Source organism: Phoxinus phoxinus (assembly GCF_949152265.1).
Source record: "Phoxinus phoxinus genome assembly, chromosome: 24".
NCBI classification, from domain to species: Eukaryota; Metazoa; Chordata; class Actinopteri; order Cypriniformes; family Leuciscidae; genus Phoxinus; species Phoxinus phoxinus.
The window spans coordinates 5246899-5308507 of record NC_136899.1 but is presented as its reverse complement, the minus strand read 5'-3'; the positions used below and the strand labels follow the sequence as shown (position 1 = coordinate 5308507).

The following is a 61609-nucleotide window of genomic DNA, read 5'->3' as shown; positions in this document are numbered from 1 at the left end:
TTAATTTTGACTGACATGACATAAGCTAATGCTAATGTTAGAAAACAGCAGAGAGTTGTATGAAAGCAATTGATGCATGTCCAAAAGCATTTGCAATTTGTTCGAAGGAATGAGAAACTGATACTATGATGTGCACAAATGACTAAATGTTGTGGAGGTTGAACTAACTGTTGTGCAAATGTAAATAGTGATGTGAGAAATGCACCAAAGCGACTGAGAAAAACTGTAATAAAACTTATCAAACTGTTCCTGCAAATCTCCAGTTTATTCCTATGCGGCGTTCTGTCTGTGAGAGCAATAGTAACCGAAAGGGGCGGAGCTTAGCTAAAAAAGGTGACCTGAAGAAGTTCAAACTCATCTAGATATTCTTTGCTCTTGGCAGTTGTGTTTTAACCATGAATCACGTTGTGTTTTTGAGTGCCGAATAATACAAATCTGTTGCTACTGAAACTCTGAAATGCCAATAAGAACAACATATCAGATCAACTGTAACTGCACATATTCAAGAGTGTTTTATCCACTCACTTTACTGCCGTTCTCCATCATTAGCTGGCATTCACAGGAGGATGTTTGCATAGCTCAGAAGACATCAAGAATTCTGTTGCATCTCTTGTAGGCGACAGGAATTTGACTTCTTTTTTTTGTTACTTAAAAGAAAAACTCCACATCACAGCGCAAATAACTTCATGATGTTTTGTATCTTGCAGTCACACTGCGAAAAGCTCATTTTTTAATTGTGCCAACGAAACAAACATGCACATAATTTAATTCCTGACTGGCTGAGTTTGGAGTACATCATGGACTCTGTTGTGGGCAACAGCAGAATGAGTTGATTTTAATTGGTTTCACTTTTTGTCAGGAAAAGAAAGACCCACCATTTGAAGAGTAGCAGCAGAGAATCATCCATTCTCTTTCATTCCGCACCTACGAGCAGACAGCCAGAAAATAAAAATGAGGGATTAAATGCAAAAACCTTTATCGTTAGCTTCAAAGGGCAGATAAATACGAAAGTTTATCCTCTTTTTTGCCTCATTTTAAAAATAACGTCTCTTTGAAGGTGGCATTTGATGTTCAAATAATTATTCCTAATCAGACAATCCTCCATTCGAAACAGTGCACTACATTTCTTAATTTTGACTTCGTTGCCAGCGCACATTTAATTTGAATTTAATCTCTATAACAGTTCTGTACTTTTTTGCTGGATATTACACTTTTATCTGATTTCTAGACTTGCTTAAATGCTGAAGAAATACCTAAAGTTTTAGTTTAGAGGATAAACTCCAAACTCAAAGTTAGACTCAAAGAGACTATAGTGTTGCTGCTTAAAGGGAGAAATACATCATTAAAAAAAAAATTGTTCTTTTATCACATCTTAACCCGTATGTTTGGCTATTTAATTAATCATACAGTAGGCCTATGGTCTATCTATCATCTAAACAAAATATTTTTATTCAGCAAGGATGCATTAAATTGATCAAAAGTGACAAAGATATTTATAATGTTACAAAATATTCAAACAAATTATGTTCTTTTGAATGTTTCTATTCATCAAAAAAAAATCCTGAAAATTGTATCACAGTTTCAAATCAGCATATTACAATGATTTCTGAAGGATCATGTGACTAAAAACTCCTAAAATAAATGTAATTAAACTTTTTTTAAATAGCCTATTAAAACAGAAAAGTTATTTTATATTGTAATACTGTTTTTACTGTATATTTTTACAAATTATAGGTTTCTTTCAAAAACATGTAAAGAAAAAACTTATTTTATTTGTTTTTTATATATTTTATTTAATATATATATATATATATATATATATATATATATATATATATATATATATATATATATATATATATATGTTATTTTATATACCGATATATATATATATATATATATGTTATTTTATTTTATATACCGATATATATATATATATATATATATATATATATATATATATATATATATATATATATATATATATATAATTATTATTATGATTTTCATTATTTTTAATTTATTTATTTTATTTTAAATGTAAATTTATTTTATTTAAAAGTTAAAAAATATATATTAATACATTTAATTAAACTTTTTTTAAATAGCCTATTAAAACAGAAGTTATTTTATATTGTAATACTGTTTCACATTTCAGTTTTTACTTTATATTTTTACAAATTATAGGTTTCTTTCAAAAACGTTAAGAAAAAAATTATTTTATTTGTTTTTTTATATATTTTATTTTACGTTATTTTATGTTATTTTATATATATATATATATATATATTATATATATATATATATACATTAAAAAAATTCTTCTTTTTTTTTTTAAGTCTTCACTAGTTTGCATATTAAATGATGCCTAACAGGGAAACAGAAAAGATAGATGGATGTGCTGCTATCCACAACTGTGATGCTCAAACACTTGCAATTTAAACATCATTAATGTCAAACAACAGGCTCGACAGGCTCATCTTACCCGTCTAAGGCAACTTTACATACGCCTGCTTTGTCCTGTTCTAGAGACTGGGTCAGACCAGGAGATCCTGTTTAAAGAAAGACGTCTGTGAGTATGCAAAGAAAAATGGAGTCAAAATGACTGTAATTCAAAGTTACATTTTGTATCAAGTATACTTTCACATGCTACGGTTTAAATCAAACATAAAATCCATCAAACCTCAAGGTAAAGAAAGGAATATTGACGTCTAGATGCATTGGCATCACGGGCAGGCTACGCGGATATCGTGAAACACGCATGCATAAACATGACCTCTTTAATAGTGGCTTGTTTACCTTCCATCTGACAGGCGTCGAGAACACAAGACACATCCTTTCAGCCAGCTGTCAAACTATTTCTCTGCTGTCAAAATCACATTATAATCTCACCACGCGACGGCAGGAAACAATGCCGCCTTTTGAAAGGATGAGGACGCATCCAGAAGCTCTAAATATAACTCTGAAGCAGATACATCTAATAACCTCCACGGGTTGTAAGAGCACTTGAAACAAATTGGTTCCTTCCCTTCCTGCACATATCCAATCTTCTGCTCATGAATAAAGAAGTTCTTGATTTCCAGACTTGATGTTTTTAAGGAGAAGACAAGTCAAATGTTGAAAGCCAATCTGATCTCAGCGTTTCGATGGGTGGAAATCAAATCATTCCGTGGATCAAACTCCAGCTGTGTCAGATTTTCAACTAGCAAAACAAAGTTACGGCAAATTGAAAAGGATCTCTGCTCAACTATTTTCACTACTTTCCTCCGGTCGGCTGAGACTCCAGCTCTCAGAACTGACGGCATCAAAGCGACTCTCCGCTAAAGTCTCTGAAGATCCTTAGCTTTACTTTTCTTCATTTGGACCAGGTTCAGATGGCATACAATCTCTGTCATTTCAGTTTCTCCTCTGATGTTAATGCAGAAAACAGAATATTTCACACAGTTAATTGTTCTGTGGTGTTTGCTAAGGCAGTCGTCCCTATTGCACATGCTTATTACAGATTGAACAAAACCTTTAGTTTATTCAACACTCTTTCTGCATCATTTGTGATACGGACATGAATGATGCATTTTGAGCTTTTGAGGAGACCGATGATTTTATTATGAAGGGTTATTTTCTTGTTACGAAGACTACTTGTACGTATTTTTTCTAGGTGAAAAAAGAAGCAAAAAAAAAAAAAAATTTTTTTCATTTTTTCATGATTAAGCATTTCAATTAATAGTAAAATTCCATCAAATTGAATTAAATAATCCTTACATATTATTTAACTTAAATTTAAACATTTTCTTTTTTTCTTATTTTTTTATGAATACGAAACCACAAACTAAATGGTCCATTCCCTTGTTCGATGAAGAATTATACAACTTAACATTAACATTAAACTTTAGGTTTTTTTATTATTATGTAAGGATTATTCAATTCAATTTGATGGAATTTTACTATTACTTGAATGCGTAAATCTTGGGGAAAAAAATGAGTGAAGCAGCAACTTGCATTAATAATTCCCACACTTATGAATGTAATGGAAATAAACAGACTGGCTCTTAAAGATTTCTATGTAAATGATCATTATTGGCAACATTTTCTTTTGCATTCTGAACATTAATTTTTTGCATCACTCTTCTAATCACTTCTTCATGGCTCAAAAGTAGATAGTTGCGATCTTCTTCTCTTCCCTATTGTCACGTAAATCTGAGTGAAATTGCTTTTCTAACAAGAAAAAAAAAGGGGACTTGATTTTGTTAATCAGGAATTGATTGGAAGGTTGTGGTTCGCTATTGGTGGATCTCATGTGAGTGACAGGTTGCCCCGCCCTCACGCCAGTAAACACATCATCCTCAAAGAAAAGACACGTCGCTGCAAGAGGGAAGAGAAGTTATTTTTACTTTTCTGAGGAAACATGCATTTTATCCATTTTGATTTCATGGTGACTTTAAGCAAAGATCAAAGGTCATTTAAATTCTAGTCTAAACAGTTATAATTAGCTATTATCTGCATGAGTGCACCGCATATCTCGCATGCTCCATGTTCGAAATTGCCTGTTAATTCTGATCTCCATGTCACAGTTTAGCCGAGCCGGGACACGGAGACATCTTCTTCACAGTGAATGAACGTAGATGTTAAAGCCAGATTGAGCTGAGATTTGAGAGTTGATGGCTTTATAGAGCGTGTGAAGGCTGCAAGCTTTGCAGTTGATAAAGATTTCAAATGAATCAGGACTAAAGAAGAAAGGAGCAATGGATGATGGGTAGCTGAAGGTCACGCCAAAGTTGTTTTTTATCCTGCCAAGTCTACAATAATAATGCATTTCCAAGATATTCTATATATATATAAACAAACTTGAGCATTATATTACATGTATCAGCTACCCATATCCAGACTTTATGTCGAAGTAAACATGAATAATATTGAACGACTGTTAATGTCTTGTCTTCATGCATGAGTCAATGGCTTTTATATGAAAGGAAATATGGCACGTCCTTCCACAGCCTGTGCGCTTCCTTTCCCTGCTGAGAATCAGATGACTTCAGGAAAAACAACTCAACCCAACTCATTGTGTTATTCTGAAGATACTGAAGAGCCGCGGGTTTTAAAGAAGTTGTAAATGAATTCAGCATGCTGGTGGTCCGGCATGTTTTCAAAAAGCTATTGGGCCGACGTCACATTCAGTGTCCCCGCAGAGGATGCAATGGAGCGAATGTGGTTAAACTGGAGATTTGAACGAGAGCGCAGGACTCGAGACTCCCTACAGTGCTTTTATTTTACTTTGAAAATAGTTTGATTTACTTTTACTTCATATTTTCATAGACTGATAGTGGAATACAAATATTTCCCATTGGGCAGGTTAGAAGTCCATTATTGTAGGCAGAAGCCATGCTGAGAGGAGTACAAACAGTACATGATAAATGCCCCAAGCGTTCAGTCCGAATGAGCCACATTATCCCACTTTCATTATTCCTCCTAATGAATATGGATCTTACTTTCCATAATTTAGCTAAATGTGAATCAGAAGCAGCAGATGAAAAAGCCTGGTTAGTCATATGTAGTTCTGCCAGTGTTTTAACACTGAGCTCAAAGCAAAAAGAGGTTGAGGATTTAAATGCAACTCCAATATGAAGCAAAACAATTCCCTACACAGTAAGCAAAAAGCAGCATTTCATAAGAGTAGAATGAACAAATACTAAACATTCGTAATAAAAGTAATAGGTGAACAATACCTTGATGACCATCTGCATCCGCTGAGATTTTGAAGCGTCGACCCATAATCCCACAGCTGAGGATTCAAAAAGTTTCAGAAGTCAGATTCAAACTTTACATTCAATTTCTCTCATTATTTACTCAACCTGACATTGTTCCAAACCTGTATGCCTTTCTGGTAACACTTTACTTAAAGCCTTTATGGATATTGCATTATAAACGTATTTTTAATGCATTAATTATGCCTTGTAACGCACCTTATAATGCATTTTCTCATTAATAATTGTAACCACAGTTATAATACACTTTTAGAACGTATAATGCATTAAACCACAACAAACAACCAATTTCAGATGTAACAAGGGATCTGTGAATATAATGCATTTTAACTTATTATAATTACTTGTGAAAAGATATTGTGCATTATACCATACATTATGAATACCTTTATAATGCATTATACATACAGGCTTTAAGTATCTTTCTGTGAAACACAAAAAGAGACATTCTGAAGAATGTCCACGCTGCTCTTTCATTCATTTATGAAGCATAAAGTCACAGTGGCTGTCAACCTAAAAAGAAAAGAAAAAAGCTTTATAAAAACATCATAAAGTTTTCCATATGATCATGCACCATAAGTGCACTCTGAAAAACTGCGCATAATTTCTCACACCAAGTTCATCATGCATCAAATTTCAGCAGATTTCCCCAATAATCAGTCAAATCACTGTAAAAAAATTCTAACCTCCCCAACTCAAATTTTTCTAGTGACTGTTCACATCTAAATTTTTCAATTGGCCCAAGTGAAATTCTGTTTATTGATCAAATTAAATGTGCAGAATTTCACTTGGACCAATTGAAAAATGTAGATGTGACCAGTCACTAGACATTTTTGAGTTATAAATTTGATACTGTGATCTGAAAAAAGTGCACAGATTCTACACGAGCCTAAGACTTGCACTTTCGTGGGGCATTTAGTGCGATTTGACTTTTGACTTTTAGAGAGAGAAAAAAAAAACTGTGGAATTACACACATAACACTGAATTACTGTGAACTGACAATTTTCCAGCTATGACGCGCGGGATTCTCTGAGAATTTAATTAATTGCAATTAAATCCAAATGCTTGGGAGAATTGGGCGCTTTTATTTAAAAGGAACTGAAAATTGCAGCATAATGAACGCTATTCGCTAACTGTCCTCCATCAGATTTGTTAATTACTGTACGCTCTATCCTGCTTCCATCTGCTTGAGGGTGTGTTAAGGAAGTTGCTTTGTTCTTGTCCAAATGCAATTAGACCGCGGCTCCACACACGAAAACCGCGTAGCGCTAGTCTCCCTCTAGTCCATCGCAGGGCGCGGGAGCACCGATGACAATTAACTTGAATTGTGTAAAGCGACAAACATGGGAAAACTGCTTAAATCCTGCTGGACTGCTGGAGGAATTTGGTTAGCAGCGATTCATTATTCTGAATTCTTGATTACTTGTGTGTATTCAAGATTTATTTTTCCCCCCAAATACACCTTTAGCAAATCAAAAGTTGCTCATCACTTTTGCTTGTTGATTATTATCTATTATTATTATTATTTTCTAAGTTCTTGACTGGTAGATGGATCAAATTTGGAACACATACCACCTATTGACCACATAGCAACGCCTTAGCAACCACACAAAAACCACCAAAAATAACCTAGCATCGTGGTCATTGGAAAAAAACATTTTCTTCTGGAAAAAAAAAAAATGGTAGTGCTCTGAACCTAATTAACTTTCACAAAAAGTTTTTTTTTAAACCAAATATCCGAAAGTCTGACTGTGATAAATGGAGTAATTAGGGCACAACGAATTTTTCTAATACATTTTAAATAAATTTAAATGTGTTTCTAATGGCATAACTCTGCATTGAGTGGGCTGACATAAATGAAAGTTGTGATCAGCCAGCAATGGGCTACGGTTTCAGCGATCAGCGCCTCATTCAAGTTCCCTGGTTTGTTGAACTTTACTGTCAGGGTAATGAAAGTAAACGAAGCATGAAGACATTTAATCTGCCCTGATACCCATCATCTGATGTGCACTTGCGTGCGCACATGCACACACACACACACACACACACAGTTGCATTATTGGCTCATTTGCAATGATGATTCTTTATGGTGTAATATAAAAACCCTCATCATAGTAAGCAATTAATTTCTGGAAAGTGTTCAAATACATATTCCATTAGCAGTATGCATGTTCATTTACCCATATTCATTATTTAAATAACTTGCAGTATGCTGTTCACAAAATAATACATAGCTATATAGTTTTAATTTAATATAGTGGCATGCACACTTAAATATGCAGATGGGTTTAAGTATAATTTTTCAATATTTTGCATTTCCAACGTGCGCACATTCTGAGCAAAACTAAGGGAAAAAATGTAAATGCAGAACTCAAAATGCAAACATTTTTTAAATAAATAAACACATTTTGAGTTGTGCAACCAATGGCACGAGTTTGGGGCAGGACTGTCTGTTTGGCTGACCAATGGGGAGCATTCAGAAAACCTTTTGAAGTTGCCAACTTTTAAAGTGCATGTGTAGAAAGTAGAAAATCCTGCGTTTGAATCATAGCTGTCACATTTAAAAAATAATGTCTTCGATACAATACCTGACTGAACCCTACTGAACCGATACCATGGCAACAACCTAAAACAAAAGGAAAAGTTAATTGAATAATAGATGACAGAACATGGGAAATTTGGGAATTCTTTGTTTTTTATTATTTAAACAAGATGAGATAGAGATGTTTGCAACATTGATAAAAGGATCAAGCCAAATTAAAGTTATTACTGCCCTCAACTGTCTCAAACCTCAATGGTTTGGAAGAAAGGGATGGCTTGACAAAATAAATCACACTCATTTGACGTCTCTTTGAGGGCATGAGCATCATGTAGAATACTTAATTATGTTATCAATCACATTCAATAACCTGTCATTTAGGGGTTATTTCACAGATGTCCTTAACTACTAAGATATAGTGTTCACTAGATATAGTGATATAGTGAAGATAGTGTAGGGTTCACTAGATATAGTGTTATAGTGTTCACTAGATATAGTGTTATAGTGTTACCTAGATATAGTGATATAGTGAAGATAGTGAAGGGTTCACTAGATAGTGTTATAGTGTTCACTAGATATAGTGTTATAGTGTTACCTAGATATAGTGATATAGTGAAGATAGTGAAGGGTTCACTAGATAGTGTTATAGTGTTCACTAGATATAGTGTTATAGTGTTACCTAGAGTGATATAGTGAAGAGTTCACTAGATATAGTGTTATAGTGTTCACTAGATATAGTGATATAGTGAAGGGTTCACTAGAGTGTTATAGTGAAGTGTTCACTAGATATAGTGATATAGTGAAGATAGTGAATAAATCAATAGTGTTATAGTGAAGAGTTCTAGATATAGTGTTCACTAGATATAAGCTACCTAGTGTGCACTACCTAGTGTGCACTGCCTAGTGTGCACTGCCTAGTGTGCACTGCCTAGTGTGCACTGCCTAGTGTGCACTGCCTAGTGTGCACTGCCTAGTGTGCACTGCCTAGTGTGCACTGCCTAGTGTGCACTGCCTAGTGTGCACTACCTAGTGTGCACTACCTAGTGTGCACTACCTAGTGTGCACTACCTAGTGTGCACTACCTAGTGTGCACTACCTAGTGTGCACTACCTAGTGTGCACTACCTCTGCTGTCTTTTTAACAATCATCCATCAATTTCTGTCTTTATTAGTGTACTTGATCTAGTGTGCACTACCTAGTGTACTTGATCTAGTGTGCACTACCTAGTGTTCACTAGATAGTTATATAGTGAAGATAGTGAAGAATTCACTAGATAGTGTTATAGTGTTCACTAGATAAAGTGTTATTGTGTTCACTACTGTTCACTAGATATAGTGTTCACTAGATATAGTAATATAATGTTCACTAGATATAGTGTTCACTAGATATAGTGAAGAGTGTACACTAGATATAGTGAAGAGTGTACACTAGATATAGTGAAGAGTGTACACTAGATATAGTGAAGAGTGTTCACTAGATATAGTGAAGAGTGTTCACTATATACATCACTATATATAGTGACCTAGTGTGCACTACCTAGTGTGAGTGTGCACCGTGGTATAGTGTTCACTAGATAATAGTGATATAGTGAAGATAGTGAAGAGTTCATTAGATATTTGGTGGAAGGAACCAGAACAGTGCACACACCGCAACACAGGAAATACGTCTCTCATTAAAAACGCTGTCATTCTTAAAGTATCGGTTCTAAATTTAGGAATCGTACCGTTTTTAACAGCAGGGTCTCACAATACATTTCTAGTACTTGTATATCACGCAACACTATCCCAGCGGTGTCTTTAGAGCAGCCTTTCTCAAACTTTTTTCAGTCAGGGCACCTTTCAAAAGTGCATAAAATCTCAAGGCACCCCAGTGTAAAATATAATTTAAAACACTGCATAACCCAAATATAAATGCAAAAGTCCTGTTTATTTAGACAGGACAGTAATGAACAGAGCATAATACGAACTGTAAATAACAATAATAATAACAACTTTATAGCAACTTTATAGCACCTTTAAAAACACAGGTTTGCAAAGTAATTCACAAAATAATTAATCAGAGACACAAATGCCATAAAACCGTAAGAGGTGGACCGTCCAATACAAGAACCCAACAACAAATCCAGACCAGGAGAACTAAAATGAAGTGCAGAATGCAGTTAAAATAAAATAAAAAGGGGCAGACATGACAAAAATAAATAAAATCAGATACAATACGATAAGAAAAAGATCCATGTTAAAAAATGCACCAGAGATAAGCATGTTTTTCCATATAGAACTTGTTTTCATCAGTGCCATATGCGCATGCACACACACCCACATACACCCACACCCACAGACACAAACAATAATCCGCAACGAGAGAGGGAGAAAGATCTACATGCGCGCATGCACAAGCCGGGGGTATTATCCCTATTATTAGGGACATTAATAGTATTAATTATTAATTAATTATTAATATTATTATTATTATTATAGGTATATCTGACTATACCTAGCCTACATCCAAAAAAAAGAAAATAGGGGAATGATATTGCATGCGCTTCATGAGGCACACGCGCACGGTCTCTTGCTCTCTCTGCCGTGTGGAGCACAGTCTCTGTCTCGCGGGCGCGCTCGCTCTAGATTCCGGGAGATTTTAACGCGGGCATCAGTGAGCCGCTATCAATATGCGGGAGACTCGGGATGTATGCATTTCTATTTTCGGCGGCGCTGTCCTATAACGTTAGTTGTCACCCTGACATAACAGTGCGTAGAATTTGCCTATAATGTTATTTTATTCGAGCTTTCTATCTATTTGCTAAAAAATAAAGTGAAATAGGCATTCATTAGGCAAAATAGCAGCATGTTGAAACGCCAAAATGCGTTTTCTATAAATGCGTTTGCTACAATGAAAATATTGTACAGTAGCCTATCAGATAAGGTCAGGTTTGCCGAAGTGCGTTTAATTTAGACTATTTGTTTATTTGTGTCCCTGTGTGCCGATCGGAGACAGAGTTCACTGCTGATATTCAGAGGTAAGAGCTTTCTAGTCTCGCGGCTGTCATCAGCAGCGCTTTCTATCGCCCCATTCAGCGGATGGCGGGCGGGTGCGGTTTTGAAAATTGGTCAAAAACGCTGGTGCGGACGGATGGCGGACAGATGAGTTTTGTGATGCAAAACTTTGCGGATGAAATAATTGCCCATTCGCGTATCTCTAGGGCGCGGGCTCCCTAGGGGGCTAGAGCGACCCCGGTGGGGACGTCATGACAGTTACTGATGTGAGACGGATTTTTATGGTTAATTTTATATATATATATGTATCTAAAATGAATTTACAATTTTATTAATCCGTTCATATGTTTAAAAAGAAATGAATGTATTTATGTAAATTAAAATATAGGCTATTTATATATGAAATGTAATTTTTTTTTTTTTTTTTTTGCCTTCGTAATTTTTTGGCGGCACCCCTGACACAGTCAGGGGGGCACCCCAGTGTGCCGCGGCACCCACTTTGAGAAAGGCTGCTTTAGAGTACAATGTGCATCTGAAGTACACATTAAGAAATGTGTCCGTCAACTTCCCACATGGGATACGCATCTCTCCAACTCTTCAACAAAACAAGGACCAATTTCACTTGAGGAAGAATATTCGGTGATATATTTTTGCCCGTTCTGAACTCGAAATGAGCTCTGCACATACGGAGCGGTTGCATGTCCACCAGGCTACTTCTGAGCCTTTTCCCTTCATTAGAGTTTTCCTTTAATCCTTAATTACAGAGAAAGGACGACCGAGGAGGAGGATTGCGGACACACTCGCTGCAGCAGCGAGACCAGGTTAGATCCAGACGATCTGTTTTAATTGGATTATAACTGACAGTGAGACGATCAATGCGGGAATTATCATGGTTTCATCAAACCCTCCATTTCCCCACAAATCCAATTTGAGTCTGATGCCTCACATTTCGGCTACAATAACAAAGATTTATCGTGTGTAGCAAAGTCTAAAATTAACTTTTTTTTGCAAGCTGGGCACCAAACGGAGAAAGCATATGGAATGCTTCTCTCAGTGATACATAATGGCACATATTGTGATAAACGGGATCCTGACAAACGGCGGGCACATATTTGTCTACATTAGCATAGCGCTCTCTTCATTGAGCCGCATGCATGCGACGTCTTTACATGGTAACTGCTGACCTCCTACACCAGCACTTATGCTAATACAATCATTAGTTTCACTGCTATCACGCAGGTATAAGTGTGACAGTTTGAAGGAGAGTCCACATTAGAGTCTGGCAGAGGCTCAACAGGGGAACGAAGGAGCACTCATTGGCCAATACATCTCTATAAGCTGGGGAAATTGAAAACTCTACTACCACTGGGAGCGACGTTGGGTTATTTCCCGACGGAGCAGCCGCCCTCAGCTTGGACGATGAGCAGAAAATGCATATCTCCATTCGTACTGGGACTTATTACCATCTACAAGAGGTGAAATGGAAATTCACTTGAACAAAGACCTGGCGAGGCGTTATAGGTGACACTCATTTCACCAACTACATATTACCCATGAGCGCTGATGGTTTCAGTCTGCCTGATAATGTCAGGATTTCCAAAATTAGACTCATGGGTCACTTCGGTCATTTGGAGAAGATCCCAAATTTGATTAGGACCGGGTCTTTGTCATGCAGTCTGAGAAAGACTGGATATCAAACAATAAAAGAAGAGATTTATCCACACACTAAATTTAACTATACAATTCACTGAATAAACATTCATTCTACTGGACTATATCTAATTTAAAGGGACAGTTCTCCCCAAAAAATGGATATCATCTCTCATCATTCACTTCATGACGTTTCAAATCTGTATGACTCTCTTTAAAAACAGAGGAGACGTTTAGCAGAATGTCTGTCCTGCTCTCTTTCATACACGTGAATGGGGACAAAGACCAAAAGCGTACAAGAATAAACTTTGCCTATATACTTGATTATTTAAATGGTTTTAAACTGAATAAAACCTTCTTTGGGTGGACAACAAGCACATCTCCTTGTACAACATGATCCTGGAAAGCATGTTTGTGATTGTAAACAAGCAGCTAAATTTTTTTTTTGGTGTGGTTTTCAGAAGTAGGCAGGAGTCCAAACCACAAAATCCATATTTTTAGCGGTCCTTGAAGATCTAATTATGTATGATTGTATTTGTGTGAGATTTCAGGCATCATTTAGAGCTGGAAGAGGCTGGAAGTGCAGTGTCAGGCACAGGGACCTCCAGAAATGCAGGATGTTAAAAACCACCTGTTTGTGTCTTCAGCTGTTCAGGACTAAACTGATCACACCACCCACACATCCATCTATCTCCATGGTGATAAGACCCATTGGTCCCAGGTGGGGTTGATGATGAACATTGTTGTGACTGATCTGAGGATGACATTCAGATGGAAGTCGTAGTCGTCTGGTACACACAACCTGTATTTAGAGACTCATTTACTCATAGCATACAATCAACATTAAACCAAAATTGAGCCAGTTTACATTCTAAACACACATTCCAGGTCTTATTGTGAATGATTCATCTATGTATGTTGCAAGGGCATTGAATTTAGTAGGGACGCTAGATTTAAGCATCTAAAATGGGTCATACCATTGACATTACCCAAGAAGTCAAAGTAAATACGTTAGAAAACTGTGCTTTTTCAAGGACGTGCATTTAGTGCATGAATGGAGTAAGGTAAGCGTTTGAAACATAGCCTACACGCACAGTTCAGAGAATGATAAAGTGTGCCTTTTTAACTAACTATGTTATGACACGTTACGCTATGTTATATGTAATGCTATATGTTATTTATGTTATGTTATAATACACTATATGTTATACTACGCTATATGTTATGCTATATGTTACTGTATGTTATATGTTATGGTATATGCTATGTTATGCTATGCAATACGTTATGTTATACAGTATGTTATGTGTTACTGTATGTTATATGTTATGGTATAGGCTATGCTATGTTATGCTATATGTCTATGTCAAACCTACACCCGCAAGAAAAAAATATTAGTTTTACTGTATATTAAATGCAGCTTTGGTGAGCATGAGACTTATTTTAAGAAACAAACAAAAAATCTTACCGACCCCAGACTTTGAACGGAAGTGTATATACTATATGTGACCCTGGATCACAAAACCAGTCACATGTCGCACGGGTATATTTGTGGCAATAGCCAACAATACATTGTATGGGTCAAAATTATAGATTTTTCTTTTAAGCCAAAAATCATTAGGATATTAAGTAACGATCATGTTCCATGAAGATATTTTGTAAATTTTCTACCGTAAATATATAAATAATTTCTTTTTGTGAGTGACTGCAGCACAATTGCGAACACAAATGCACAACTTTAAAGGAGATTTTGTCAATGTTTAAATTTTTTTGCACCCTCAGATTCCAGATTTTCAATAGTTGTATCTCGGCCAAATATTGTCCTATCCTAACAAACCATGCATCAATGGAAAGCTTATTTATTCAACTTTTCAGAGTTTGACCATGTGACTGGTTTTGTGATCCAAGGTCACATATATACATACACACACTCACAAACATCAGTTTTTTACATATAAAAATGAGCTCCTTTTTACAGAATATTTCCTTAAATTTACAAAAAAAATAATTTAAAGCAGAAAATGTGAACTATCCATCTAAAATGTCCGTAGAATAGACGCAATGGAAATCTATTGGCAAAGTGTGCACAGTTTTATAAGCCAATCCCGATAATCTTCACAAATCATCCAGTTTATAAGCCTAGCACACAACCACTTTTTTTTTTTTTTTTTTTGTCACTGCTAAAGTCCACTGTAAAATAAAAAAATCCAAAACTGACATACTGCGAATTATCATTCACTGCAATCTACAATCTTGGTTCTGTGCTCGCTGACAGCAGACTCCCCCACCTTCCTCAGCAGAGCATCCTGGGAACCGAATGTGTGTTTAGTATGGGCAGAAATGAGCTCATAAAATGTGCAGTCATTGTCTAATAGCTTCACTCCCAGACAAACAACCGGAGACAAACAACAGACATCAAGCAGGCTGATGAACTACCCACACCAACACTCAGATTTCCTGCAGGCCATCCGCTGATTATGGACAGAACATCAAAACAGGCTTAGAATAAAGATCACATGGCTTGAGGGACTTTGGATCACGGCTACATTTGTGATTAACTCGCATTCCATCGGAACAAACGCAAGACTGCATTTATTTTTCAAGTAAAATGATATTTTTTCAGGACGTTCATTACTTTGAAGGCGGTCGGAAAAACATGATTTTGCCCCCCACACACATTTTCTAATAGTTTCTGCACCCCTGCTGACAAAAGCAGATAATTAGAAGATTTTATGACAGAAATGTTCTATATTGTCAGTGTGGTGTGACTAAATGACATTTCTGTGAGGGTTTTGAAAGCTGTTTTGCACACCAAAGCCACATTGTATTTTATAATGAGAATGCATCACAGGTTGAATACAAGAAAAAGCTCCTATTCAGCCTATAACAGGATAGCAAAGCACATGACACACTCCCAAAGCCTTTATTTAAAACAATAGTCTTGGGAGAGCAAAGAATATTACTTTTTTTTTTTATGTCATAAAATGCCCTAAATTAAATGTACTAAGTGAAAGGCGTTATCCTTTTGAGGATGAATTTTATTTCTCATAAAGATCTTGCCATTGGCAGAAACCTTTGAATTCTAAAACTTCCTCCTCACTCCAAAAAGACCATTATTGAAACTAAAATGCAAAAACAACTCATTTCGACGGCGAACAGGTGAAAAACAACACATTACAACTGCGTTTACACATCAATGACGCTTAATGGCCAGCTTAGCCCACTAGGAAGTAAATGAGAAAGTAGTAGGATGGATGATACAGCTCAGAACTTCTCCCACCTCATACTTAAAAATGACCAAAGACACGGGCTTGAGGTCAGAAATCCGACCTGTATTGATCAATAAACTTTGTCTTCAATGAGAAGCGCCATTAGATGTCATTTCCAAGACGGCTGCAACCAAAATGATTCCATTTGTTATTTTCAATGGAGGTGGGAGGAAGTCTGAAAAGAGTCTGAAACTCAGCATGACTGGTACAAAGATTATTCTAGTCGACTAGTAGTAGTTCATTTAAAGGGTAACTGTCGCCAAAATTAAACCTAGGCTCTTTTTGTAAATCTACCCGAGTCAAACATTCGTGTAAAAGCACAATTAGAATGGAAACGCCACTTTTAAGATTGACCGTATTTTCGTTTTAGCTCAAAATGCTTTTTGAATGGGAGTGCATGGCACTACAACAATGATAGCATCAAAATCGATATTTTTAAAACACTAAGGCGGCTCGACACAACATATAACTGTGCTCGAAGTATCACCACATGAACTCGAGCATTGACTACATTGTTTGTGTACACAAAGTTTACTAAAAAGAAAGGTTTTGTACGACTCACTTTATCAGTTAGTGTTTCCGGTGGCTGGAATTTTGTCAGTCAAAAGTAGTCGATCTCCGTTACCCTTTGACTCGAAAAAGAACACACGGTTAATCTTAAAAGTGGCGTTTCCATTCTAATTGTGCTTTTACACGAATGTTTGTCTCGGGTAGATTAACAAAAAGAGCCTAGGTTCAATTTTGGCGACAGTTACCCTTTAAGCCATTAGTCGACTAGTCACATGTCTATGATATTAATTTAATGACTTAAATATATACTGGGGGGAGGATGTTGGCTTCGTAAAATGGTTTAAGTTTCATTGCTGAGAAGAAAATATTATAAACGATATGTAACATTGCTCTACATTACAGAGAAACACTAAACCATAATAATAAGCTCAAGTAATGGCAAAAGTAATGATTATGAATGTGTCGTGAAGAAAAACAGAAAGGAGACTGTCAGCCCAGCCTCTGACTATCTGAAATGTAATCCTAAACACTAGCAGAAGAACATACTATCAAGCAGTTGATATTTAACATTGATAAATATCAATGTTAATCAATGTTGATATTTAACAGACCAAACATTGTGTTGATCCCAGACAGCAGGAAGCACAAGATTAATTGTTTTTCTAAACTTAAAATTATAAGTGAACCTCAGGGGGCAGAAATTATAATTAGAAAAATGTGCTTTTATGCTATATGTGTATGTATGTAATGTATACACATAAGCACATTGCTTTACATTTGAGAACGCTAAAACTTCCCCCGTTTCACAAGAGATACGAAAATAAAAAATAATGTATGTGGGAGAAAAAAAAGGCAAATGCAGAGGAAAGCGTGGCTAGTGCTACCACACTAAAGTTAACTAATTCTTCATTTGCTATTGTTATATGCTCCCACTTCATTAATCAAATATGTTTAAGAACTCTCTTATAGTTTATGAAGTTATAAAATATATATTTGATATATATATATATATATATACTTTATTTTGAAGGCAAGCTTTTTTTCATTGAAAATGGGAATTATTTCACACTTGAGTGCAACCCGCTGTGTGTTCCTCATCTTTTTTACTTTTCTATTAAAGATGAGAATTCAACTTTAATAGCACTTCCATTTGTAGAAAATTGCCTCATTTCAACCGTTTGTGCCTGTTGACTACAAAACAGATGGACAGACTTCCTCATGTCTCTGCATTGAGACCGGGAGCATCATCAAAATCATGTTTCACAACATAATGAATACAGATATCATACGACTTTCCGGAAAAGAACACTAAAACTACAACGGCAAATAAACATGAAATTCTCTCAATAACACGTTCAAATTCATAGAACCAAAAGTTCAGGGTATAAATACAACATTAGAGACATAAACCACAAAAATAACTAAGAATCGTTGTCATTACACATGAAACACACGATGCATCAAGTTTTTTGTCTTTATTGTGGTCCTCAGTAAAACTACTTTAACCCATTTGAATTTGATTGTTTTCTAAATACAAAACATCTCTAATAAATTCACATCAGGACAACTAAAGTATTCTTGTTCCTCAAATACTCAAATTGTTTTCAAACAAAAAGGAACAGTAAGATTATTATTTTACAAAAACAAAAATGCCTTAAAGAGTTATTATGATGTGAACTCCGCAAGCAAAAATATTTTATGCATTAGTTTTATTTGTGCATGGACCTCAACAGCCGAACCTCAATTCAACAAACATCAAGTTAAAATATCACCACAACAAATAACCAGTGACTCGTCTGACGACAAAAACAATATCAGCATAAATAAGTCTGCAAACTGAAAAAAGAAAAAAAAATATTCCTATTACAGAAACCACATCATTTATTCATGCTGCAATGCATGCAGGGAGCTCAAAACTCTTCAGATCAGCAGCACTGCCTGATATAAAACTGTTTGTTTAGACAGCTCTCAGGGTCAATTTTTGAGAAATATGTTTGATCTAACAGTAAAAAGCATATGGGATTCAAAACGCAAACAAACAGCACCAGGTATTGATTTCATAACTCATTCTCAATTATGCTCTGGTTTGGACAAAAATATCTATTCACTATAAATTTACATCGAAAAGAAATGTAAAGTCAATCTGCCTTCTGCTTGTGTGCCTGAAAATCTTATTTCTTTACTTTCACTCCAGCTGCACCAGATAAGCAGATTTGTCTTATATTCACTGTGTGATACATTTACAGTAGATGAATTCAAGAAACCATCAAATATCAGCCTGACCCTCTTTTGGTCCCCAATTTCTGTCTTTTTGCAGCTTGGATATGGTGCTGGCTTCACCCTGCTGCCACTGACTTTAAGACCTGTCCTCCGCCCCTAAATTCATCCTCCGGTGAGCAATGAGCTGGATTTATTTCTTGCCGGCGCCCTCATCACGCCACGAGACGCTTGCCTTATCTCTCCCACACCTGTCCACCACACATCAGGAGCCAAAGCTCCGCACCTTGAACAATTACACCCTGTTGTCAAAAGCCAAATCCCAGAGCCAACAAGATCAGCTTATTTCCCCCCACTCTCTAATTATTTTCATCCTACCAGAAATCCCTCCATCTGGAAAGATTTGGGCGCAGGTGTGTGTTTGTGCGCGCGCTAGGATGAAGACCAGCGTCCAGTCAGTGTCTTTAGTTCATTCCCAAAGCTGATTCAAAGAGTGGCATTCTTCCCTGCAGGAGAATGTGTGTGTGTGCGTGTGTGTGTGTGCGTGCGTGCGTGCGTGTGTGTGTGTGATGATTCTATTTCGGATATTACCTTTCATGTAGTGTGTAATATTGCTGTTTGTGAATGTAAAAGCTCTGTACAAAAGATCACTTTGCATGATAAATGGAGTTACCGTCTCCCACAGGAACTGATTCTGAACTGGCGGTAATTATTTGTCAGTAATTCCAGTCTTACTTCCTGTATGAACCAATGCAGGGTTTGTAACAAATTTGCATAATGTCAGCCTATATGGTCTTCATTGGCTGCCGGCGAACAAAAACCTGCCCTCTTTGAACCATATTCAAACACTGTTGTTGAAGCTGTGGCCTAGAAGAGTTTGGTTCATGTTGACGCTGTTTTCTGCGTTGCGAAGCAAATCCACTTTGCTGCACTTCCAAAGGATGAGGATTCAGGCTCGAATTGATACGGTAAAAACGACGCCATTATTACTGTTCGTATCACTGTGTATCAAGTGCTGAGGAAGATAGGGGGCTGAAAATCAGAAATGGTCAGAGCAGAGTAAACCAATCACAACAGACTGGGCAATCTGACCAATCAGAGCAGAGTAAACCAATCAAAACAGACTGGGCAATCTGACCAATCAGAGCAGAGTAAACCAATCACAACAGACTGGGCCATCTGACCAATCAGAGCAGAGTCAACCAATCACAACAGGCTGGGCAATCTGACCAATCAGAGCAGAGTAAACCAATCACAACATACTGAGCCGCCATCTGACCAATCAGAGTAGAGTAGACTCTCAGAGAGAGGGGGTTTAGAGAGACCGAATATATATGACGAGAAAATTTAATTGTTTTTGTCCATGAATGTATGTAAACCTATAGGATTGTGTTATGTTATAAAATAAATAAAGAGAAAATCTAATGAAATGGTTCATTTATGTTAAGAACAGTATGTTCACTGAATCATTTCAAAGTGGAAATGCTGCTATTTTTAGCACATCAAATTGTGACAGAGTTTCAACCCTTATCTGAAGAATCAGTGAGATACGTCTAATTGGCTAGAGCTTTTCTTAGACCTGCCGGTTTTAAAAAACTGACATCTTTAAGTGGCTGCCAATAAAGCGAGCATAAAACTTCTAAGGTTGCCATTATATTTTATGGATGAATTACTGAAATGAAAGGAGACAAAAGCTTAAATCAGACATTTTATTCTATGGCCTCATAAAACTCCTGCATTAAACTGCTTCCTATTCAGAGTCCTTTTCTAAGCAGAATTAATTCTATTCTCATGTTCCCCATGACTGACAGGTTATCAGCTTAACAGACAATTCACTTTACTTGTTAAAACTACTCTTTTCCCCATTTCACACTATAATCTACAGAAACTGTTGCATTTTCATTAAGTATAACTTTCTCATTTGGCTTGTGACCATTTCTTTAATAAAAATATGACACATGGGTGACAGTAATTGACGTAAATGGAGTAACAAACTGCTCAGGAACGCATGAAAGCAGCAACACAAACAGAAACTTGTAAAGTTGCAATTTCAATATAATTAAAGTTTCAATACAGACACTGAGCAGAGATACCAATAACCAAAAACTCCATAAAAATGTCTGGCAAACCTATACAATGCATAAAAAAAGACACTTTTGAGTCATTAAATTGGCTTTTCAACTGACTGATTTTAGTTTATAAAATTCAAACAAAGCTTTCTGCTTTCTAATTGATGGTTGTATTTGACATATCTAAAGGCTCTTATTGTGTTTCATCAGGTGGAATGACATGAACACCAGTATGATAACTTTAACAGCCTTCTAGGCTAACCAAACAACAGAGAATCACCGTTTTAAAACTGGTTCTTATGAATGATTCGTTCAAACTGGTTTGCGAAACATTTTAAAATCATTTTGTTTGGGAGTAAAATGTGATGTGGCTGACATAATGGAAACGAACTGTTTTAAATAGCTGTTTTTATCTAAATATTCAGTTCTCTAATAAAAAAGGGTGTTAAAAATGCAAGCAACACTTTTGTGCAATGACTCAAACTCCAACAAATCAGCTGTTTGCAACCCTAAAGAGACTTGCAACCCACCAGAATCACTGCGTTACATCTTTTACATCAATCAGGGCACCAGGACTGATAAACTGGCTTGTGTGGAACTTGCTTTGCTGTCTTTAAATCAAGCTACGAGCAAAAGTTTCTTCAAAGAACGAGGGAAAAGATCTATCACGTCCTAAAAAATGTGAAGGAACAGCACTGCCTGATTTCTCCCGCTCAGAACAAACAGTACCCTCTTTAAAATAATAAAAAACTGAGGTGGTGAATGATAACAGATATTGTACTGATAGCAGCTGGCTTATGGGCCGTGTATTCTGGGCTCACGCTCTGATTTTCTGAAGCATCCGTTCATTCTTGCAGGAACTGCTTTTAACAAATCTCTATGACAGGGAGCCTCCTGACTACCAATTGAAACATGATGAATTCAGCGCGCCGGTTCTTGATATTGCTCAGCTCCTGTGACTGAGCGACCGGATGAACAATCTCAACAGTTACACTTGCAAGTCAATGTTTTTGTCCTCTTAAATGAATAATTCCAGGCCAATAACAACACCAAAAACCAGTGATGCACAGATACAGTGATGCCAGATACAAGTCTGGTACAATGGAGGGTGAATGCAAGAAGAATGTTCTAGAGAATAATTGAAATTCTGCATTTACACAATTATTAATTCATATCTATGAACAATTCATCAGTGCAAAATGTTTTTCTTTGTAATCTCTCATAAGAATTTAATAACATGCTCTAGTCTGAATGTAATTATGTCACTATAGGCTGCGTGGGATATTGAATGTCAACTAACAGCTAAATAGCTATTTAGATATTGTATTAGGCTCCATTGTAGTATGTAACAATCTTTTTACAATACATGCAATTCCTAATGGATAAAATGGCTTGCAAACAGCAATTGACAACTATTTTTGAGCAGTATGACAGTAGCTCAATAACTCTCCAGTAACAAGTTGCAGTGTCAAAACTTTGATATTTCTATAGTTTTAGTAATACAGTACTCAGTTTTACGATCAATTAAACTGATGTGATAATTAAACGTGTTCACCAAAAACGCCCACGCTGTCTTTCATATGAAGCATTTATGAAGTCTGATTCATTTGGTGAATTGATTCCTTAGGAAGGTTAATGTAAAAGAATCAGTTCAAAAAGTATACCTTTATTCGGAGTGTAAACTGATTGTTCTAATGTTCAAAAATATGTATAGAACATTTTTATGTTCAAGTGTACTATAAGAACTAAAATTTTGGTTAAAATGCAAAAAACTATATATCGGTGTATATTTAAAAAGATACTGCCATTTAAAACCGCTTTAATTAGCTATTTTCAGGTAGCTTGACTGTAGTTAAAGTCACCATGAAAACTAAATTGACAATTCTTGTTTTTTATGGAATATTGCAGTATTTATTGTTAATTTATTAATAAGTGCCCCTATTATGCTATTTTAAAATTGCCTAATGTTGTTTTGGAGTCTCCTACAACAGGTTTACACACATCAAAGGTCAAGGTTTCATTTTCTCATAATATACATTTGCACATCACCACATTTTCAATGATTCTCAAATGATGAATCAGTCTCTCTAAATCCCTCCTTTCCCTCCTTACTCTGCTCTGATTGGCCAGACAGCTCAGTCTGTTGTGATTGGTCTGCCGTGTGCATGTCGAAAACCAAAACGTCCATAACAACGTCACCTCTGCTTGTCCTGAGGCTAATGATGTTGATTTTACCATATCAATGCGAGCGCGTTGCAGGGCAAGGACGACTCGAGCAGGACGTTTCTCAGTGATACACTACTCAGTTTGAGGTACATTATGAGATGCAACTGTAGTTCCTCACCATCAGCATTAACAAGTGCATGTCCATCAACAAACTGAGTATTTTTCTCATTTATTGCGGGGAACATTTGAAAACTGTATCAATAACAGTGCATGTATTCAATGTATACATTAGCCGAGCTCTAGCGTGAATGACTGATGTAACATAAACTGTGGTAAAACAAATCTTGCTCCATCCTTAATCTTTCCTCAAAGTAGTGAGAACTACAGACAATCTGCATTAATAGACACAGTTTTAGGTAATAGTGGCCCACAGCTGATTAGCAGATGTATTTCCGTTAGGCAGTAATAATGTGAGTTAGCCAGTTAGCAGGAGCATCCTGCATTGAACTCCGAGATTTGAGAAGCAGTCGTCAGTAAAAAAAAAAGGGAACACAGTAAAATGACAGTACAATTCACATTGTAGAGCACAGCGTCTTCTGGACACGCTGCTACCCAGTATCCACAGGAATCAGCGGCCGGTTTGAGGGGTTTCGAGTTTTCCCTGGTGTCTGCGGGCGCAATAAGTGGGCGAGCAATAAGATAATGTTTCGTCTAGACGTCACAACGAAACGGCTTAAGACTCGTTTGAAAAACGATTAATTTCATTGACTCAAGAGTCGACTCTTACTTTTGAAAGACAATAACTTTATATACAGTGCACTTTCAGATTTAAAACTTTTCAGGATGTTTTTATTCACTTAGAGCTGTTACACTACATGAAAGGTCATTTTTAAAAATCCATTATAGGGGCACTTTAAATGATTTATCCATGCACATCTTTTTTTTATCTTATTCATGTACCCTCATAATCTTAAATCAAAATAAATTCACCTCCCTGTTGCAACGCCATCTCTTCTCTTCTCTGATGACATGTTTAGTGGCATGAGGGCGGGGCAACCTGTCACTCACATGAGATCAAACAATAGCAAACCACAACCATCCAATCAATTCCCAAAGAAAAATAAAGTCAGAGAAGCCATTTCACTCGAATATACTTCACAATAGGGAAGTGTATTGCAACTTCTGTTTCATGCTAACTTTAAGTTATGAGTAGCTTATAGCTTAACAATTTCCAGTTTCAAAACTTCCCATGATCAAAAAAAAAAAAAAAAAAAAAAAATGATATGGTTGAGAGTCCTTAAATTGTGCCCTTGTGTAATGAAAAAAATTAATCTGGTCCGGTCTGCTTGGTAATTTCAGAGCACCTGCAAAACAACTCACCCCTCTTACTATAATCAATACTGCCTATAAGGAAAAATAATAACAAAGAAAACAATCCAAAAATGCCATTAAGCCCTGTAATGCTGTTAAATTCTCATAAGGATGGAGTAGTGTTGTAAGTATTAACACAGGTCTTATATGAGGCTTTTCCACTGTGATATGAAAGTCTAAAAGCTTTTCCCCTACAGACATGTCTGAGTGGCGTCCGTGCCCAGATCAGAATCTTTCATGAAACATTTAAAAATAACACAGAAAACTCCCTTCCCGCCTGAGAAATGGGATTTCACACTTTAAATGAGATTTGACACTTTCAGATATAAATGTTATTTGAGTCACTCTCTCCTACCTGAGAAACACTACAGGGTCAGAAAAATTCAGACATGAATCAAATACGCTTTCAAATGTCCTTTCATCATCCCGCTGAGGTTCATGTGGTTTTCCTCCCCTCAGCTGCCGGTAACACGTGAAGAACCAGCACGCCGCCCGTGTTCGCTAGGGAGACGGCGACTACGGGCGTCAGTCGGGCTAATAAACATCTACTGCGAGTTCATTAATAACGTGGTCTGTCTGTTCTGGTTTGAAATGAACGGTGTTGCCTCACAGGCCCGGGATCAGCTGTGGATAACGGTTCTTTTGATCAGGTTCTTCTGTGTTTAATAATGCATGTCTCAGCCTTATGCCCTAACCGCTGCATTAGACTCCAATGCTCAAGGTAAGATCACCGTCATCTGAAACTCTCACTGGCCTCATGCGAGATCACAACTTTGAATTTTTTATGTAAGGTTGATCTAGAATTTTAAATCTAACAGGTTGATCTATAATGCAGAGCTTCATCACGTAATTCTCTTTTAATACATGACATAAAATTGCTCTAAAGTCTAATGCGACAAAAAGCAGATCGAATTATATATATATTTATATACACACACACATACGCACAACTGTTCAAAAGTTTGTGGTCGTGTCTCTCTGCATTCGATCGCAAATTCAGTTCTCTTCAAGTCTTATTGCTCTTGAATGGTCGAATACACACGCAATTATGTCAAAATTACCATTGTGTGGAGTATTCATATAAATACAGTCTCAAGTGAAAGTAAACAGTTGGGTGTAAACCAGATGTGTATCAGGGATTGTGCTATTGGTCTTAAAGAGACAGCAGCATAATATACCTGCTTCTCTGTCATTAATGTGAATAAAAAAATAAAATGCTCTTGACTGAATAACTTTTTTTTAGCTTTAATTCATACAGTGAAGACTACATTTAATTTTTGCATTTGATTATTACATTTCTCTACTAATTTCTAAATACATGTTAAATAAACCTATTGTACCTGAAAAACTTAATTTGTTTAATTCATATTTTTGTTATATTGTATTTGTCCTATTGTTTGTAATTTGCTTATTTTTAATAACAGAAATTAGATAAAATAACACTTAATAACTACATTGTGATATATATTGTTGACCTAGCAGGAAAAAAATATACTATGGCATTCATTGGGAACCAAAAACTGTTTGGTTACTGACATTCTTCTAAATATCTTCCTTTGTATTCAGCAGAGGAAAGAAATTCATACAGGTTTGAAACAACTTAAGGGTGAGTATATGATGACAGAATTTTCATTTTAAAAGTGAACTAATCCTTTAAATACAATTTCTCATATCGTGAAATAAGAATTTGGTCATATCGCTCACCCCTAATTACAATGATTCCTGAGGGATCATGTTACACTGAAGACTGAAGTAATGGTGCTGAAAATTCAGCTTTGCATCACGGGAATAAATTACATTACAAAACAATTATTTTAAATTGTAATAATATTAAAAAAATATGACTATTTCTACTGTATTTTTTATAAAATAATATTATGTATAAAATAAATGGCATTAATGCTCAGAAGAGACTTCTTTCAAAATCTGTATATGTTTTTGGGTGAATCATAAATCAACTAAGCTGTTGATTTTAAATAAAAACATTAAAATAAGTCAAAATAAAGTGTCATCACTCCAGTGCAGCTCCTGCCTGCAAGCTTAAATTATACATTTTGTTTCACAAGCTCAAAACACTAAAAAAAACTGTATTGTTAATGCATATAAGTTGCCCACTGCTTGGGTTTCTAATCATTGTGGCATCACACTTGATAGCTTCACCCACAATGAAATATCAATGGCCCAAAATGCTTCTGCACATAGCTGTATATTTAACATCAAATATGCTCTGATTGGCTGTGGTTGTGTCTGATCACGCATCCGGTAAGGACAGAGAAATAACTTGCTTCTTTAATCTTATCGCATCATGTCTGGTTAGGAAACGCTAGCACCAAATTTGTCCGGAGGGAATTCCCAGCAATTTCTGTATTGCAAATTGCTTTGGATAAAAAGAGTCCGCTAAATGCCAAATCGTGAATTGCCCTGAATTTTGGAGGACACTTGTATCTGTCTGCATTGCTCTGATTATTGGTGTTATACTAGGCCAGACACTATTATCCTCAAGTGTACTGTGAACATAAACAATCCATATTCAACACCACACCCAACACAAACCCATCAAAGGCTTCGGGCTGACTGAAGACGGGGAGTGTGCGAAAATCCACATGTAGGACAAGAGAATCTGTGAGGATCAATAGATCTGAAAAGAGCCATGCATTTCAAGAGAATGAATTGAGAGTTGCATAGCTTCTCATCATGGTGAAGATGCCCATATGATCCCATTATTAATGCATCAACATTGATGCATCTGCAAGTGAAACCAGATCAGCCAAAAAAGTAAGGTGAGAGTCCTCAAGTAAGATGTTATCTATGCAAATCATCAACATATTAATTACCACCTCAAAAGATGCAAAAAGTCCATCTGCATTGTGTTTTTAGGCTAAACAAAATCCAGTAACAGTGTTCTTCTACTAAGATACACCAATGTTGTCAAGTCAGCAGAAGTCTTGCTGACTTACTGGAACATTTACCTCAGCCGATGTCGGTTTCCAAGAAGGATGTGACTTTTAATGAGCTGCCAACCAATGACTTGTCAATTTGGCAGAGCAACTTTTCTTTGCAACTGTTATTTTAGGGTTACTTCACTCTCACTGTCCCCCAGAGTCATTGGACTCATTTTGCAGCGTCAACTGTCGGTTCGTCGATGTTGGGCAAAATTCAGCATTTAACAATTGGCTCAGTTCAAAATGTGGACTTGGAATGATGGGAAGCAAATCTGCAATTCAAAGAAACTCAAGAGTCACACAACAGAGGACCTGTATTGTAACACAAATTTTGCAGTTAACCTATCTTTATCAATTATGCCTATACACTATTGTTCAAAAGTTTGGTGTCAGTCAGAATTATTTCACCAAAGTGACAATAAAGACATTTATGGTAGGGGGGTTATAGATAATAAAAAATATATATTTCAAATTGTGTGTAAATGCTGTTCTTTAGAACTTTCTATTCACGTCTTTCGGTCATGTGACACTGAAAACTAGAGTAATGATGCTGAAAATTCAACTTTGCAATAACAGGTCAATTCCATTTTAAAATATATATTAAAGTAGAAAACCGTAAAAAGGAAGCCCTGGTAAGCATAAAAATCGAACTAACCCCAAACTTTTGAATGGTACTGTATATGCTTATATAATTTTGACGATATATTCCCTAATAGGTAGAAAACATTTTCTCAATTACCTAAAATTTATGTTTACTTAAACTAAGTTACAATTCTATCAAATTAACACCACCATCAAAACATGCTTTGCCAAAGGCACCACAACATGTCCAATACATTGTTTTCAGACACTATTATATAAATACTTACAATCTGAATCTATCAATTACATAATGTGTGATAAATGATAATATATAAAACATTATGTGGGGGGGGGGGGTTCTTGGATACTAAAAAGGTTCATTTATTAAAGATAAGTAAGCAATTTGTAGGTGTATAACTAATGTAAGTGTAGTTTTTATTTAGACTTCCCACTGAAAAATGAAATACATTATGGAAAGACTACACTTACAGCAGTTAAATGAATTCAATTCCATTTTAAATCCATTTATTTTTCATATGAATGGTGCACAACCCTGGTGTATAGTACATACCGTGTTGTATGCCCAATATATTTTTCCCCTTGTCCATCTCTCTGACAATCTAATCACAGCTTGTATCACTTTATTATTACATATGATATCGCCTCTGAATGTATCCAAGCGCAATAATTGACCTTTGCTATTATTCCACTATCAAACGCAAGGGAAAATCTAATAAGAGAAACCGACAGGGAACCAAAAGGCAGAGAGTGCTTCAATAAAGATACAGCTGAGCGCAGCTTTGGGCATCGGTTTACCTGAACAGAGTTGCTAACTGTAGATTACATCTTTTGAAGTTCATTTTGAGGTTTTTGCACCCTGCTGTTCCACTTTTAGAGAACTGGAGAACTAATGGCCAAGAGACATCATTTTCAGAGAGATATCACCGAAGCTGTAAAAGAGTTGTGGCCAGAGCGGTTTTCCCCTGCAGGACGAGGTTTAAATAATCGCATTGGTGTAATGGGATGTGTGGTGTTGATTAATGGTCTTTCTCAACGTGTCAGGGTTTGTACCTTTGTCTGTGCCCTTTGAGTGCATTTGTCTCAAGCTGCCGTTTACAGTTTCGTGGCTCGACTCACAACGGTAGCATCCCAGTGGGCTCTTAACGTCCTCTAAATAAAGAATGTATAACGGGAGGCACTTTCATTAATCGAATACATCTCTACACGGGCCGTGAGGGAAGTCAAGTCAGTGAGCATGTAAAGCACATACAAGTTTAACTAACCAGCCTTCTACTTCGGTTTACGTTATTCTTTTGAGTCAAACAGACGTAAAGAAGTATTATAGTGAATATAAATGGTTTAATATTCCACACCAATAACGATATAAAACATAAAGTGATTAAAATGAAAAAATGCTTTTTCTATGAACTCTGCTACTTCAGCTTTTCCTCAAATAATATATATTGGACTTAAATCTATCAACATTTGTTTTAATATACCGTCACAGTTTGAATGGTAAACTACAAGCGTCTACATTTCAAACAGCCATCAATCTCCTCAGTGTCAGGATCAGCATGAGATATTGAAAATATTCTTTGAATTGTGAGCGACTTGCTAATGCGTCGTGCGTACAACATTCATAAACCCGCCGCTGTCTACATTCTTAAAATCACTGAGTGTCTCCGGGTATCTTTTTTTTCTTCTGTCTTTTTTTGTCATTTCTCCAATTTAGCTAGAACTTGCGATGGAAGGGAAAAGTAGTCATTTTCTTTCTTGGCATTCATGATGGTCTTTAGACGGCGAGACATTCAGGAGATTTTATTATTATTTTTTCCAATAATAATCAAGGCAAAAACACTTCACTTCTGTCTTTTAGAGTCACACACATCAGGGTTCTTTTTTTTCTTCCTCCTTTTGATGCCTGGACAAGCTCGGACTGATCAAAGGCACAATCTATCTTAAGAAGTTACCAACAAATTCATCAGGCCCGCACACACAGGCACATTTTAATCTGAATGTGGATCAAAGAGTCGACAGATGTTTTAGAAAAGACTTCTGTAGAAAAGAGGGGGGAAATCATCCTTACAAGCTTTGAAACCAAACACAAATTAAACTCAACTATCTTTGCTGTGTCAAAGTAACTATTTCCAAGTATATGGCAAAGGAGAACTAAAATATTAAGATGAGAAAGTAGTACCTGATTTTCTTACTTCACTGTTCTAGCTATAAAATAGAAATTAAAAATAGACAATTTCAACGGACTGCTGTTATTTTGTTGTTTAGCTCCAAAATTTATATAAAGTCAAACCTGCTCCTTGCATCTATTATAAAAAAAATTATTTGGGTGTGTAGACAAATTGAAGACCACATGGAAGTTATCTAACATGTTTTTCATTCAAGAGCATGAAAACCTTCATGACCGAATACATCTAGATATGTTTACATCCATACACATGTACTATACACCACAGAAATCCTTGAAAATCCTTCAAGTCGGGCTCAGAATTTTCTTCATGCACACATCTGAACCCGAATCAGTCAGATCAAAGAACATATACTGAATATGAACATGTATTCAATGAAGTGAATATGAATATGTAATGCACTATCATAGACCTGTGTGAGCAAAGATTGATATCCTATGATGACACATCTCACAGTATATTGCTACTTTCGGAGCACATTGTACAAAAAGAATGGCAGAAATTGCTAGTGTCAATTTGATTTGCTGGCTTAAATGCAAATCTTTGAGAGCCAAAGTGCATAGGTTGTTCAAAGTCTACCAGAAGACGTAATTTTTACAAGTTCTCAGTACAGTAAGTGCTTTCAAGGAAGACGTAATTGTTGGATCTGACAGTTTGCAAGGTGAAACTAAATTTTTCAAAGATAAAGACCTTGATTGATTTCAAATAAATGCTGGATTTTTTATGCTTCAAACAACAACTGTTTTCAACAGGAAATGTTTCTTGAGCAGCATGAATGATTTCTAAGGGATCATGTGACACTAAAGACGAGAAGAGTAAAGATGCTGAAAATTCAGCTTTGCATCACAGGAATAAATTACATTTTAAAATAGTGTTACAAGACCTTAAAGAGACCGTACACAAAGCACTGCTTGATTACCATTTTGAATATTAATCATGCTGATCACTATCTTCATTCCTGGTGGCTCATGTTGTTATGAAAATATTTATGTATTGGAATGCTCCGGTAAAATGACGTAAAATAGGAACAGCCTTCTGTCTGTGACGTCCAAACGCTATCTCACGAGTCACGACCAAGTAGTACGAGTGATTAAAAGGTGGCTAATTCGTACCTATTCCTACGATTTGTCTAAAACCCAAGTGATGGGTAGGTTTAGGGGCAGGGGTCAGGGGTAGGTAATTCATAAGAATGCATACGAATTTGGCAACTCGTAAAATATGTACGATTTAGCAAAAATCTTACAAATGTATTGGAATGCTCCGGTAATATGACGTAAAATAGGAACAGCCTTCTGTCTGTGACGTCCCAATCCTATCTTACGACCAATTTGTATGAATTTGTACGAGTGATTAAAAGGTGGCTCATTCGTACGAATTCATACGAATTTGGCAACTCGTAAAATATGTACGATTTAGCAAAAATTTTACAAATTCGTACGAGTGAGGTCGTATAAATTGGTACGAATTAGCCACCTCGTAAAATTCGTACAAATTTCCGTGAGATCGGGTTGGACGTCCTGACATCTTTGCTCGCATTCATCACTTTTGCTCTTATTCTCGTCCACTAAACCGAACAGCCAATCAGAGTTCTCTCTCTCACTGACGGGGCCAATGCCAATGGATGCTGATTCAACATGCTCAATCGTCCAAAATACCACAAACGATGGCCAACTAGAACCGAAAAATGGGCCGGCCAACACTCAACGCCGGTCCAACGGTCAACCATCGGCTTGATGTGTCAGGGCCCTAATTCAGCATGTTAAATTGATCTCGGGGCCGTCAGTGAGAGAGATCACTGTGATTGGCTGCTCAGTTTCGTGGACGAGTCCGTGCACGAGAAGAAAAGTGAAAGTGATTAAAGGGAGCAAAGAAGTCAGGAAGGCACAATCAGAAGGCTGTTCTAATGTTGGGCCGCTGTCGAGTGTCGGCCAGCCCAGTTTTTGCAGTGAGTTCGGCACCGTCGGCCATTGTCCGGGGTATTTTGGCCGATTGAGCATGTTGAATCAGCGTACGTTGGCATTGGCACGTAAAAGTTGTCCGTCGCCTTTAGTTCTTTTGGTGTGTTCAAGCGCATGTTTTTAGCCGAAACGCAGCCGACATGACGCGACAACATCGGCTTTCCTCGCCGCTAGTTTTTTTATGTGAGCCCGACTACAGTGAGTAAAAACTAGCATGACTTTGTCTTAATATACATTTTTGTCCAGAAAAAGATGCTAAGTAGACAAGACCTTATACGAGTAATAAACTAATGACAAAGTCTGGTTATGCAAGCCGTTTAAATGTAAAAGAATTAAGTTGTTAGAGGCACTAATAAAGACGTTTGATACGATGATATGTTTGATATATTCAATCAGAACCAATTAAAATGAACACTTTAGACTAACACAGTAACAAGGTTAGACGGAGACAGGAAGAGCGCACTATATACGCAATGGCTAAGTCTTTCAGAAGAGATGCTGGGGATGAAAGCTGAAGTGTCAGCTTCCCACGGGAAGAACCCTGTGGTTCTACTGGTGAAGGGTTCCCCCTGATCTGTGTATCTTCAAAGGTCACTCACTGCATGGCTCTGTACTCATAAAAGAGACAAGACACAGATAAAAGAGCAACTGATTAAATTAGAAGAAGGGGAAGACAGAACCAGCTGTGATGATAAATGAACTTTCATTAGTCTAGTTTTACATTAACTGGGAAGCGACGAGATGTGCCTGGCTGTGGGCGTCTTTATCCTTGTCCTATTATGTTTTCTTACGTTGATATAGTTCAGAGAGAAAAGACGGAGATGAGAAGAAGAAAAGACTGAATTTTAAATGTGAGCCTACAGAGGAGTAGGAGCCGTCCCCATCCGTCTCCGAAGCCCAGAGTGAATTTTTGATCATGGACTCGGTTAATCAGGATGGGTTCAGAGTGCTGGAGCCTTCTAAGACAGGAACGCATTCTAAGACAGAGGAAAGATTGAGTTCATCATGAAAAAAAAAAACTTTGCATTTATATAAAAGTCTTCCCATGAAACTAGTAGCATTTGATGAAAACGACATTAAAATGAAATCACCAACAAACCAATTAAACTTATACCGCTATCATAGCACATGCTAAATGTAAAAGCAAGTAAGATATTACTAATAACTACCATTAACACACATTGCTTAAAGAGTCAATGTAGTGTTATACTCTTGTGCCGTCTATTCTTCAACACAACAGTAAAAACAAAACACTTTTAAAGGTCAAAAAAATCTTTAACATTTTGGGTAACACTTTACAATAAGGTTCATTAGTTAACATTAGTTAACTACATTAGTTAACATGAACTAATAATGAATTGCACGTATACAGCATTTATTCATCTTTGTTAATGTTAATTTCCACATTTACTAATACTTTACAAAAATCTTGTGCACATTAGTTCATGCACTGTGAACTAACATGAACTAACAATGAACAGCTGTATTTCTATTAACTAACGTTAACAAAGATTAAAAAATACAGTAACAAATGCATTGCTCATGGTTAGTTCATGTTAGTTAATACATTAACTAATGAACCTTATTGTAAAGTGTTACCAAATTTTGTTTAGAATATTTGACAAATTTTCCTAAATTTAAAATTCTATTTTTAAAACCATTCAGAAACATTCTACCAATTTTAACCTTCTAAAATGGAAAATTCATGTATAATTTTGTATTTCAACAGTATTTGTGTATTAATTTCATCATTTTATTAGTAATGTAAAATTGGAACTGCACAAAGAAAATCATACAACTTTGGGCGATTAAATAATTAGTATTTTCATTTTTTGGAAACTATTCTATTTAAAATAGCAATACAAACAGTAAGCTAATGAAATGTTACAAGGAATGGGGTTTTGAGTTTCCGAGCGGTGTTAACACCACGTGACCTTGACCCTGTCCCTTCCAGAACATCGGATCTGGGATTACCGCAATGCTGCGAACAACTTAAAATGCCCAGGTGGATACCTGACCTTTTCACTGAATCGCATAGTTAGCAGGTCACTCGTACAAAGTCATGAAAGGAATACACATTTGCTCAGATCTCCCATCTGGCTTAAATGAACTTTTTACGATGTTCCAAGCAATCAATGGCCTTCAAGCCATGATCAATCCATAAACCGTGAGCTGTCACACTCTCACACAAACACAATACTTTTTGTCCATTCTATTAATGGCATTACATTTGTATTGATACTGTGTTTTTATTTCCCTACTCATGCATTCATCTTGGTTCCTGAAGGAATCAATACCACCGAATAAAAGATCTTTCTTGCAAGTTGCTTTGGTAACACAACATCCTCTAAGGAAGAAATTTACATTTTAATGATATGCACTGTTGAGTTTCAGAAAAAAAAGTTGTATTTATGTGCTCAGGGCATGGTTTAAACACTACTGTTTTTATGCAACAATATGCTGACAACTGTAACCTAAAACTGTAAGTGTAAAGACTTCAAGCCACACTTGATTTGAAGAACTATGAAAAAGCTCACATGCTGCGCACATCCACCAGGAATCTGTCAAGGACTCACGCTGAGCCTTCTGGGACTTAGACATGAGAGAAGCTCCCTGTTGTCTTATAAACTTGAACACTGAAGCGTCTTTGAACTAAAGGCCAAAAGATGAACTTCAGCAGCACATTTACAGCAGCAGAAGAAATATTCACTGGCTCAACCTCAAGGCAAATTATTCGATAAAAGGGGCTCCAATATATCTGCAAAGGGTCATTTTTTATTTTCCAAGTTTCCAAGAAATGAATTTGCTCGACCAAAGCGTTATGTGGTATGATGTGTCAAAGAAGAAATTGTAAACTTTTCTCTTTTTTACAATCTGCATGTTTTTGGCTGCAAGGCACAGTATCAGAAGGGAAACTTTGCTGCAGCGACATTATTTGCACTGAATAAAAAGAGATCTCATGAACATGTTTTGCATTGCCTGAATTATTCTACTTAATTATTTTAATGCGTATGAACAACCTATATCCAGTGTGATGAAATTTCTCAAAATAATAATAATAATAAACTTTATTTTATATAGCACCTTTAAAAGTAGCATCTCAAAGCACTTTACATAAAAATATGAAATTAAAAGATACACATAACAGTGCAGGCAGTAAAAACTAACTTAAAAATAAAAATACGTGAAAAACAAAAGAAAAAACAAAAGAGTTGATTAATTTTTCAGCCACAGAGAAAGTCAACATGGGACGTAATTTGGCAATGTTTCTGAGATGAAAAAATTATGCTTTGACTGTGTTACGAACATGATGGTCAAATGTTACATTTGGCGTCATATCACTCCCAGATTTTTTAGTTTAGTTTGGAATTGCAAAGTAGTGCATCCACACTTAAGGTTATGGACTCTGCTTTACGCAACTGATGAGGTGAACCAATAAGCATCACTTCAGTCTTGTCACTGTTTAGACAGAGAACATTTTCAGACATCCATTTCTTAATCTTAGTAAAACATTGAGAAAGAAGAGACAGAGGCATATTGACATCAGGTTTTGAATGTAGATCTGTGAAAGTTAAGACCAAGAGTTCTTAAAAGTTGGCCAAATGGGAAAAAAATGTAAATACTAAAAAGAAAAGGGCCCAAAACTGATCCCTGGGGAACACCAGAGTGCACTACACCGATCTCAGACTTGCAATCCCATCACAACAAACTGCTATTAGGCAACAAAATAGGCTATTTACAAATATTTCAGAACCATGGTTTCGAATGATAGCCGTAATCATTTACCTCATGTTTATATATCCATTATGTGAACTGAAATATTTTGTGGTTGTAAAATAAACTTTACCTGACAGTACAGAGTTGTTGACAAGCGGCGCACGTGCAGGTATTGGCCTTAAACTTCGCCACGGTCAAACGATAGGCTATAATCCATTTCCAGGCTTGTTTCAGTTTATTTTAAGTTTATATTCCACTTTGTTCTCCGAGTCTTACTGTACATCGCGTTATGGTTTACAGAGAGAAACCGCTACAAACGATTCAGTGTCCTTCCGAATGATTCACACTAAATCATGAAGCGATTCGGTACGTTTGACTGGTTCATTAAATAGAAGTGACTCAAAAGTGATTCATGCGCTTAGCGGGAATCGTTCTGATTCAAAACACTAAAGTAGGCCTGTGTGCGTGCGCGTGCGCGTGCGTGTGTGGACATTCTGTGTGTGGACATTCAATATTACTATATTCTTTTTAAAATGTAGGCTAGTTAGAATATACTATACAAAATAACTAGAACATTAATGGGATTTTTACTTTGCAAACCTACTGTTGTGCTCTACACCTATGGCCAACTAAATTGGTGTGATGATATAGTTTCAGCTTTTTGAGAAGGGCAGTCTCTCCAACCCCCAAAAAAAACCATCAGTAATCGCTAACCAGAAACCATAGGAATAGCAAAGATAGTGCAATGCATCTTCCAGTTCCTGGTTCTATCCCTAAATATAATGCACAACCAAGCACCTGGGGCCCAGATGAAGCTATATTGAAGGATATTGGTTGCTCTTTCATGCAGAAGGCCTCAATAATGAAATGCCAAGCAAAAATGTTGAGATGGATGCCTGAACCATCACATGCCGGTAAAAGTTCATGGCACTGGTGTCATCTAATTATACAAGTGGAAAATTGTGGCTTTGGTGCGCAGTTCAAAGCTATCCAGCGAGGATTGTTGTCATATGATCAACTTTTTCTACCCTCTTCTTGTCAAGCTCAAAAAGAGGATCTATAGTGATCAGCACACTTGAGAGCATTTTTGCCTTTAAGACTAAAGCCAAATATTCTTAGTGTTCCTGATGGACACATCAAAGTCATGAGGTGATTAGCATGGGCCGACGTCAGCGCTATAATGTTCCAGAGGCAGCTACAAGCATACATTACACTGGGACTAAAATCAGCACTGAAGGCATAAATCTCATTTACAGGCTCACTTCGCCCTCATTCACAGACATGCAGGGAGACCGTATTTTATGTTGGGGGTGCCATTAGGGTGGTGAAATTGCTTGTTTGACACTGGGTTTCAGCAGATTTATCTGATTGCCTATACATGATAAGCAAAAATGCTAAACCAATCACTTTAACAAATACAATAAATAAACTTTAGTAAATTTGCTAGTAAATTTCACAAATGATTACAAAGATAGGGCAAGTAACACATTTAATGAAATATGACATTTGTAAAGCATATAATCTTTGTTTTATTTACAACTTTGAAAAACATTTCTCAGATTTGAAATAAAATGTGCAATATTTTTTCTGTTTTATATTTTTCATACATTTTCTATACTCCAATAATCTTTGTTTTAGTTACAACTTTGAAAAATATTTTTTAAAATATGCAATATTTTAATTATCTCTCTCTCTATATATATAGGTAACTTGAGTGTGTGTATATATATATATACACACACACACACTCAAATGCTTAAATGAACACTCAAATGCCTGTTTCTATTGAGAACATACAGAACAAGAGTCTTGAATCTTCTGGAATCATCATGGTTAATAAATGTAATGTCAGTGTAATGTTAATAACTGTCATAATTGCTAGGTAGTAACTGATTACATGTAATCCGGATTACATAAAAAAAATTAATTAGATGATCATATTACGTTTTAAAATACTCATATTCACACACTTCCTTCACACCTTACTTCCTTTAGGAAACTTTGATGTTATGTAATATTCAATGCACTTCATGTTGTTGATAACAAAGAATAAAATATATTTTCTTTCTCTTTGTATTTTTATATAGTACAATGTTATCCTATTCAATTCAATCTGATAAAAATAAGGTAAAAACTAAAGTGATCTAAAATTAATAAAAAAAGTAGTCAGATTATATTTCCTAAAATGTGTAATGTAATGGATCACAACTATTTTTGTCATGTAATTTGGAATCAGTAGTGGACTACAATTTATAAGTAATCTACCTATTCTATATTAGCTCAATATACTGCTGCATAATGCCATTTTCTTTTCTTTTGCTATAATAAAATTAATAGTTCACAGGTTTGCATGTTTCTTTATTGTAGATTGCCTTGTCTGAAATCCCCTTTTAATTCTAGAATGGAGTGAAAGCTATTAGTATTTATTCCATTCATTCTCAAATATATGAGCTCAAATGAGCTTTATAAGCAGGAATACTGAGAAGCGAAAGTATTGTACTCCACAGGCCAAAGGAATACAGATTAGGGAATTAAGTGCTCCGGTCCAAAGCTCTGAGTCAGCAGTCTGTGCCGTAACCCTGGAATGAGAACTGCTCATTTATTTCTTCACATAAATAATGAAAGAAAAGGCTTTCCCCCTGCAGAATAAATAGTTTAGTGGCACATGTGCAGTTAGACGCCACCTTTCTTGTTCGTTTTAATTCCATTACAGCCGTCGTCGGGAGAAGGACATGCCGTATGAGTTTAATTGGAAGTGAGCTGAGTGATGGGAGATATGCTGTACCTTTAGCATTTCCCAAACACCTGCCGCCTCATTACAACTGCACTGCAGGAGAATCAATCACCAAATAAGCCAGGTACACCTCGGAGAGAGAGAGAGAGAGAGAGAGAGAGAGAGAGAGAGAGAGAGAGAGAGAGAGAGAGAGAGAGAGAGAGAGAGAGAGAGAGAGAGAGAGAGAGAGAGAGAGAGAAGCTATACAAATCTATGAAAATATTAAGTCGAACACATAGTTCCACCTCTAAAATCTGATTGAAGGAGCCATGTTGTAATATAAACGTGTGACTGAGCATCAATTGAACTATATATTTTTAAAAAGTGATGTGTGCAGCTCTTTGGATTTGAGCTTCCTCTCATTGCACTTTAATAAGTAAGGGATCATTTATCGATAATATAAACATAACATAATAAAAATCCATTCATTATCACAAAATAAATCCCAACCTCGACCTGAAGCAGAAAGACCTTGTAATACCCTTAGTTGAAATATAGATTTTTCAATCAATCAATCCATCCATCCATCCATCCATGGATGTTTTGGGCGTATCCCATGATTCTTTTGTTTTTTTACAAATGAAATAGTCATTCCGGTTTGGAATAATGACAGAAATTGCATTTTTGGATGAACAATCCCTTTAACCACGGTAAAATCAGTGTAAAAACAAATAAAACCACTTCAGAAATGGACTCTATATATTTGCATTTAAATAGTTTAAGAATATATAATTGTAAATAAGAGTAAATTTAGTCATTTCAGAAGCTCATTAGAGGTATAAGAAGTGTTTTTTTGCATTATCCCCTTTAATAGTATTTTGAATTCGATTTTATTTTTATATTTTTAGTTTAGTTTAGGTATTAGTAATTTTTATTACTTTTTTTAATTGTTTTTAAAGGCAGCATTTCTATTTCTAGCATTTCTATATTTTTGTCTACATTTAAGTTTTCCATCTAATATTAATATTTTATTTCATTTCAGCTTTGTTTCAGTTACTGATATTATTATTTTTTGCAGTTTTAGTAGATATACCGTACCTTGAGTAAAGGTGTACAACATTTTTGTTCTTCTTTCATCAGTCTCAGGGAAAATATTATTTTGAGAGAGATCTGATGACTGAAACTGTCAGGGAGCCGTCAAGCCCTCCTGGTCTATTGTAAATGAGAGAGCTCCTCTCTTAAATTAGGCACACGGAGAGGAAGCGTCCTTCTGTCAGCAGAGGCGACTAGACGTTTGAATGTCCTCCTGAGGGACTTCAGCCCCATTAGGGCTCAGATTGATATTGTTTGAGATGGCAGGAAATCTTTAAGTTTGCGTTCATGCTCAGGTCTGTGCTCAAGGCTGACTTGGCAGAGGAAAACCAGAGAGGGTAAAAATCCATCGATAAGGAGGTCCATGGATCATCTAAAGGGGACATTTTGGGCTTGGGAAAATCGCCAATTCTCTGACAGCTGGTCAATATCTACAGTGGGGAAGCATTCAGTCAAGTATAGGGAATTTTGACCATGTAGTTTATGAACCTTTGTTCTGTGTAACTGACAGCCAACAGAACTGGGCACCAAAGCTCATTAAAGGTTAATCTGGTTAGAGCAAATGAAAGAGCAGAACTGCTCCTTTGAGAAACAGTCGAACACCTGCTTGCCTTTTGTTACCACCATGTTTGCACTGCTAACCTTTAAATAATATATATCCTAAATTTAGCATAATGGTGACACATATTACAACATCACAACAACAGAACCTGTCGGTTTGTCTCTTTTCATATCTTTTGAGCTGTTTCTAGAAGGTATGCATGATGAAATATGTCTGTCTGTCTATCTATCTATCTATCTATCTATCTATATTGAAGTTTGAGGTCAATTTTTTTTTAAAGAAATTAATACTTTTACTCAGCAAGGATGCTTTAAATTAATCAAAAGTGACAGTAAAGACATTTATATATTAAAATGCTACAAAAGATTTGCATTTCAAATAAATGCTGTTCTTTGATACTTTCTATTCATCAAAGAATCCAGAAAATATGATCACAGTTTCCACAAAATATGAAGCAAACAACTGTTTTCAACATTGATAATAATCAGAAATGTTTCTCGAGCAGCAAATCAGCATATTAGAAAGATTTCTGAAGGATCATGTGACACTGAACACTGGAGTATTGATGCTGGAAATTCAGCTTTGGTCACAGGAATATATGGCATTTTAAACTATATTCAAGAAAACAGTTATTTTAAATTGTAATAATAATTCACAATATTACTGTTTTTACTGTATTTTTGATCAAATAAATGCAACAGTGGTAAGCATAAGAGACTTCTTTCAAAAACATAAAAAAAATATTGCTGACCCCAATTTGTTAACGGTAGCGTAATAATCTAAGTCAGAACAATGATAGTGTTGCTTGTATGAAGCATTAGTGCAAGTAAAAGTCATCTTATAGTCAGTTTCAATGCTGTACAAACTCAAAACACTTGTCTTCCTTGAGAGTTACCTGAGCAAAACCTGGAAATCAGGTTAAAAACAAAGATGGTGCTGCTGCAATCCTTAAAAAGAAAGGCTGATGCATTGCCGTAATTAGGCCAATCCTTTGGCAATGATACACACACACTTCCTCTGTTCCCCCTTCTCTCTTCAGGTGTATGTGCGTCCAAATGAGCTGATAGATTTAGACTGATGCCAGACGAATGAGGTCAGGCAGCGTGAGGCCGCTGGATCGGGCACGTTATCTTCAACAAACACATGTCTTTCAGTCCAATTACACTCCTGCTGCAAATGGAGCATCTGACTCCATACACACATCCACCACATCGCTCTGTCACTCACACAATCTCCAACGGTTTCTTTTCAGAGTTCAGGCCAATGCCCACACGTACAGACACACACACAAATCCAGGCAGGAAATCATTAGCTTCCAAACAGGTGATGTTTTTTATGTTTTGTACTGGAATGGTATGCCTGGTGTCGCCTAGATAGTGGCTAAAGTTTTACTAATTGGTTTTCCACAGCAAATCGTAGTATTTTTGTCTTGTTTGTCTGTAAAAGTATTTAATCTTGACTTGTTTTCAGAGAATGTATGCGTGATGTCCCAAAATAACTGTAAAATGACCTAATTGACTATTCATGTTGCAAAGCATCATGGGTATGTTCTGTTTTGTTCTCACTGTCTTGCAGAAGAAGTGTGCAGAATTTTCTTTTCATTTTATTTTTATTTTTATTTTGTTTTTCCAGTGTCAATCAGCTTTGCGATTTTTAAAGTGTAACAAAATTCAGTGAGGTTTAAGTTTCAAGGTAAGCAACAGAGGGATTTGGTCTTAAAAGTTTAATGACAAAGCATAAATATTGCATCTTTTGTAGTAATTTTGACTAATTATTCCTTTTTTACGTTATATATAAAATGTCCACCATATTGTAGACCTGATTGAGGAGTCGTTTGCACGACACCGTTTCCAACTAAAAACGGAAAACTTTTTATGCGTTTTGGTCGTTCATTTGGGGGTCTAAAAACGCAAAATTTTGAAAATGGGTTTCAAAGTGCACGTTTTTGAAAACGATACCGTTGTCATCTCCGTGCAAACCACAAAAACGTGAATTTGTGAAAATGGTGACGTCATGCGCATGTGTATTGCGTGTTCAGTCTATAGGCGCTTAGTGTTTTTTTACAAAGTGATATCGCCAACTACTGGCCTGCCAGCAGAATACAGTGTTTTTAGTCGTTTCCACGGGATCATTTTGCCAATGGTGTCGCCCTGTACACGAAAGAAACGCAAAGGAAAAACGTTTACATTTTTAGTACATGATTGCAGTGAAAACATTCATTTAGTGGGTTCTTCTACTATGAACCATTCCATAAAATGTTTTTAAAATAAATTAAATAGATTTGGGTTACACTTTATTTTACGGTGTCATTGTTATAGTGCAATTATATATTTAAGTACTGAGTAATATTATTTAAGTGCATGTAGCCTAGGGTAGGATTTAGGTTTGGTTTAGGGTTAGTTGCATGTAATTATGCATAATTAACTGTTAATACTATGTTAGGTAGGCTACATGTAACATACAAGGACACTGTAAAATAAAGTGTTACCTATATTTGATATAGATGAAACACTAAATGTATATTTTGCATTTTTTGCAAGTGTGAGGTTTGTGCTTAAAATAAGAGAAAACTATTTGCCACAAGGGTAAGAAAAACAACAATTCAATCTTTTTACAGTGTTGTTTCTTAAGAATTCATTTTGGTTTAAGAATGTTTGGATAAATATACTAAGAAAATGATTGCCACTTAATGGCTGAAGTATTTGTAGTAAGTAAGTTGCCACTTTTTACAGTGAGAAATGCAGGCGTTTATGTTCAAGTTTAGACATAAAAGTATCATAAAAATTTGTTTAGAAGGCTTTTTACCCAGAGCTGAATCTTTTTTTTTTTTTTTTTTAAACAACTCAGTTGAGGTCGCTTTTGTTTGTGTGAGATATCAGTTCTGTAAATGAAAGATAATGGTTTCTTCTGGCCTTTGGTGCTCTTTATAACAATACTGACAGCAAACTGTTGCCCTCTCTCGCTATCTAAATCTCATTTACGAAGCTTCACTCCGTCCACATGTTTACCAGCAGAAATATTGCTGTTGAAGACGTGGCCGCCCATCAGCTCCGCTTCATCTTAACAGTCTCACAAACTCTCTGCTTGTGATCAGACAGAATTCAGGCTTGCGGAAAGTTTTCACGCCGCTGGTTTTCTCTCTCCTCACTTGTCTCTTTTTATTCTCCGTCCTGCCTGCAGTTCTCGGCTCCCTCCTCGCTGTCTTTTTCGGTCTCTTATTAGTTCGCCTTCTGTCTTTTTCTACATCAACTTTTCATGATGCGACTCCTCTGAGGTTCGGCCCAGCGCATGCTCCTTCTGAGGCCCATGCAGAATTGATGTGCATCCGTCTCCAGCCCCGGCCTTTGATGTATCCGTCCGTTCTCAGCCCTGGACTCAAAGGCACTTGAAAACGTGTTGTGTTATTGATTCCTGGCCGTGATTCATCATCAGATGTGTTAAAATTCACAAGAAGAAAATTTCGTTATACATCACTCAGAGAATTGATCCTTTGAATTTTCACAGAAACTAAACTTCTCTGCATCCTAGAAACGAAGAGAAGAGAATAAAGAAGTTCTGAGACGCACAGTTGGTGGACAAAATTCAGAAATGAATAATTGGCTAGTGTGGATTTGAATTGAATTGGCTATACACCCACAGGATGTTGAAATGCAGTGTCAGGAAGAGGAATTTACTGAATTGCAATTCTTCTATTTTATATTTCATCAGTCTAAAACAAATGAGTATAAATGAGTATTTATGTCTTATTTTCCAGTTAAAGGGGCTGTATGTAAAAAATCAGAAACCCTTGTTATTAGCGACACCGGTGGCCGTTAAATGAACTGCAGCCAGCAACTTATTACTTATATACACACATGCTGACACAATCAGCAGTTAAGAAAGCATCTAATCATAACTATATGGATGTTTGCACCAGCTCTGCAATTTCTCTGCATCATGTGAACAGATGAGGTATGGGCTAATTAAAATGACTAAGTTATGATCGTTTGATTATTAGAATATAAGTCTGCCTATCTGAGACTGTAATTTGAATAAATCCCTTTTCTTTGCACGACACCTCTGACATTGCAGCACAGAATGACTCCTTCGGCATTATCCTGAATACTGTAAGCATTCGTTTCATGTGTCATTCAAAGACGAAGAGAGGCTCTCGGGAGCGCACGTAAACATCACATCCTTTTGATTTTCCCGGAAAAAACGTCCTGAGTCCTTCACATGAAAATCAGTCTCACTACAGTCAGGCATTCATAGACAACCTAGGAAGTCAGTTCTTTGAATTTATTTGTGAAATGTACTAGCGATTTCGGAGTGAAAATTGTTTCAATGTAAATCCTACGCCACTTTTTTCAGTGAAAGCACTACAGTAGGCTATACTTACAGTAATATGTGAATTTTCTTTTAGTTGCCTTGCATCCGCATTCTAAATTTGAATTATAATTCAGCTTTCTCTTTGCAGCCTCAATTCAAATGCAAAGCCTTCTGAATGACACACCATCCTGTTTTGCAACTATCCTTATTGTCAATTACCTGAAATCAAGTGCGTGATGTGCATTCAGCCCGTACCAGCGACAGGAAGTGGGCGGATTTTGCGAGAGGATTCCACCAGAGAGGATTTTGTAAGAAATGATTGTCACTTTCATCTCATCTGACTGTGTCTGTTCTCCTGGAAAACTCTGGTTTGTTTGATTCTGGCAGTTCCAAGTGCTTTGTGACCTTGAAATACTCCATTGTGTATAAGCTGAAAATAAAGAGAGAGAGTGCAGACAGAGCAAAAAGCTATGCGGGCAACAATGTACCATCAATTAAATGAGGGTTTTGTTTATCTGAAGCAACACATCTATTTGCGCGTTGTGGCGGTGCCCTAAAAAGCAATGAAAATCTAATTTGTTTCTTATATTGTAAGCGCACTAAACCTGATGCTAACACAGTTTCCTAACCTAGTGTAATTCAACAAGTTTGTAGTGTAATTTGTCTGTCCTTAATGATTTTAACATATTTGGACCAATGAGATTCCTGCAGAATGCAACACAATTACATTATATATTCAAAGAGGCCATATTAGGCCCTTAATACAGTCTTCTTGATTTAGTTTTTAGGTTTACTAGAATATGTTTTCATGCTTGAATGTTCAAATCACATATTTTAACACCTCTTTTCCCAGTCTGTCAATAACTGTCGGTTTAGTTCCTGTCTCTGAAGCTCCTCCTTCAGCTCTGATTGGTCGGCTGGACAGTGTGTTGTGATTGGTCAACCAATTTGAGTGTGTTTGGGAAATGTCCCACCTCTTACCATAACCGTGAGTTTCAACACACTACTAACTCAACTTGGCCTCGTCCCTGTTTTGTGTATGCCTTGGAATTATTTAAATGAGGAATATTGTGACGTGTTCGTTCCTGGAATTAAACTCAACTACAAACGAGGCGTTTCAGGGAACTCCCTTTGGAGTGACTTTGTAACTTTGCAGACCTTTTTCATGCTCAAACAGCAACATTACACACTAAAGAAAGTTGAAAATGAAAAAAAAAATAGCATAATAGGATAACTTTCATTTAATTACACTTAATTTAAAAAAAATATTGTAGAAAAAAAAATATCATTCAAAATCCTCTGGAAAGTTGTCAACTCTTTGTTTTACCATACCAATGTTTTTCTACAATTTGACTTCATGTTAGAGCTTTATTAAATTTGCAAAAGCGAGGACGAGCAAGCGCACACAGTGTCGTTTCAAGGTTGCAACACAGAGCATAATCTTATGAACAACCTCGCACGCTCGCATTGTGTCTTAACATTCAACATCATGCCTTCAAGATCTGGCCTGTTTTTTAATGAGGTCTCGGTAGATACTGGAAATGAGGAATTGAGTTCTTCAGAACTCCTCTCTATGGTCGGCTGAACTCGCTGAGGCTTGAAGAGCTCGTCGTATTTAAAGTCCCCTCAAAACAGAGAGGATTTAGAAAGCTGAAGTGTCATGGATGTGTTGTTCCCCGAGAGTCATATTACAAACCACAGGGGTGCCATCCGAAGAACATTATGGCATAATATGAAGATATGATACACACTTTAGTAATGCCATTTCAGATTAGGCGTAACTGTGAGGATGGGTTTGAAGGGGGAATATAATGGAAAAGCGGATTTTCTGGAATAAAAGAGTTTGATGTACTATGTAATGGGCTTTCGAACCGAGCGCCACGAGATGGCGCAAGATGGGGTCCCATTTGAGATAGAGTTTCTTTTTTTTTCTATCAAATTTTTTAGGGCGTCAGAGTTAATGAGTGAGTTTAGAGATTAATTAATAATTCTTAACATGCTATTTAATGAAACTAAAGCCTTATTGGGATGCTATTAGTTTGAAATGGGCGAAGTGGGATAATGCAATAATTAATAGAGCTTCTCCATGATTTTAATCCTGTTCAGATCATCCATGTCAGTCATTTTTCCAGGAATAGCCTGCACATTCCCATGCCGTTAAGAATGTACTATAAAGTAGCCTGGGAAAATACCCACAGGAATTTATTGTTAAAAAAGCCTGTGAATCATCTCTCAGTGGCCCATGTCCAGTGTCCTAATCTATGCGCATATATCCTGCCATAATTAATAAAACAGACTGTTGACGGGCCCCATTGACTTCCATAGTAGAAAAAAAAATACTATGGAAGTGAATGGCTTTTGATTACCAGCATTATTTAAATGCTGTGTTCAACAGAAGAAGAAAAAAGTAAAAAGTAAAGTAAATAATGGCAGAAGCTTCTTTTTTTCTTTGTGAACTATCCCTTTAAAAATTGTATATCAATAATTGGTTATCCAATTAAAAAAATCCAGGCTTTAGTTGCACACCCAATAACAGTCTAATTTAAACAAAAATAATAATAAGTGTAATGTTAGGCTTTGTATGTTAAGCCTAACCCAAAACCACTGATCATCCATATTGACTAATTAATCATCAGATCATCCCCTGACCACAGGCTCTGTGTTCATGTCTATGCAAACCCATAAATCAATTAATTCCTGTTAGGCCATCCGCTTGGTTTAACGGCTGCGTTACGGCACCAAACAAACGTGAAGAAAACCATTTTCCATAATTAGCAGTAAGCTGCTTAGCAGAGTAAAACTGAAGGCTTTTAAATTCCATCTGCCACATTCAATGCGCCTTCACAACACTGGGTCAATTTTGAGATCAATTTGCATATGCATGTTCCCCATTGTTTGCATTTCAATATGATTTGATGATGCGTTACATTTGCTGGTGTTTCAGATTCATTTTGACAGTCGGTGAATGGCAAGAGCTAATAAATAATTAATCAATTCAGCCGTGCTGAGAGCGTGGCATCACTCCAAAGTTTTAAAAGAGAAAGATAAAACCATTAAGAGCTCACGCAGGGGTTGGAGAGAACACAAGTATATGTTCACTAAGCCATCAGAAGTTATTTATCAGCAAAACCCATTTAGGTGTCGAGGCCGAAACTCGAGACGTAGCTCAAATACAGTGTGTGTGTGTGTGTGTGTGTGTTAATACGTTTCAGTGTCTGCAAACACACGAGAATGCTGGCTATCTTAAGTCTCCATGGAATCAAAAATGAAATAAAATGATTTATCCGTGCACATCATTATTGTTTTTTAAATTGATGAGCTTTTGTTATCTTTAATCAAAATAATTTCCCCTCCCTCTTGCATCTTCTCTTCTCTGATGATGTGTTTACTGGCGTGAGGGCGGGGCAACCTGTCACTCACATGAGATCGACCAATTGCAAACCACAACCATCCAATCAATTCCCCATGGACAAAATCAAGCCCCGCCCTACATTTGTTCTTGTTCGAGAAGCCGTTTCACTCAAGGAACGAAAGACTATCACAACTTCTGTTTCATGCCAACTTAAATAATTTTCTGTGTTTGCGATTCTGCGAATGCCTATGTGTGCCAGAATCAAGCTTAACATTCGAATACCTACAATTCCTAACACGACCACATTGCTTTAAAACAGCAAATCTACGAGGGCTTTTATTGTATTTTACATTTCACTTTCTTATCTTTATTGAGTGAACATAATCATTGTGACACGCTGCCTCGCTCTTCCTTCGGGTCGGTCGAGGGTCGTCCTGAGCTTATGAGCGCAGGAAATGGGAATCTAAATTAATTCACATTCGCTCTAAGCCGAATCTTCAAAGCTGAAATGAGTTCCCATTCGTGGTGAATCTATCAATATGTAAATCAGAAAACGCAGCGCTGATCAGTCCAAAAGAGGTCCAGATAGGAAGCTGACGCTCCGAGATGAAGGTGTCTTTAGTATCGTCTTCCAGGTTTCAGTGCTTCATTTATGCAGGACGGTGATATGAGAAAGTTCCAGACTGTTTCATATCTCACACTTAATCAGGGAGAGTGAAACGCTTTATGCCAGCAAGCGTAACGGAGCGCCATATGAGCGTGACACGCTGAATATTTCATGTGGAATTTTCCAAACACTCCCGGAGTGTTTTCTTCACTTTGCTGGCTGTGAAGGGAATTACTAGATGCAATTCCCATTACCACAAAACAAACACAGGCAATAAACAAGGCTGTACTTTGATTGTCAAAGCACAGTTCTGTCATTGCATTAAATAACAGTAGTTGTTGTGTTATCTAACGGGTATTGTGTATAATCACTCTTGAATGAAAGGACATTGGCCAACCATGTTATTTAGGCGGACTGGATCAATGACATCGACTCTATTATACAATTAAGAACTAAACTCAAAGCTAGATCCAAGTGTTTAAAGGGATAGTTCACCCAAAATATATACAAAACATATACACAAAATATATTTTGAAGAATGTTGAAAGCAAACAGTTGACAGGCCCAGTTGACGGTTCGCAAAGACCCGCCCCCCTTAGTTACTGTCACCTGATCACCTGTCAATCAAGCTCCCTGCGAAGGGTCAATTGACTTCTAGAGTGTTTTTTCCTATGGCAGACTAGTCAATGGGGTCCATCAACTGTTTGGTTAACCTTCTTCAAAATATATTCCTTTGTGTTCAACAAAAGAAAGAAATTCATACAGGTTAGGAAAAACTTGAGGGCGAGTAAATGATGATGACAGAATTTGGGTGAACTATCCCTAGGGATGGTTCGGAGTAAAAATAAACCTATAGGGTCCTTTGCACCATGACCTCGAGCCAAACACCCCCCTCAAGGTTGGTGGTACCAGTTTGCAACAATTATTAGTTAACGCTAAGTTGTCAACACTTCGGAAAAAATAACAATTTGTCGCTTTCTGCCAGGAGTTTACGTGCTTTTCCCAAATCACTGAAGTGACGTCGACGTCCGGGTTAGCGGTAGCATGAGCCGTCAGGTAAGTGTTATTTAAATAAACTCCTGATGTACTTACAAAATTTCCAATGCCTCGTTTTATGACTACAGAACCTATTTGTACTACTGTATTAGTTTGGTACCATTCCGGGCATTATTAGTGGGGTAATTTACGAGATACAACCTTAGATCCATTAGCGCCTGCACTAAGCCATTCGGCTGATATCTCTATATAAGTTATTACATTATTAATAACTTTAATAATGTTCGACCAAGGGAAAAAGGCTTCTCGGGGGGTGTCTGGCTCGATGTCATGGTGCAAAGGACCCTGGTTGATTTTACTCCGAACCATCCCTTTAACTCCCATTCAAATGGCGCAACAAAAAAGCAGTAAGTATGTTATTAATAATCCATATGCTCACAATCTTCTTTCAATGTCAGGTGCATTGGCAGTGCATGTTTAAGAAATATCACCCATGCAAAACTGCTATACTGAATAATAGAAATGTGATTAGCCAATATTATATATATATATATACATACAAATTTGCTGCATGTTTTATTATTGTATTCATATAATATTCACTTCATTATAATGTGTTGCCAGTCGCAGATTCTTTTTTTTTTGAGAATAATATTTTCTATTGTTTCCAGTCTGCTGCTTTTGATTAAACCTAACTGATGCCTTTTAGTTTAATAAACAAATTATTACGGTTGAAATAACATTTAAGCTGTTTCCACACTGTCTGTACACGACAGAGCATCCGATAACCAATGAACACTAATGAGTGAAAGATTGGCGAACGTGACACTATAGCATTCAGACTAAGTCCAAAACAGTCTGGCCTTGAGTTCAGTCTGAAGTCCCTGTGAATAAAACTATTCTGTGCATAATTAATGTTAAATGCTCCATATGCAGTAGCTTCAATTCAGTTCTCCTAGAAAATACGGCACTACATTTTCCTCAGGGGTCAAAGGTCATTACTTTAGGGGCTATTAAGGGTCAAAGGTAATGATAATTACACTCACCAATCTGTATTCAGCCACGGAATAATTATGATGTTCAGTCATCGCAGCAATTGCTTAATGAATACTTTGAATCGCTCACACACGGCTAGAGATGTAATTTATATTTTCAAAAATCTCAGCTCTGAGACAGAAAATTGCCGTCTGAAGGGTGTGATGTGTTTGTTTCTTTATTTATTTATTTATTATTGGAAGTGTGGACAGAAATGTAAATGTCATAATATAAATTGTAAAAGGTGAAAAAGCCTAAATAACGAGACGCCGTGGGACTAAATCCTTTCTTGTTTCCTTTCTTCTTCTTTACCTGGAGAGACAGATCACGTCTGTCTACTTGTGAAGTTATTATCCGTACGCTTTCATGGTATTGGCTCGACACAAGCCACAGTGTTACTTTGCCCAATAATATTTCCCACAATGCACTGCTCAAATGTATTATTGAGGCTGCATCTGCCATGTGCTACTTTTATCCCTAGTGACCCTTCAGAGTTTGAGAGGCACTTAAATTCATAAAATCTTCAAGTGTGGACTGAAACCGACAGACTTGTGAGAAAAACAACTTTTTCCGATATTGGTTGTCTATGCAGGGAATTTATTTGTTTCCATAAAGGTATGGGATCATCTACAATCTCTCTCGTCACATATTTATATTGGATTTGATCTGAATATGATCCACAAGCGTCTGGACTTCACATTGAGGGCTTTAAGTGTGGTGTCATTTCTTTCAAATCTATTCGATCAATTGATCAAAACACAACCACACTGAGGATTAATGATAGTGAATAAATGAAATATAGATTAAATGATAACTGTATGTGAACCAGAAACCTATGAACACTTTCAGAAAGAGGAAACGGAATGAATGTGGACGAGAATTGACTTTCCGAGGCTTAGGGCATTGATTAAATGAAATCCCGGTCTGATTATGGCAGAATGGGATTACATGGATGAAAAGCCAGGAAAAGGAAATGCTGGTTGCTCACACTGCAAATGTCTGGAATCACAAGCTCATACGGTGATGGACTTTTCACAGCTGTACTGATGGACTATTCAAGCACTAAACAACAAGAGGATGAGTGGATAACAGTAATTAAATATCAGAACTTTCTCATTTCTCACTTTCTCTTGAATACCGGTAATAACTTTTCGTCCTTTTCCTAATCATGCAACCAGTATTCACACTACCGTTCAAAAGTTTGGGGTCAGTACGATTTTTTGTTTTGAAAGAAATGAATACAGTTACTTTTAAGGCTTTTACATTGTTACAAATTCTTATATTTCAAATAAATAAAAATTCTTACTCACCAAAGAATCCTGAAAAAAAAGTATAGTGGTTTTTACAACAACATTAAGCAGCACAACGGTTTTCAACATTGATAAGAAATGTTTCTTGAGCCGCAAATCTGATTTCAGATCATGTGACACCGAAGGATGGAGGAGTAACGGATGAACTTGAAAGTTCTAAGTTATGAACAAAGTTCTTAAAGTAGAATGTTCACAAAATGCCATTTATATGGAATGTTTTTCTGAAACGTTTTTGTTGGACGTTCGTCTAACGTTTTTCAACTTGTTTCAGAACAATCAAAAGAAAGTAACATTCCCATAATATTTGCAAAATAATAAAACAGAATGTTCGTATAACCAAGAAAAAAAAAGGTTTTAAAACATTTAAACATTTAACTGGACGGTTGGAAAGTTCAGGGAACATTCAGAAATAACGTTTTATGAGAATGTTAGCAAAACGTTCTTTCATTAACACACTTAAAATCTTTTTTTTTTGGACATGCAATAAACATTCCATCATGACATCGACACAAATGATTCTTCAAATAATTGCATAAAATGATATAATTATTATAATATGATAGCCTATCCTCAACATAACACAAGCTTCACTCTTCACCACAATGTTAACTCCCAAAACTCACAGGATAAAAACACTAAAACACGGTAAACACTAAAAAGTCTCCCTCTTTTCTACTTTTACTCAAAACACACTTAATTTCAACATGTATTCTCCTCACAAAACATTCTGGAGGGAAAAATCCCTTGCTTGAATGAACAAACATGATTCATGTTGTCTCTACACAAATCTCTAGACAAAATACAATTTGAAAGGACTTTGTGGGGGAAAAACCCAACAAAGAATTGTGTCCCATTAGTTCATTTTAAGTAACTTGCAGGTGGCATAAATGTATTTTTGAGTAAGCGTTGGCAGAAAACAACATATTTGTGGGACAGCAGGGCACTGTGTACACAAATGGATCCGACAGGACATGCGGACAGCAGCGGTAAACATCCGCTGTGGCCTGGATTTACTGTACTAATGTCAGATGGAGGAAAAACACCCCGATGCGCTCTGGAGCGGCAGCCCTGATTCGCATGGATTCTGTGGATTTATGTCGTCTCCGCCTTTTGTCCATGACAACTCCCATTATTTTAGGATCACTAACCGAGACGTAGTCAAATCCCAGTGATTCTAAACAAATTGGCCTGGATCAGCCACATTATTTTAGAATGGCTCATCCCTGCCGTACGATTCCCGCGGGATGAGTCGGATTACATCCGCCCTCCTTTCTGCTCTCCGTTTGCTACTTGTTGTAATTTGTTGTGGTAAAATGTCTCAAACTATGATCATCAAATGCGAATTAAGGAAAATCTAATTCCCTATCATCAATCACACACATCATTTCAGCAGAAGACCTGTCATGATGGAGCTCAACAGGAAACACACACTTTTCCAACAGCATGGGTTTCAGAAGTAGGCTTAATTTCTCATTCATTTTCTACATGAACATTTCGGAAAATTCTGCGGTAAACAATCCTAACCCTTGAACCAAATCAGAGATGAAATTGCGCAACATGTGATTTGAATATTCAAAACGCAGAAAGACAATAGCCCTACTTCTTATTAAGTGAACGAGCAGACGTGCGTGAATGATTGAATATGTCAGTTTTTTGTGGTCATAATGTAAAGTAATTTCTAATAAGAAAACACGAATTCTGTATTTTATTTATTAGGTGGCTAGCAAACATTGGATTAATTTACCAAAGAAATGTAAATTACCTGATAGCGTTCCCATTCATCTCAATGGCTGCATACGAAATCCCATATATATAGTGTGAGTAGATGAAAAACAGTATGTGACAAAGGTATGTCTGAATTCACAATAGGCTACTCATAAAAGAGAAGGCAAAAAGTACCCGGATGACCTACTACTTTCTTTGAATTTTAATTCATTATAACTCTGCTTTAAATTTGAATTGCAATAAACTATGAACAAAGCAGAATGGCTGTTCTGTGGTCCCCACTTTTTTTTTTTTTAATGGTCCACCAACTGAACATCGTTGGGAATTGCTGAACTATATGAAACTAAGCAATGGGTTTTAGCACAGGCTCCATTTCACCCATTCATGCCGCTTTAATTACTGAACATTATCAGTTCTAATACTGCTCCTGTACAGCATAAAAATGCATGAGACGTTACCGGCACGGGCAGAAAAATGAGAATCATTCTGCTCACGTTACCTTTCAGCTATTACCAATTATTTCCCCCTGAATAAACACTGTGTCAGAAGAGGAGCCGCAAGGTGCATTTTCCTACAAATTAGTCAGGAAAGGATCTGTCCCCCTCCACACCAGTGACAGTATAATCGATATTCCTCACTTATTTTAATGTCTAAACCACAGCTACGGACACGAAGAGTCAGTTTGGTATTCAGCGTTTGGTCTTTTGTAACCGCTCAGAGTTGCAGTTCTGTAAGTTTTGAATGTGTCGAGAGAAATACCAATGATATATATTGGCAGATAGTGCAGATGAGTTTAGAAGTCATGGGCTGCGTCTTAACAACCGCTAAAAAACTATGTTCTATGTTATGAATGTGTAGTATGAATGCCGCCATGTTGTCATTATCATGTGACCTACCAGCCATTCGGGGACATTTTGCCAAATCTTATGAGTACTGTGAATTCAGACATACTTCTTTTGACACACACTGTTTTTCGCATATATGCGATTTTAGACGCAGCCATTCATTCATCCCTGACAGGGCCGTTTCTAGGCAAACTAGGCGGTTGCCTATAGCGCCATCAGTTGAAGGGGTGCCAATGAGGGGACAGGCGATCTAGGGCTCCAAAATGGCCATAACCGGCCCTGATCCAATCCAGGTCCTAGACGTCTGTGTGTTGAAGCTTTGTAAGAAGGTGTCGACTGTTGACTGACTGCGGTAAACCTAGAGAGGGAACAGTAAAAGAGATCTGAGGGCCTTTTTAGTGAACTAAAAGCGAACTTTGGAAAGCACAATCCATCCCAATGCATTACTCAAGCTGTTTGTGGGGGTGTGTGTGATGTATTATTAGTGATGTGGTATTTATCTAGACGCCCTATATTGTTGTTTATAGCTACAGTCTAATGCAGAATTGATCACATGGGCTAGTGGTTACAAACGCCCCCTAAAAAAAACCTAACCCAAGTCACCCCACAGCATACTTTTTGTACTACTTCAAACAGTGCTTTTGCCTTTCTACGTGCACAGCAATCAATGCAGATGATAACATTCAGAATTTCATAGAGACTACGAAACTACTCAAAAAAAAACCTAGCAACTGCCATAGCTGCACAATAACATCCACTCAGAACAGAACACCCTATAGAGTGCAACAGTCGGGTTCCAGACGTACAAAACTCCATTCATTTTCTCCATAGGGACATTTTAATGATAACTGTTGTAAACCTTTAAAGACAGACCTGCTGTGACCTACAGTATGAGGTTGTTAATCCATGGTATTTGCTTCTGCTTAAGCCGTCAGCCTGCATTATTTCATCTTATGTTTGAAATAATCGTATTTTACAACAGAATTCCTTTAGAAAAACTACATTACCTTTGATGCTGTACAGAAAAGCAGAGTCTTAAACCTATGTAAGAGTTTTTTAGTTTGTGAAGCACTTTGGGCAACGTGAGTTGTATTAAACTGTGCTATATAAATAAATAAACAAACATAAAACGCAACACGCTCCAAAATAGCTCTTTAGCTCCTCCCACTCCCATGAAGCACTGCGAATTATATAATCGAGTCGATCTCCCTACGCTCTCAAAACACTAAAATGTTCGTATATCTATGCAGATTTTACAATTAACTTAAAGGGGTCATGACATGAGAAACCAAATTTGCCTTGATCTTTTGGTATATAAGAGGTCTTTGTACCCTTAAAACGTCCTGCAAGTTTCATAGCTTAAGACGTCCTCCCCATTATAAACGAATCATTTATTTAATCAAGCTCTAAATACAGCTCGTTCTGGATCCATGGTAAGAATTGACGTCACGGTGCGAAGTGACGTACCAGCGTTTGCATATAGACCGCCTCCAGCAGAAGACAACTACGCTTAAAGGCCATCTTGCAGGTTTTTTTTTTTTCAAAATTAATATATAACCTTGTATGAAAATACCATATGAAAAGTAAATGCAGGATTTAAAATCGTTTTGCAAGACATAAGGGCACAAATTTAGTAGAAAACGTGACCGTTTCCTTGACCGCATTGAAAAACCGTTTTTTTTCACCATCGCGTCATATTACGTCACATGAGGCAGTCGTTTGCCGCCGGGCTCTGCGTTGTGCGTTCGCTCAGTGCAGAGTAGGTTGGTATTCAGTTGGAGCGGTCGTGATTCAGTGTGTTTTCGGTGGTTATTGTATTTCAATTAATCATCGTCGTGGTCAGAGGTGTAGTGGTAAAAAAAGAGGTGGGTAAACTATAAATTCTGGTGAACCACGACGTGGTCACCCGGTAAGGTGGGCCACTGCCTACCGCTGTATGTGTATCCTGATGACATCGCTATAGGCTATCATTTGATGGTACTACCAAGGGTATCACTGGTTGTTCCCTCATCATAGGTCACACAATTACTATTCAATTCATACATTAATCTAAATTCTTGTTAAAAAGACTCAAGAAGGAATAATATGGTTGAAATCTATAAAGTTGACTAAATTACAAAACAGAGAGAACAAAAATATTTTTAACCCGTAATTACAAAACAAAAAGAACTGTAGGCTAGGCTACACCAAATGCTGCGCAAAAAAATTAATATTGACGAATTTTTGTTTATTAGGCTACTTGTTGCCCCTTAATTAAACATTTAAAATATTCACAAATTAATATAGATTTTGTTGTTGTTGATTTATTTTTCTGAGACAAAATTAGAACCTGGAAATGATATTATTCCCGCAGTAGCCTACTGAATGAGAAGAGCCATATGTCTCTGGAACCACAGCCTACAGAAAGGTGATTTATAGGTGATTTAATAATAAATGTGTCTGAAAAAATAACGAGGCATTTTAATTGTTCATTAATAAACTATTGTTTTCTAAATCACTGTCGGTTAAAAACATATCTCCATCTCCGCTGTTAAGCGGGTGCGCTTTTAGAGAGAAATGCACCTTTCATACGGATTACATAATCAGAAGGTATTAGCTTTCGATTCGAATTTGTTCGTTTTGAAGTGGACATTTCAAGCCTACATATTTAGTTTCAGTTCTCGCGCTCCAGTTCACGGAGATCATGAAAGCGCGCCTGATTGTTTTATTTTATTTGACAAAAGCACAACGCTTTCTTGTTATTCCGAGTTTACACAAATAAAAGTAGTTGCGAATAATGTAGGCTATTATTATTTTCTGTATGACCAGAAATGATAGAGTATTTTAAATTGTTTCACTGTTGATTAGTGTTCGCGCCCGTGCCATGCAGTGCGCGCTCACACTCCGCTCCACTCTCGGATACGCGTCAAAATCTTGTGTTTATTTAATCTCGGCGACATGGAGTTATATGATGACGGCGATATGTGCACACTGTCCCGGCTCTTCATCGGGGCGCCCGGTCCGCCGTCAGATTGTGTTTCGGCCGCGGGCGGGAAACATGACGGTCACGGATCCGTCAGAGATCACTTTTGTAGCTACTTCTGTTTTACAAAATGCATAGGCTACATGTAGCCTACCTGTCTTAATGTGCCTTGTCTTAATTTAATTAACATATCCTACATAAACTTGTAATGTAATGCATTTATGTGTTTGTTATTAGTCTGCAGCCGACACTTATTATAGCCTAAATATAATATATTAAGTTAATTTCCAATCTGTACTCCGAATTTTAATGTTTGTGTTGGCTGTTTCTAAATATAAAGTTTTTATAGGCTACAGTAAGACAGTTGTGATTGTGATTATTTTTGTATTCATTGTCACCAAATGGGGCCATTCAAAGCCTTTATAAAGTCCTTCTTCCTCTGGAAACTGTCTCCTAATGGCTGACATACACAACACATGCAGGTAAGGGTCTAAATAATAGCTTTACTTTTGCCTGATACATGATAATAATCTGTACAATATTGTGATCTGAGCATAGTGTTATACATATCGTCGGCTAACGTGAATAAATCTATAAGCTAACACTGTTGGTGGTGCTTATGAGGTGATGGGACGGGTTAGTATGAGGCGCTGGGGGGGGGGGGGGGGGGGCTGGTGTACAGTATATGTAATCACAGTATACTCACTACAAAAAACTAGACTACACCACTGGGTCCATCATACGAGTAAACATTTAGGCTAGAATTTCCTCAGCGTCCGATCTGTCATTGCGATCCATTGCTTTCCTATAGGGATCTTCGCCGTGACGTCACGACGCGCTCTGGTTGGCAGAAGAACAGTAATGACCGCTTAAAGCGCAGCGCAAACACAGAAGAAAATGGTTGTATCGTGCTTTGTGATCGGCTGTGTTAACAGGTTCGATAAGAGTAATAACGCCAAGAGCTTCTACCGCGTACCTAAACAGCCTGAATCAAGAAAGAAAGCTTTGAATTTCTGCAATTAGGCGTCTATACCCAGCGGGAAACAATGGGAGCCAGCGGACCACGATCGCGTCTGCTACCTACATTTTGCGTTAAAAATTAAAACTCATTTTGTAAATAAATGTTACTAGTAGGTTCTATCTCATTGATGGGTTAATTAATCAATGAATAACTGTACAAAATACCGCGGAAGACGTGTCAAAGTGTTTGTTTACATAACTTTTTGTGCATGCTGTGACTGAGCAATGGAAGTATAATAACACTGACATACCCTTATAAATTAATGGCAAATTATTGTATTTTTATTCATACATTTTACGTATATGTTAACCAATGTTATATATCAGAGGTAAGATAATTTTGAATATAGCCCATGGATAAATTACACCTGTATTTTTACTCTAGTTGTAACATATTTACCAGTTATCCTTAGTTACAACAAGTAATATTCGTAATTATTACTTAATTTATAGGCATCTAAAGATTTGTACGCCTTCATCGACTCTCTGGTAAACATAGATGGCGTGTCGATGAGATACAGATAGATGTCGCCGAATGTCAAATCTGGCCATGTGTCCGGGCTTTTGCTCCAATTCTCACTCAGGTGATATTGATCAGGCAGAGAACATGAACCCTGCTTATATAAAAGCTTAACCTTATATCTCTTTTTTGGTTATTCGGACAAATAATTAGCATATGCTGACAAAACACAGGTAGACTGCTGCGAGTCTGCGACATGTTTTGGTTCTTTCTGCCAACCAGTTCGCGACCACGCCCATATCGTGACGTCACATTTGACTCCGGCGAACATCCCTATTGTTTACTTTGACCGCTCTGCCTCATGTTACGTCACTTCCGGTTTGGCGGTTTTCAAACGCGGAAGGAAAATTTTCTCACAAAAACGACTCCAGAAGCCTAAATAGCGTTTTATAAGTATATGTTCATATTTAAATATAGTTCCTACATTATTTTTCTATACATTGGCTCACTGGGTACTCTAACCTGCAACATAGCCTTTAAAGCGCAAGGCAACTACGCTCATTTCGTATCGTTGTCGCCCCGCGCGCTGCGCGCCTCACAAGTGTTCAGTCAAAGGACAGCGAGTGTGGGTCTCTGTACAGGGAAATGACGATGCCACGCAGATGTGCTGTTCCTGGCTGTGGACAAACAACATCTTTGAATACGCTGCGAAAGATCCAGTCGTCAGGGGAAAATGGATGCACTTTATTTTTTGCGGACGTCCCAGTCACGGCAGTGTTAGTTTAAGCGTTTGTTCTATACTTGAAGAATGACTGTTTTGAGAACAAATCCCAAAATGATGCTGGCTTTGCTGGCAATGGGCTATTTGACTATTCTGGGCTCAACAACGACGACGCAAACTGTAAGTAATGTATTTAAAACTTTAAACTACTTTTTAAATACGCTGAATCCGCAAAGTTCTGGCTGGGGGCGTTAATAATTGATGCATATAGGCACCAGTGTTGCCAGATTGGAAATGTCCAAGTATCGTACCAAAAGCTCAAAATTATCGTATTTTGAAGAAAATTATCGTACACGAGGAAAACATGCGCAGAATTCTCCAACGGGGGGGGGGGGGGGGGGGGGGGGGGGGGGGGGGGGGGGTGTCTGAATAATTCGCTTGGTTGGGTCCTTACCATAGACTGTAAAAAAAATAGGTCCTTACATGCGCTTCGTGAGGCACACACGCACACTAGCACACGCACGCAAGGTCTCTCGCTCCCTTTCTCTGCTGTGCGCGCGCTACACATGCGCGCTCTTGCTTGCTCGATCTAGATTTCGGGAGATTTTTTAACTAATTTGCGGGCAATTCTGAAATTATCGTACATTATGGGATTTTTTTCATTATTGATCGTACATCGTACAGAGGTCAAAATTATCGTACAAATACGATAATTATCGTACGTCTGGCAACACTATTAGGCACTGACGTTAGCCAATCATAACAGTGGGCGTTAACACTGAACTCTTAAAGGGGAAACACCCCCAAAACAGACTGTTTGAATCAGAGGATGAGAAACAGTGTGGGAAAAGGTCATAAATCACTACATTTTAAAAGTTTTTTGTAAAAAAACTATAGTAATACTATAATTGCACCTAAGGGAACATAATAATAAAATAAAAAAACCCATGTCATGACCCCTTTAATATGTATTGTTTTTATACATATAATCAACATTTGTAAATGAGTATTTTTTTTATTTCGATTATGCTGTTCACAATGCTTCTTTATGACAGTGTAGTTCTTTCCCTCACTAAAACCGTTACGTCTTTTTGTTAAAATTTTCAAATACGTACTTTTTTTCTTCAAATCAAAGTTTGTGGTGTTGCGATTCCCCTCGTAGCTGGTTGGCTTGGTTCATGGCTTATAACTCTTTAACAAAGACTTTCTTTTTTATTTCTATGGGACAAATGAATGGAAACAATACTTCCCGAGCCAAAGCCGATGAAAAAGTGGGCGGGAACTGTTGCACTCCATTAAGAACCACTCAGAATACTCCAGCAACCGACCTAGCAACACATTAACCATTCACATCACACAAGTTTCTCAAGGCAATGACCCCCTTTTTCTTTTCAGAAAATGTTCAAATCTAGTAGTTTTATATAAGAGTTTGTCTTCATAAATATTTCAACTCGCATATTTTTGAAAATTCCTGTGGCTTTGATCAACAATTTAATATCATCAAAGTCATAAAATGATTATTAAATTACAGCACACTCCAGGCGTCCTAAAAGTTTCATTGGCTCAGTCTCACCTACTCTCCCTCTCCACCATTATTCATAGTTAGGTGTTCATTTAGGTCTTATGTAAAGGGTTGCGGTGAGACTCTGGAGGTTCTGTGTTATTCCAAAGCATTAACCCCAAAGCTTTAGCAGGATTATGCAGAAGTATAATAAGAATTAGCATTTCATACGACTTTTTCATTGAGCATTACAATAATCACTGGTACAAACCACATTCTGAAATATTAACACAATTATATTGCATTATTAAAAGCCAAGACTTGTACAACATAAGCAATGAGAGTTAAAATGATGACGACGATTTCCTTCAGTCATAAATGGCCATTTAAAAGTTCAAAGTTCTCAACGAACAATTTCGCCACCTAATTTCAAATCGGCACGCTTACAAATTG

General features: G+C 36.8%; 2 long non-coding RNA genes across 2 annotated transcripts in view; both read right to left on the bottom strand.

The window, feature by feature from the left end:
* Window positions 1-875: 875 nt before the first annotated feature.
* On the bottom strand, window positions 876-5832 carry LOC306993032. Its single transcript, XR_013796392.1, has 3 exons — window positions 5721-5832; window positions 2486-2552; window positions 876-924 (listed from the first exon to the last, which is right to left on the bottom strand). It is a non-coding gene; the product is annotated as an uncharacterized lncRNA (long non-coding RNA).
* A 33081-nt stretch (window positions 5833-38913) lies between these two features.
* The window catches only part of LOC306992368, a 31119-nt gene continuing 8423 nt past the window's right edge, over window positions 38914-61609 (bottom strand). The window contains exons 3-5 of the long non-coding RNA XR_013796272.1: window positions 53685-54850; window positions 44842-45052; window positions 38914-43838 (exon numbers count right to left, since the gene is read on the bottom strand). This is a non-coding gene — a long non-coding RNA (uncharacterized lncRNA). The remainder of the gene's footprint in view (window positions 43839-44841; window positions 45053-53684; window positions 54851-61609) is intronic.